General features: G+C 44.1%; 1 protein-coding gene across 1 annotated transcript; it reads left to right on the plus strand.

Annotated features, from left to right (window-relative positions):
- The first annotated feature begins 7,018 nt into the window (after positions 1–7,018).
- On the plus strand, positions 7,019–31,880 carry GZF1 (GDNF inducible zinc finger protein 1). Its single transcript, XM_029593471.1, has 6 exons — positions 7,019–7,157; positions 12,678–14,041; positions 15,557–15,651; positions 23,371–23,538; positions 27,876–28,033; positions 30,109–31,880. The coding sequence occupies exons 2-6, from the start codon at positions 12,699–12,701 to the stop codon at positions 30,466–30,468; spliced, it is 2,124 nt and encodes a 707-aa protein (XP_029449331.1). The 5' UTR covers positions 7,019–7,157; positions 12,678–12,698; the 3' UTR covers positions 30,469–31,880.
- The last annotated feature ends 24,099 nt before the right edge of the window (positions 31,881–55,979 follow it).

Here is a 55,979-nt window from a genome sequence, read left to right on the forward strand (position 1 = left end):
GGCCTGATGTTTGTAGGCCATGCAGGTTCCAACAGATAAGGAATATTCTCCTGGAACAGGAAGGAGGAGAGTGCCAGGACAGTGCTGGCGGTGAGAACCTTTTCAACTTCTGTCTGTTAGTAAGTGTAATGAAGTACATCATTCCCTTCCTGCTGCCTGGTTGTACCCTGGTGTCTACAGTGCTGCTCACAGCCTCCCGATTCCCGCAGTGGCTCAGGCCTAGATTCTGTAGCAGCAGTTAGAAAATTCAACAATTCTGTAACACACTTGCATATTATGTAATGTAAAACTGGTTTTATTTTCTGAAAATGAAGCCATTTTTCAAGCATTCTTGTGTCTGGGTAATTATATTTTTACTTCTTTTGGGTGGGAGCAAAGGAATCTTAGTGTTTAGGGCAGGGAAAGGAGGAAGGAAGTTTGCATGGGGGTGGTATCCAAGTGGGAGGAGGGGTTGTGCAGGGGAAGGAGGGAGGGAGGGAAGGAGGGAAGGAAGTAGGATTGGATTGGAGATGGAAGGAGAAAGGAACATTGGTTCTTACCTGCTAATTTTCGTTCCTGTAATACCACAGATCAGACAAGTGGGTTTTACATTCCTACCAGCAGATGCAGTAAGAGAACAAAACTTTGAGGCACTGCTACATTACCGAGCACGCCTCCTGCAGTCCCCTCAGTATTGATCTGAACCCAAGCCAAGATCAGTCTTAAAACCCCTCGCACGGGCGAACAGATCTAAAGTGCTGGGAACCCCCCCAAAACTTCAGACTTTACTCGAAAAAACACTGGAACTGGAACATCGTAGATCCTGCCCAAAAAGGATTCCCTTTTTTTTTTTAAGGTAAAACTTGAGTATCAGCTTTGGCAGGAAATGACCACCCGAAACACCGCTTTCAGCGTCAAAACCTTCAGGGTCGCTCTCCTCAAAAGGCTTAAATGGGGCTCCATGAAGGACCCGAAGAACTAAGTTTAGACTCCAATCTGCGCAAATCCTTCGAACTGGAGGGCGCAAATCCTTAACCCCCTTCAGAAACCTGATTACATTCGAATAAGCAGCAAGCGTCTGACCACGGCACTTACCCCTGAGCGAACCCAATGCAGAGACCTGCACACGAAGCGAGCTGTAACTAAACCTTTGGACAACCCCTGCTGCAAGAACTCCAATATATGAGGAACATCTACCGCCGGGGGGGCTCAAACTGTCGCTGAAGACACCGCACTTCAAAAGCTCTCCAGACCCTAACATACGCTAGGGACGTGGCAGGCCTCCTAGCCTGCAGAAGCGTGGAAATGACCTGCTCAGAGTATCCCTTCAGATGCAGCCTATGCCTCTCAAAAGCCAGGCTGTGTTTCCTTTTAAACTAGGCTACAGGTTTGCACCTCTACCATCTTCTGGAGTCAGAGAAATACTGAGGGGACTGCAGGTGGCACTCTCAGTTATGTAGCAGTGCCTCAAAGTTTTGTTCTCTTACTGCATCTGCTGGTAGGCCTGTAAAACCCACTTGTCTGGACTGATCTGAGTATGTTCAGAAAGGGGTCATGGAAAGATTGGAGATTGAGGGAGGAAAGAAGGATGGGAGAGGGAGGATGGCATTAGTCCTCTCGCATCCACACATCTCTCACCCACCCCATCTCCTTTCTCACATACACTGCCTCTCTCCATCCCTTTCTCATTTGGCTGACCCCCTCCCTCCTCCCTGATAATTTTCACCCTATCCCTGCTGCTCCTTACTCCTCCCCTGACACTTTTCACTGTCTCACCTCCTTCGCCCATCAATTCCCCTTTTCCCTACACTGATGGTCTGGTAGTAGTAGGAAGAGGAGAATAGTGCTGTCTGGAGCCACGTCCTCCTCCGTCTCCTGTGCTTGGAGGCAGACTCGCAATATAAACTGTGCAGGACTCTGTAATGGTGCCTGGTTCACAGTGCGAGATATGTCCTGGATAGAGGACCATTGCTCGCCCCCTCCTACTGCCACCAATCAGTGTATTCATGGGTGAGGGGGAGAGGAAGCTATATACATAGCCAGCCAGCTGCTGCAACCCCAGACCCACTTGTGGTCTCCCACAATTCTGCAGAAAGGGCCAGATCGTGCCACGGAATTGTGGGAGACCAAGAGCGGTGACCATATGTACATAAAACATGATGTAAGGAAAGTATGTGGGAGAAAATGTAACCAATAGTGATAGAAGACCGCATACTCAGGCCAGCTTTAAGGGTTCTATTTCCTTCCTTAACCAGGAAGCTTGGATACCAGAGCAGATTTAATATATATGTGCGTGTGTATATATATATATACAATCTGTTTAAACATTTTAGATATTATTAATTAATAAAGCTCTTAAAAGATTCGTAAGTAATGTCCTAGTCACATTGCTAACTATTGTCTATGCTAGTCTTACAGTTTCACTAATAGTTTGTTGAATATCACTGTTAAAAGGGGAGGAGATAGGAAAAAAGCGACTTGTAGAAGTTTGTTTTGGCAACATATTTTAAAGTATTTAGCAGCTGAAGATTTACATCTACTAGAACTTCAGAAGAAAAAAGTTAGGAGACAGCAGATAAATGCTGGTACAAAATCCAGTTTTTCTGTTATGGTTATAATATGAAGACACCCTGGACCAGCCTCCGATCCACTCTCATTCTTGCTCAATCCGATATAAATAATTACATAACACAAGAGTTTGGAAGTCAAAAGGCCGTAGCTTTTATTCACATTCAGTAGATGAGCTAAATAACATAATTGTATTTAAGAAAGCCATACCTAAACCAGCTCTGGCAGCTTAGCTGCCACCGCTAGAAAGCTAAGACTACTCCAGGTCACTCGACCTGCAGGCCTGTTAAACCTCTGGCACAAGCCACAGTCAGCAAGGAGCCAAATAACCACAGGGCTAGCTAAATACTACTAATTATCCTTATCACTTGGGTGCTCCACCAGCTGTGACAATAACCCCCCAAAAAGGAAAAGCAATAAACTCAAGCAAGAGCACAACAAGGAAGGGGAAGAGCAGGTAGGGGAAAATTGTGAAGGGGGGAGGGAGAGATCTCAGCCAGTCGATATAGTCTACTGGGGGAAGAGGAGCTTCCTTCAAAAGAAGACCTGAGCTACTAAACCAATGGGAGCCTATTATGGTTCAATGTCCTGGTGACCCAGGAGGCTCTAAAGGAGAGAGAAAGTTTTAAATGTGGTCCCACCTGGCTCTTTGCTCGGCCCTCTTCCTCCCTAAGGGGAGTGAGAGAAGAGATCAGATATCAGGGCTGGGCAGGGACCCACATTATTGGCAGCCCAGGACAAAAGCCTGAGCTGCTGCTCCTCCAAAATATCTCCATATCATGTCTGAAAATGACTGAACCTTTCTGCAGCTGTTCGGCCTGCTCAAGTCCTTCACGTGCCGTACACTGAATGTATAAGCTGGAGAAGGCTGATCCTGTTCAGTAAAGGTATTTCGTTTCTGGTCCCTAGTGTCGCTCCTTTTGCACAGCCTACAGGAGGTAGGTGTTAATGTCCCTGCGGGGGAAGGAGGCATCACTAGCACTGGTATTTACCTGGGGTTTGGAGCATTACCTTTTGAAGCAGCAGAGGATAACCAGAAATCTTGCCTGGCATTACCTCTGGTAATATGATAACCCCAGATTAGGGGCAGAAAATGAAGTCTTAGACCATTTTCTAAGCACCCAATTAATACATTTTGACAACTGGGAAGCTAGACCCTGAAGAAAAGTTAACAATGCTTTCCTGTAAAACTATGAAAGGAAATGATCACATTTCCCAATTCGCAATAATTACACATACACAGCTGGCAGCATCCAGATTTAGAACCTGAGGTCCCAGATCTGGTGGATTGTACCAGTTTGGACCTGCAGGAAAATGATTTCTTTTTATGACCAGGAAATGTACGAAGGGACTGTTTGTCAAATGCACAAAGAGGAGTAGGTACTGTATTACTAATGGCTCAAACCTGTTTGTCAAATGCACAAGATGGCAGGTAAGAGGAGTAGGTACCGTATTACTAATGGCTCAAACACACCAGTGTGGAGGGAAGACAGTAAGGCAATGGTTTTCAATTGTTTTTTTTCACAGGACCCAGTGGAAGAAAAAACATTCTCCCCCTTGCCCGCTCATGTGGTCCAGCCTCCATTACTTGCTCGCTCTCACAAGTCCCCCAGCCTCCACTGCTCCCTATCTCCAATGCTCTGTGCAGTGCCTGCATACTCGCACTTCGCAGGCCTCATCATGAGAAGAGTGCTAAGAGCACGGGTACTGTGCAGCTCAAACTACATGAGAGTTGGGCAGAGCCAGAGTCAGCAGCAGAAGCTGCACTTCGGTTGAGACCAGGGCCACAGCCCCAGGCCTGAAAATCACTGGTTTAAGAGGTTTTGGGGGGTTTTTCCCCCTTCTTGTTTCTGTAGCTATTCTTTCTGAAGAGGTTGCAGTGCATAATGTTTATAAACATTATGGATCATTTACTAAACTGTACTAATTTGTTAAGATGTGGTAAACACAACTTAGTAACTGACCCTGAGGGATTTTTTACAAAATACACAGGAAAATGGGAATAACGTGTGGAATTTATTTCCAGCCCCAAAAATCAGGAATAAGGATACAGAAATGAGCTGCTTTTCTTATAAACTCATGCAAGGCAGTTAATTTCCATACAAATAAGTATTGCCGCACACAAAATACCTTTACCCACTGCATTACTCCTGGAAAGTTAGTTCCATCTCAAGACGTATATCTGTCTTCCCCTCAGGAGCATCGGAACACTAACGTGTGTGCCAAGGTTCCTCAGTTAAAGCTCCAAGAAATTCCTGGGACAAAAGTGCTTCTGGGGTCAGCTGCTACATTTTGAAAAACAGAACTGGTAGGGCAGCTCCTGCTGCCATTGCATAACCAGGGATTTAAAGTAAGCTTTACGGGGCTGGTCCCTCAGGAAGGGTTGGGGCTATTTTTGGGGGTAAGAGGGACTGACTTTTTCATTTTTCACTGCTTGAGGATGTGGGAAAGGGGGGGGGGGTCCATTAGAACCCCAGGGATTTCTTTGCTTCAGGCTGGGGGTGGGGGAGGCCAAGTGACCTCTTTAAAAGAGGCCAGCCCCGGGATGTTGCCACAGGAGCACACAGAAATCTACTGTGAGATTCTCTTAACTGTGGTATTTGGTAGTAAATCCCACGGTCATTTTTCCTGCCATAAATGCACTGCAGTTTAGTAAATTGACCCCACTGTGTCATAATATTATCTAACAACATTATGCCCATCGTGTTTTGTTGCATGTGAAGGGACAATAAACCTGTATCCTGTTCCTATCTATGGTCCTCAAAGTGCAATATATTAGTCATGTTTGAGCAAACATGTCATGTGCCTCTTTTGCAACCAGTTCACATCTCAAACTCACTTGTATCAACATTGCATTATTAAACTATGATCAGATTGTAGTGCCTGAAAAATCTGTCGTTTCAAGAGCTATGTTTCCTTCTTCAGCTCAATACTTATTTTGCATGATCTGATGAAAAGAGTGTGGCTTTTAAAAGATATTTATTCAGCAGGGCTGGCTTTGGGGGTCTGTGACCTATGTGGTCCCACAGGGTGCCTTGTTCAAAGGGGGAACCTCTGCCCCCCCCCCCCTCCTATTCCTGTACCTTTCCATATAATGTCTGCATGAAGGAGACTCGAACACTGCAGAAGGAAGGAGGCTTCAGTCTGTAGTGGTAGGTGAAGGATAAGCCTGCAGGAAGGAGGAGAAGTGAGAAAAAGAGTGGGATGCTGTTGGGCAGGAAAGGGGAGCGAGGGCGATGCTGGGCACAGGGAAAGAGAGCAGAGGGGATACTGGTGCTGGGCAGAGTGGGGAAACGTGTGGCAGAAGATGGGTATACGGTGATGGAGCCACTGCCAATGTCGAAGTGGGAAATGCAGAGCTGCCGCCAAGGAGGAAGGGGCACCAATTTCAGTTTTTGCAAAGGACTTCAATTACCCTAGAGCAAGTCCTGATATTCAGTGGTAATTTAAATAAACTAACAAACAAAAAACGACCCAGGTACCAAGTCTGGTCCACCAACAGACTCCACCTTCCCAATGAGAAAAAGGAAACAAAGTCAAAAACGTTCTAGATTTGTGACTTGACAGAAAAGCACCACTGTATATTGTTGGTTATTTTATTGGTTGACTTTTATTTTTATGTATCCAAGATGACTAAGACTGCAACGTTATTCGCAAGACGTCCCATCCAAAAATGAGCCAGCTTTTGTGATGTGCGTGTCCGAGTGTATGCGTGGACAAGAACATAAAAATACCACTGTTGAAGTCCTTACGCGACACCTTTCGAAAAGGCTCACACGTTCCCAATTTTGCAAACATCGCTGCATCTCATGCGTACAGCAGGAGCTTGGACTGAGAAAGAGCTCAGAAACTGCTAGCTTTGAATTTCAGAATACCGGAGTGCGCACTAAATATCACTTGGGAAGGGAGGAGGTGAGAGATGCCAGGATGTAGGCGTGCAGTGACAAATGCCATGACCAATTTCACATGTGATGCAAAGTAATGATTAAAATAAAAGGGAATCCATGTATCTAACTTCACCAACCATATAATTGTCCAGAATCTGTAAGATACTTAAAAAATAATCACAGTCAACTTAAAAATTATCAAAACTTGTTTCTTTTAGGCCAAATTGATTTTTTTCCAGTTACTATCATTACTTTTTATCTTACTTTTATAAAACGGAAGTTTTCTTGGTTCATATGATGGTTTTCTTACTATACGTTTGTAAGGCTGGGTCAATTTGTTTACCCGCACATGTGCTGAAAGGCGATTTAAGCGCCTCTCACAAGCGACCTTTTTTTTTTTTTGCTGCCTAACGTTGCGCTCTCGTCACTTCCTGCTTCCAAGTCCTCCATGGCCCAAACCATAGAGACATTGAGAGGTTTCCCCCAAAACTCGCTGGTTATGATGACTTCCGGTGCGGACAGGGATGCTGCTTCCTGTCGGAAGCGCAAGCAGTGGAAGGGGCTCTGTAACCCTGCCACCGAGCAGCATGCCGGGGAGGGAGAGGGGTGGGCGCTGCTCGCTCTGCGCGGGCTGAGCTGGAGGACGAAGCGCTTTAAATGCGGGCACGCGCCGGCAGACCTACCGCCCGGCGACTCGCGCTGCCGGGCAGCCTTCTCCCGCCGGTGAGCAGGGGGGGGTATTATCGTGTATTTTATTTGCCAATTGATTTTGAGCTGGTGAGACGCTAAACAACTCGTAGAGCAAGAACTTCATTGCAAATAATAAGATATGTTAAAAGGCGCAGCCCATGTATTTTAGGGTAGAGAAGCCTTCCCTTCTTGTCTTGTTCAATGCCGATAGTGATGTCTGTCTCTGGTTCCTTGTGTCCAGAGCCACTTATCTCCTTGCCTCTGTTGGGGGATGGGATGGGATGGGGGGACTTTAATATATTTAACCTCACTTCTCAGCACGTTCCAGTTTGTGTTCATTGTTGTTTTTTTTGTGGTTCTGTTTATAAGGTTTTTTTTTTAACATACATTGCGTATGTATGTGCATAAATATGTGTGCGTATATATACACACAATTTTTCCTTCTTCCAACTCAGTTGGAATCAGTACTGGGATGCTTTGTAAATATACGAGGATTTTAATAGATCATGTATTTGTGAAAAAGTTAACCCCAGGGGGCAGCTGAGAGGTGGTAAAAAATGGCTAATATGCCAACTCTGCATCATAGTTTTAGCTTCTTTGTCATCTTGCCCAACACAACAAAGTGACCAACCAAATCCTGATCTTTCCCTGGTTCCACCAATAATTTTGCTCAAACTCCATCCCCCTCACACCTTCCCCAATACAACAACAAGGCTTCCCAGAACCTGACTTCTCAAGGCCTCATTAATTCACTCTACCAGGCAGGAAGAGTGTGCATACCTCCTGCTGTCTTGCCTAGCACTGTCAAAATCACATCAGCTCAGCACCATCTTATGCTTTGATCCAAGTGCAGAGCTGAGCTAGTGCCATTTGACAGCAATGGGCAAGACAGTAAGAGGTAAGCACTCTCCTTCTGCAAGGAGGGGGGTATTGGGTCTGGATGGCCATGTTACAGACAACCCAAGTTTAGACTGTAAACCTAAGGCAGATGGGTAGGGCAGGGAGAAACATATCTTCTGAATATTAGTTAGGGATAGCCTGAAAATCCGGTTGGCTGGAGGGAGGGCTTGAGGGCAGATCTGATTACCACTGGACAAGGGTTGGGAGAGTGTGAGACATCTACAAACTAGGGCTAGCAAGGTGGTAAGAGATAGGTAAAAACAAAAGGAAAACACATTTATGTTGGTTATGTGACTTTTAGGCTATATTTATATTTTAAAATAGTTTTTGATGCTTTAGATATGATGACTGAGATCAGATATGTGGCAGTGATTTATTTTTATCTGTTTTATGTCCTGCAGTATTTACCCAATGCAATTTTTAGGATTTTTACCATTTTTGACCTGGAGGAGCGTGTGTAAACTACCTTTTGTTTGCATATATTGTCAAGGGGCAGCGCCTTGCTGCCCCTTGATAGGGATTGGGCTGGTTTTGAAAAACAGTGCTGTTTTTTATTTGATCATGTTGAACCCTTAGGGCAGGGTGACCAACTCTGATCCTCGAGAGCTATTAACAGACCAGATTTTCATGCTGCCCACAATGAATATGCATGAGATAGATTTGCTTACAATGGTGGCAGTGCCCGCAAACCTATCTCATGCATATTTGTTGTGGATAGTCTGAAAATCTGGCCTGTTTGTGGCTCATAAGGACTGGAGTTGGCCACCCCAGCCTCGGGGAGAGGAAGGTACAGGAATACAGACTGCTATAGACAGCAGGAAATGGCTACAGACTAGGGCAGTTTTCAAGCTATCTCTAATGAATATGCTGCAATTAGGAATTCACAGGAAAGAAATGGTTATAAGGGTGTGAAAGGAGAAGTGCTACCGTTTGATAGATGCTTCCCTCTCCAGTGACTGCAACTTGTAGAGGGAAGAGAAGAAAATCTGAATGTCTTGTCACTCTTCCCAGTATTGGTGCAGGGCCATGGCTCTCTTCTGCTTGCAGTGATGACACATGCCTCTCTCCCTTCTTCCCTGGAATGATTGCTGTTGTGCCAGTGAAATGAGATGGGCCTCGGGGCAAACAGGATTGTGTTTCTTGCAGTAATCCTGCTGCTTCCTCCCTCTGCCTGTTAATTACATTCTTGCTGAGAACCTATTGGCAGAAGGGGAAGGCAGGATCAGTCACAAGTGCTTCCTGCTTCCCTCCCCCTGCTCACCCTCTGCCACCGGAGGCACAGCAGCGGGATTTACACAGCCAACACTGGAGAAGAAGAGCAGTGTGAGCTGAGGTCTGGAGAACCTGAGAGCTTTTCTTTAGATCTGGAGACTCTGGGTCAAACCTGAAGGGTTGCAGTTATGACAGGAACCCACTAATTGAAGACCACTGTTTAGGATGCTGATAAAAGTTGTAGAAACATAGACTATGACAAAAGATAAGGACCAGTAAGATTCATATTGTTTGCTGAATTTCACTCCTCGTGCAATACTATAGACTTCATCCTTTGTGTTTATCCCATGCTTTCTTGAATTCTGTTACTGGTTTTGTCTCTGCCACTTTGTGAGTGAAGATCAAACAAGTGGAGCTGAGGAGTCTGTTTTCTTAAGAACATTTCTGGGGTTGCCCATCTGTCATCTATTTCTTGGACTTATACTGGTTCTCCTCCATTTAATGACAGAAATGTTTATCATAAATCATCCATGACCACACTTGGTATTCCCTGTATGTTTCAAAGTAGTTTCTCTCTATGGGGGTCATTTATCAAAGTGCTATAATGGCGTTTTTGCATGCAAAAATCACCATTAACGCATGCAAAAGCACCATAACGCATGGTGTGATACAAATAAGAAAAAGGGGAGGATATTGGGGAGGGATTTTTGGCCAAGTGGGCTGGGCTCACAGTTTTGCAAAGCCCTATCGCACAGCTTTAACGCGAATTTTAATTAACTACACCTTTTTCATTCGCGTACAGCTGTGCGATAGGAATTTGCAAAACTGTGAGCCCACAAATCCTCCCCTCTTTGTTATTTGCATCGCATCATGTGTTATGGTGCTTTTGCATGTGTTAATGGCGTTTTTTGCATGCGAAAACACTATTATAGCACTTTGTTAAATGACCCCCTATGTTAGCGTAGCCACCAACAGTGAAGTATCTTCTTGGCAAGTAACGCTTACCATGCTCAAGAATGATCACACCCAATTTAAAATATTACATGGAATTGGCTTGTCCTTCCCTGGCAATAACATAATTTTTGATTCAATGCCTACTGTTCTTCCTGTTTGTACCTTTTGAGTAACCTAAATAAATTGATGTACCTGTGTCTAAAATACCTTCTTCCCCATAGATCGGGGGTTGCCCTCCCACAGCTCTGTGTGCTGGTAAAGGTCTCGTTAGCCCTTGACCTGTTCTGTGTGGGGCTGAGGGTTACAGTCGAATCCTTGGAAAGAACAAGTAGAGCAATATGAAGAATAAGAGCAGCACAAGTCCAAGGAGGGTCAAGACCTTTTATCCCGCCTTCCCTTCTACTTTTCTGTATGGCTTTTGTGCCTCTTAATTCTTTTTCTGAATTCAGTAACATCCTTTATCTCTCGTATCCCTGTAGGTAAACTGTTCCATAAAACAGAGGCAGCAGAGGCAATTTTTATTCAGCACAACATTAAGGAGCCGATGTGCTAAGTGATTTCCCCATAGTCGCAGAATGGGAAAAGTCATTTAGTATATCGGGCCCTCAGTGCCTCGCGTTGTTCAGCGTCTTGTGGTCTGGAGGGCATTCTGTGTTTGATTTACAGCTACAAGAATTCATTTCACCATTTCCAGAGCAAGACAGGTCTTTTGCCAATAGTTAATAAAGAGTGGCGCATTTTGAAACTGTAACTTTTACTGCTAGTGTAAAGAGGCAGGACTGAATATTTACTATACCCTTGGTCACAATTTAGGTGAATGCTGCTTTATTTGTTCTGGAAACACATGGGGAAGGATGGTAACTGAGGAGTTACCTGCTTTATTCCCCGCGGGAGTGAATTGTCTGTGGTTTCACAGCATGTGTACTTTTTAAACATGGGCTGAAGGTGCATTCCTGGAAGGCAAAGTACATGCCCTTTTGTCATGAAATCCCTATTCATTCTTTATCATGGGTGGAAAGCACATGCTGAGTCTTAGCCCACCCAGATTCTCAAAGGGATATGCCACCAGGAGCTTCCCCTTGAAATCAGCATGCGGGGATTGAAGTACCTGCAAACTACCCGGGGTGTCTTTAAAAAAAAAAAAAAAAAAAAAGTCCCCTTAATGACTTAATGATATAATTCCCGAATGTTACCTACAGCCAGGGGACTGTTTTCCACTTTCATACTTTCTGTAAACATATTATTTTTATATTTGATAGTTTTTATCCAGGATGCCTCATTTCAAACCAATATGTCAGTATTAGACACTGCAGAGTAAAAGATATTGTGGTCATTTTAATAGAAAGTGTGACAATAAATGTAGGAGTTTAGTTTAGAGAGAAGGCATAGGGCTTTTGAACATCAGGAAGATGATGGCAAAGGAATGATGCAAATAGAGAGAGAGAGGCTGAAAGTGGGATGGGGATGTGGCAAAGTGGAGGGACCGAGAAGGGACATAGCAAATTTTATAACAAATTATAAAAAACAATTACAATAAAAATACATCTTCATAATAACAGAAACAAGTAGAGGGGTGGGGGGGAATGGAGGGAAGCTTGGAGGGATAGCGAACCACAGCGCGACAGTGAAATAACCCGATAATCATAATATCGAGCATGAAATAATCAGAGGGAGAAGCAGCACAGTTGGTGCTTGGTGCTCTGCTCTGCCGGTAAAGCATCTGTCTGGGTATGAAATGGTTAGTTTTACAGGGCGCCAGCAAAAACTGAAGTGTGATTTCCCTCCCCCACCCCCCTCTTCCCCATAAAGGTAAAAGGGAGTTGTCAGTAGGTGTGATATGGCAGGGGATGCATAGTGAGAAGTGAGTTGGCTGAGATTGGGAGCAGCAATACCAGTAGATCGGAGCCAGAAACTTAACCCATTATCAGCAAAGCTTTTTGCCACTTCTATTGCCAAAAGAAGTTTAGGGGGTTTTGTTTTTGCAATAACATTTTCAAATCAAAATAACTTGATTCTTTCTTCATGTCTACCCTTGCACTGTAAAAAACAAAACCAAAAAAACCCCCCAAAAGAAAAAGACCTTTCATATGGGTGCTTTCTGATGTTTGCCCATAATGGTTCCCTCCCTAACTGGAGAAAATATGTGACATTTCTTAATGTCACAGTAATAATGTTCCAGTTCATGGGATATGAGGAGCAAGCAATCTCAGCAAGCCAAAAAACAGTTTCCTGAAAATAACTTATAGCAGTATAACCTTACTGTGCAACATCTGCTTATCCACAGCCTTATGGATAATGGTCTATGTAACAAGGTATTAGAGAATAAGTTCTATTTTCTGAAAAAGCACAAATTGTGGATTTCAAGAATAGGTGAGATATCTTTTCCTCTTAAGTTTGGTTACTCCAGTTGCAGTTTTCATTAATTATTTTATGTATCAGCTTTATTATAGCTCTGTGCTCAACCACTAATTTTTGCTGTCATTACAGCTGTCTGCTTGACGAAGGAAAATGGAAGCCAATGCTGTTTTGCTGGAGTCCCAGTCATCGCCAATGAATATTTTGAATGAAATGCATCAGTTGCGTCGACTGGGCCATCTCTGCGATGTGACAATAGTAGTGGAGCATCAAGGTGTCCGAGGAGAATTTGTTGCTCACAAAGCCGTGTTAGCAGCAACGAGCAAGTATTTCAAGGAAGCGTTTCTTAGTGAGAACACTCGAGCAAGCTCGAAGACCAATATACTCATTCACGAGGTGCAGGCAGTGGACTTTGCTTCTTTCCTTGAGTTTGTGTATACCGCCAAGGTAGAAGTTGAAGAAGATCGGGTGCAGCGAATGTTAGAAATTGCTGATAAGCTGAAGTGCATGGATTTGGCGGAAACTTGCTTTCATCTGAAAAAGCAGATGCTTGAATCCGTACTGCTGGAGTTACAGAATTTCTCCGAATCCCAGGAAGCTGGGAAGGATGCTGGGGCCCAAGGCCGATCTCCTGTGCCCGACGCTAAAATGGTCTCTGGCGAGCAAGTGCAAAGCGGGGGCCCTCTTCCTGCTTCTCCCCGATCCCCAGCAGAAAGAGACTGTAGTGCCGAATCGCCTGAGACGTCCCCAGGAAAGTCGAAAGAGAAGACAGAAAAGAAAAAAGGCCTGAACCCTTCCTATACAAAACTCAGAAGAGCTAGTGGAAGACTGGCAGGAAGGAAAGTATTTGTGGAAATTCCCAAGAAGAAGTATACTAGAAGGCTGCGAGAACAGCAGAAAATTGCCGAGGATGGTCCCGCCGAGAATCAGAGTGAGCCGGACCAGCACGCAGATGGCATAAAAGTAGAGCTTGAGCAGGTGGAGAAACGGGTAAAGCCAGAAGACGAGGTGTGCAATAGGAACTGTAAATTGGAAGACAGTTCTCAGAAATCTGAGGATGACAAAAAGCGAGGTGGAAATTTCAAGTGTGGCACGTGCGAGAAGGAATTTTTGTATGAAAAGAGCTTTTTGAAGCACATCAAACAGGTCCATGGGATTTTTGCCAATGTCATTTACCGCTGCGAAACCTGCCGCCAGACCTTTGCCAATCGCTGCAACTTGAAAAGCCACCAGCGCCACGTTCACAGCAGCGAGCGCCGCTTCCCCTGCGAGCTGTGTGGGAAAAAGTTCAAACGGAAGAAGGACATAAAGAGGCACATCCTTCAGGTCCACGAGGGGGGCGGCGAGCGGCATCTGTGCCAACAGTGCGGAAAGGGCCTGAGCTCCAAAACTGCTCTGAGGCTGCATGAAAGGACACACACGGGCGACAAGCCTTACGGGTGCACCGAGTGCAAGGCTAAGTTTTCTCAGCCTTCCGCACTGAAAACCCATATGAGGTATGAACAGGCTCCATGACCCGGCCGAATTCACCAACCTAGATTCTGTCCCCGGTAGTAATGGGGCCTTTAGTAAATTGGTTGACTCTCATGAAATTTTAATCCGGTGTAACTGAAATGCATTTTAATAGCTGCAGTCCTTGGTTTTGTTTGGTAAAATTAATGACCTTTTCAGCCTGCTTTCCAAGATCCATGTGTAATTATGTCCCCTGTAATAACTTTTTTTTTTTTTTTTTTGTTAGCCACCCCAAATTTTCAGGACATGTCCTGGGGACATGATGATTCTGAGCGGGGGGTGGAAAGTTTTGGATCAATCATTCGTATGGACTACAGACCTTCACATGCACACATCCCAGAAACTATGCTCCTTTTAGTTTTGGGTGGAACTTCTTCTTGTACTTGTGGCTGAAATATTTGTAACTGTACGTTTTGGTAGGCTATAGCCGAGCTGCTACAGTGGCAAAAGTCCCAAGCTACTACTAAAAGTTGAAATTTTATCAGCTGACTTCTGGGTTTTCGTTTTGAACTGAATCCTGGCATCTTAACGTGATACTGCACATGGATGAGGGGTTCGCAAGCGGTGATAACGGATTACTGTAACTGCTAATCAAGTGGGGTCTGTGAAGTTAAAGTACGTAAGAAAAATGGAGTGACTGTGCATGGTCTTCTGGTGTCTACCTGCCGCCATGCTCTGTTATAAAGTGCTTTAGTGGCATTAATTAGATGCATCTTTTTATAGTGCTGTCAGTGTAAGCACTTACTAGCAGCTGATAGTTACTGAGTGGCCTGATAAATAAGAATGGGCTTCGTGTTCCTGAAGTGTGGCTATGTTTCATTCAGGGGTTCTTCAGTGGTCACAAACAAATCTGGATGGCAGGATGTCCAAAAAAAATATAAATTACCTTAGTTCGCAAATTCATGATGAGTATTCCTTGTGGATGTAGCCAAACTGGTTTGCAACTTTCAAGGTCTGGAGTTGCAAACCCACCACAGCGGATGGATTCCATCTATTCTCAAACTAAAAGTGAAAGGATGGGAAATCATCTTGAAAGCAGCCAGCCAGTCTGCAGGTTGTGCTGCCTAAATTCCTCTCCCCTGTTTCAGGATTTAAGATGTTATCCACATGGCTCACCTGACTTATGCCTTTTTAGTGTTCCCTAATTATCAGTTGTTTGCTTTGACCAATACAAGTTGTCTCTTCCCTCTCTTGGAAACTGGGAGTATGGAAGTTCATTCCCAGGTACATGCTAACTGCACCATGATACTATTTTCCACTACAATTTTAGCAAGTGTTGAACTTTCAAATGCTATTTTTTGTACTAGCACCCTGATCCTTATTTATATATTTGTGATTTAGTTTGAGAAGTGTTGCTAGACTTCCTTGATGAAAGTCCCCTACAGGACTGTTCAGGAGATGTGCATGTGGTGTTCTGGGATTCAGGTTACAAAGAAGTTTAAAAGTGTGCTAAGAGCCAGGTCATGTGACAATCTAATACCGGTATTTTGTTACTGCAGAATTCACACTGGTGAAAAGCCGTTTGTCTGTGATGAATGTGGTGCAAGATTCACACAGAACCACATGCTTATATACCATAAAAGATGTCACACTGGTAAGTAGTTATTCTTTTTTTTTTATTATTGCAATTTAACATAATTGACAAGAAGAATCTTGCATCAGAAAAACGAGGTTTACAAAAATGCCTAACAGAAATACAAACAGAATCTGCAGATCATTTGAAAAATAACCCTTCAACCCCATATAGTACTAGGAAAAGTGAGGGACACAAAGGAAAATCGAGCGGAAACATCCATGAAAAAATAAAGGATCACTGAGAAACCCCAGTTAATTTATAATCGCCGGGAAACATTAAGATGAAACGCCCAAGAGCACTTTAAGTTGGTCTGGTTCAAAGAACACATAATTAGCATTGTTAAACCTAACCAAACATTTACAGGGGTATCTTAACATAAAGTACCCCCCTTTAGATAAGACCTCCTGCTGAAGGGCAAGGAATGTTTTCCGGCGCGTCTGTGTACTCTTAGGGGGCGGATTTTAAGAGCCCTGCTCGCCTAAATCCGCCCAAATCCGGGCGGATTTAGGCGAGCAGGGCCCTGCGCGCCGGTGAGCCTATTTTACATAGGCCTACCGGCGCGTGCAGAGCCCCGGGACTCGCGTAAGTCCCGGGGTTTTCTGAGGGGGGCGTGTCGGGGCGGGCCCGAACCGTGCGGCGTTTTTGGGGCGTGTCAGGAGTGTTCCGGGGGCGTGGCCGTGCCCTCCGGACCCGCCCCCAGGTCGCGTCCCGGTGCACTAGCGGCCGCTGGCGCGCGGGGATTTACGTCTCCCTCCGGGAGGCGTAAATCCCCCGACAAAGGTAAGGGGGGGGGTTTAGACAGGGCCGGGCGGGTGGGTTAGGTAGGGGAAGGTGAGGGGAGGGCAAAAGTAAGTTCCCTCCGAGGCTGCTCCGATTTCGGAGCGGCCTCGGAGGGAACGGGGGTAGGCTGTGCGGCTCGGCGCGCGCTGGCTATACAGAATTGATAGCCTTGCGCGCGCCGATCCAGGATTTTAGCGGATACGTGCGGCTACGCGCGTTATCTACTAAAATCCCGCATACTTTTGCTTGCGCCTGATGCGCCAGCAAAAGTACACCAAATCGCGCGGTTTGAAAATCTACCCCTAAGTGAGATCTGGATACACCCAAATATTTTGCCCATAGAACATTAATGAACGTGATCGAAAGAAAAATCTTAACACATTATCCCTATCAGATGAAAAGGCAAATGTTACTAGAAGTGTCCCTCTTTGCTTAATTTCCATCTCTTGGGAATTTTGAAGAGGTTCAGACAGATTCAACGATATTTCCAAAGGTGGGTTTTCTTCTTTACTTTCTCCAGACTGAGTTTGACCTTTAACTTGTGGTAAATAATATGCCTTAATAATCACCGTCATACAAGCAACTGGAATTTTTAGAACCTGAGACACATAGTTCTTAAAGAGTTCAACTGGAGCCAGTTGTCTGATTATAGGGAAGTTAAGTATTCTCAAATTCAGCACAATGCTGCTGAATTTTCTCCACTGCTTTTACTCGAGAGTCTAAACTTAGTATTTGCCCCACTTGATTTGTTAATGCATGAGTATTCATTTTAAGAGCATTATTAGTTTCAACCACAACTTCAGTTAGTGAAGATATTGATGTCTCCAGTCTCACTATGGCATTCCACAGTGCGTCCAGAATAATGATGGCTGGTTTAACAACCTTAATTTTACCAACCTGGGCCTTGGAACTTTCTCCCGAGTCTCGCATGATGACCATCCCAGGGCCAGAAGGAAACTGTGTACTCGCGTCTACAGGGGTAGAGGAAATCATTCCGAGGGTCCTGTGAACGGGCGTCCCGTCCATTGCCTGCATTCCAGGTGTTATTGCTGGCAATATTTCATATTTCCCCTCTGTCTTTTGCTGCTCTTTCCGCTCTGGTGCGCTCTCTTGGGGGTCGTCCGGTCTTTTTCTTGGCTTTAACATGCCAGAACCCGGAGGAGACGGTGTCGCCGGCGCTCCCGGACTCAGGGAGAGCTCATCAACCTGAAGAGAGAGGCCCTGCTCTAGGTCCCTCTCTTCTGTGGACATCTCAATGGGAGCTAATGCTGGGGGCAAGCCGAAGCACTCTGCTATGCTGCATTGAATCCGGTAAGGAAATATGAGGAACCACTCCCTTCAACTTTGCCTTTCGTTTAGTGTGGGGCATAGTATTGTCACAGCAATAGATCAAATGAAAGAAAGAAAAATGTTCAGAGGCAATAAGAGCAGGGCTTGCGCGTGCTTCTCAGTGGGTGGCCATCTTGTCTCCCCTCTAGTAAGTAGTTATTCTGATTGCACTGAAAAGAACTAGATCCTTCTGAAGGTTGTGATTTCTTTTACTTAATTGAACTAAAAAATATCTTTATACAATTTGTATGTTACCACTCCAGGAGAGAGGGGGTGCCAGCTTGGCCATTTGGCTAGGGCCTACAATGTTCAAGGGGCCTACTTTTGCTGGGCAAAAAAGCTCTTAAAGCCTTAAATAAAAATTATTTGGGAAATTTAGAAAACGGTTTCTCTTATTAGGTATCACATTAGAACCTTACATAAGGGCCTACTTTTCTTAGCTGGCACGGGCCTAATTCCTGTTCTCTCCGGCACTGAATGTTACCTTTCATTTGACGAAAGAGCCTTAGAGGCCTTAAAAGCAGACATACAACAACTCTACATTAACTACAACTTCCAAAACTTAAGATACTGAGACTGATCTCCAAGTGGACAGATTTTGAAAGAACTACATGGAATATGAAGTCTGTCGCAGCTTCTTCTAATTATTATTTTTTTGATTTGATTGGCCGCTAATTGAAACAGTCTTCAAACATGTTTGAGAATGGGAGGGAACAAGCCCTGATTCCAGCAGGATGCAGGTGACTCTTGTGTGATGTTTGTTTCCTCTTGCCTAGCCATCTTGTACAATACGTCATAGTGCTCATAGTCTAGTTTCTCTTCTGACAGCCGCTTTAGCCAAGAGTCTGGGTAAGTAGCCAAGCACATCAGTGTTGCTCCTTGGTCTGTAGCAGATGTCACTGTAGCACAGAGCTGTGGGGACTGTGACTTATTTGCACGCTATTGGCATGAATGTGAAAAACTCATCGTCCTCTTTGCTGTTGGTGCCAGAATCCATCATGTGCTTTTAGCTGTTGCTGTAGTGCATTCTGGAATTTGTAGTGATGATGAGGGGTGGAAATTATATTTTGAAAACCTAGGCAACAGTCAAACCTTTTTAGGAGCCAGGAAAAAAATATTTTTAAATCCTTTTTATTTGAGCCAACAGAACAATCGCCAAATACATATAGCACACATTAAACTAACAATGAATTTGCTAGATGTAATTACGGTCTCCCTTGAACTAGCATAATTAGGCTGAAATGAGGTGTTACAACATTTTCCGTACCCCCTCTTCCAGGCATTCAGCTAGTCACACAGCCATGCCAAGAACTAATGGCACCCAAGATCATCTAATGAGCTGAAAACACGCACTCTCTCTTTTAGACTTTCCTTAATACTTTATCCCATAGAAGAAAGTAACCTTTGAGAGCCATGAATGCCCTCGGAGGCAATAATTCTTTCTTTCGTATCTTCTCAGTCTGCACGGTTTGCTGCATCAGCTCCTGCCATTGACGAGATGATGAAACCTCACTAGATTTCTAGCTTAGCAGCACTGATTTCTTTTTGGCAAGTAACAATCCCACCCGCAGCAATCTAGGAGCCAGGGAAAATGTATTCCTGCTTTTGTCTCATTTTTCATTCTGTTTTGTTGTTGCTGTTTTTCTTGTTTAGTTTGGCTTTTTTTTTTTTTTTTTTTTTAAATTCTCCTCTTTTGTCTTTTTTCTTTTTTCTGTTTTTCTCTATTTTTTGTAGTTTAGTTTTTATATTCTGCTGCTTGCACCTTATTGTTAGCTATTCTTGTACAAGGTATAGTAAAGAATGCCTTATGGGGAGATCATGTCTGTCTGTCTGTGAGCTCCTATCAAAACAGGCAAAACTTTGAGAAGTAGAGTCTTATGCTTTGGGATCATATTCCAGTGTGGTATCCCAATTACAACTGCTGAGTTTCACGCTGCCCGGGCCTATAACTGGTGTTTTGAACAGATGCTGCCAGTCGCACTAGAATGCAATACTCACATCTATATAGTCTGGGAGTATACCTTTGCTACTTGCTATCGCCTGCTTTTCTCACTTTTAGACCTTAGGTGCCCATGTGAGTGGCTCCTGGGATTTGTTCAGCTGTCTTCATGATGTCCCTGAGAAAAGTGTTTACATGTCGAATTTTGAGTTTGAGGCAGTCTCTTTTGTTTCCCCTTTAATTCTTGCTTATGCAGAGCCCTCTGTTAATCAGGGTTCTTCAGAAAGTCAATGACGGAAGTGTACATCAGAGCCATTGGCCTGGCAGTTTTGCAGATATACGAACAGCTTTATAGAGACAACCTGAGAAGCAGCAAAGCTATCTGGGAGGACAGAAACTGCTCAAGCATCCTTAGACCTTGGACAGCCTTGGAAAATTGCTTAAAGTGAAGAAACAGCCTCATCGGTTCACTCTGGCCCAGCATCAAAGACATGAGGATACATTTTATACCAAGACGAGCTGCACACCATTGACAGGAGGGGAGTCAGTCAGTCAAGGAGCTCAGCTAGTGAAATGTTCTTCACAGAAGGTGTAAACCGAAAACTCAAAAACATTACAAAGTAGGCACATAGTTCATGAAAAATAGGCAACCGATGAATTTCTCAAGGCTGTACAAACACCAACCAATCATTTAGATGTCGCTGCTGAATGATGACTGGGGTTCCCTCCTTCCAGGAGACCAGAGTCCTGACCCGGGAATCAAATCCAGTGTGCAGCACCGCCACTGAGCTGGACCATTCTCCTGCCTTTATCCCCACTTTTCTGTCAGATGTTTCTGTGATCGGGTGTCTTCATAATTAGAGTGAAGCTAATTAGTGAAATCGGAGCCCATGATCACAAGGTTCTGGAAGGAGCCCTGGTGCGTGCCCCCCCCCCTCCCCCCACGGCTCAGGCCTGTCGCTGCAATGTCCGTGATAAAGCAGGGGAAAATATTCCTGGGTGCTTATGAATGAAGGCTTATGTGCCCCAATGGAAGTTGGGTCCAATTGAGCTGGAAGTCCAAGGAAGCAGGAGGAAACTGGCAAGCAAAAGCAAAAAAAAAAAAAACAGGAGAAGAAAGATGCTAGGAGAGAAGTAAAAGACCTGATGGACTATCTGACTGATAAAAGAGCCTAAAGCAATTCATTACAAACTGGTCTGAGAACTGTTCATTTGACAGCCCATGTGCAAAGGTCTGACATCAGTTTTTACAAATATTTCTTTTGACTCTATGGTAGCTTGGCCTGAAAGACTTACTGAGACATAATAAAAGCATATTATCGGTACTGTGCTTAGTAATTCTCTGCTGTCACTTACTGCTCTATTTTTCTGGTATTGGGACACAGGAGCCCAGTGGTAGAAAAATCCTGATAATGATTTCATTAAAGTCTGAATCCCTTCTAATGCTTCCCTCTCCCGGGAATAGGAGCCATCTCATCGCTCCCTTCACGTCCAGTAGTTGAATTGCAGGTCATTCAGCTCCACAGACCTTCAGCACCAAAATGCACTCAGACTCCAAAAGCCCGGCCCCAGCTGAGGAATATGGAGAGGAAGCCTGCAGCCCCAGGAACAATTGCCTTAGCAGCAGGTAGGGGAGCCGAGGAGCGTGGCAAGGTGCCATAGTGTCCTGCACTGGGAAGGGTCCCCTCAGTGCTCCCTGTTCTTCAGCCAACTTGCTGCTGACCCAGGTCCATGAAGGCAGCCTGTGCAGCTAGAAAACCCCATACTTTTCATTTAAGCTTTGGCTCAAGTAAGCTGAAAAAAAAAATCAGAACAGTAAGAGAGAAGAAAAAAAAAGATGCCAGTGACCTGAGAGGCTGCAGAAGCAGCTCGCTGTTTAGTGGCCAGCTTGTCTTTCCTTTAAGTTCTAGTAGTCAACGTTATGCCAGTAAACTCTGAAGTAGTTCCAGCAATGATCAAGAATATAAATAAACTTGTTACGCTCCTGAAGACAAGCTTCTCGTACCATTGTCCCATAGTTTTATTCTTGTACGTGCATTCCCCCATACATTCTTCTTTTATCTTTTGCCTTTTTCTTGCCCAATCATTGCCCAGATAATGTTAGTGCTGTGTGCCCAGGCGCTGGTCCTCTGAGACCGTAACCTTTGATGCTCCTCTTTGCCAGCAAGATTCAGCCCTGCAGCAGAAATGGGCCTCCCAAGCCTAAATGCATTGCTTCCATGACACAAGCAGCCTCGGTGCAGAATGCTTCCTTTTTTTTGATGTTAATTGTTGTAAAACATGTTCTAACCCGAAAGACCTTTCATTGTAGTTTAATAATACTGTGGAACAGTCGCCCCTTTATAAGAACTGGTTCCATGTCCATTATAAAGGGAAGCGTTTGAGCTAAATGGCGAGAGCTGTCTTTCATGGTTCAAATAAGCACCCTCGCGTGGGTCTGCCTTTCAAGTCCTCTGCCAGCAGGGAAACTTGAGTTCCCAGTGGAGAGAAAAAAAAATGGAGCCATGTAATACGTTGCATGCAGTGCTGCCTATTGTGTCACTTTTGATGTGTTGAGCAGTTTTACATATAAACTCCAATCCAGAAGCTCCATGCAGCTTTCATTGAAATAGCAAACATGTTTCAGTTTTGACTTTTGCACTACCTGATCCCTTTGTCCTCTGCCATATGTCTGTTGGTTTTGCTTTCTGACATAGTAAGTAGACAGTGGACAACGTGCACAAGAAGTTACTTTTCAATATGTTTTTTACTTGAAACCCTCAATTCAGACTTGCACTGACCAGAGTAGTCTTGTTTAGCTTGTAACACACACTTTTAAGAATCAACTGAAGTAAACTAGCAATGTAAATGCAAACCTTCTGCTTACATTTATTTGGCATGTCCTCAATAGAAGGCAGTGTTGCTATTAATTGATTTTAAATATTTGGGGAGGTAGTAATGCTAACATTTTAGGGAAATGCTTCGGTGTTTAGCTGTTCTTCCTTTTTGTTTGATGGCTGCGTTTTATAGAGCCAATTTTGTCCAAAGGGGATCCCAAAATGCTTTGCAACATGAATGCAGCTGGCTCTGGACTAGATGGCTTGGCAGTAAGTCTCTGTGCTGTTTGACAATTTTGAAGAATGCAAGAAATAATAATGTTACCCTACTATATTTGGTTAAACTAGGGTGAAAACAGACCAAGTGCTTTGCCCTAGGTCATCCAAAGAATTGATGGTAGGCGACACGAGTTCTGGAATTTGCCTATTATTGAAATTATGGAGTAGAACTTTACTTCCTCAGGGATCAGTTTTCAACCTATTTCCACAGATACTTTTAACTCTTGAACTTTGCACCAATTTTCAAAGGGCAAGTCTGCCCCTGCCTCTGGTTTTATTTGCCACGGGTAAAAAGTATGCCTAGTCTCCTGCCCCTGCTTTCTCTGCAGATAGGAATTTGCTGTCGGCGCAGGTAAAAGTACACGCCTCGTTCCACAACATGTCTTGTTTCTAGTTGCCTTGAGGTAGACAATTTTCAGATGGTGATTTAATGTGCATAAAAATACTTCTTAAATTTAAATTTATTTATTTTTTTACCTATGATGTGATTAGTATTTGCATACATCTAGCTTGCTTTCAGTTGTTGCCACTGTGTTTTGTTTTGTTTTTTTTAGAGCTTGATATTTTTTGTCACTTATTTCTCACTTTATGTAGGAGAAAGACCTTTCATGTGCGAAACTTGTGGGAAGAGTTTTGCCTCCAAAGAATACTTAAAACATCATAACCGAATACATACCGGCTCCAAACCATTTAAATGTGAAATCTGCTTCCGCACCTTCGCACAGAGGAATTCTCTTTACCAGCACATTAAAGTTCACACAGGTAGGAACAGAACCCTGCTGGGAGAGGCTTCATTTCCAAGTGCATACTGCATCAGAAAGCCATATGTAGCAGCTGTAGTGGCTCCTAATTAAGCAACGTATACTGCTGCTGTCTGATTTACCAAAGGTCTATATGCAAGCAACATGAGGACATATGGTGAAGTGAAAGCGAGTTATGGGATGTGCTGGCCCTTTAGGAGCAGTATATTACAATTAAGCAGTTCTGTATATTTTTTGCAGGTTTGGCATGTTGGTATCAGGAGACGTGCCTCTTTGCCTCTGCGATCAGTAGTCATTCGGGGTTTAGGTTCAGACAGCATGCCTCAAGAAAATATGTATCTGAACTCTGATTAGCTGCCTGCATACGTGAGTTCGAGAAGAACTGCATAATTAGTGTTGTTTTAGGAATTATAATATGTAATGAGCTGCACCAGTAGATCAGTGAAGGTGCCACATGCTATTGGTCAGGGGCGCTGGGCCAGCTCCTGTCCTCAAAAATGGTAATGCTGCAGTGGAATAGCTTCAAGTTCGTACTGAGGAAGGATGAAGACGACGCAGCTCTTCCTAATAACCAACTTACCTGCTGTTCTGAAAGGAGCTTCCTGTCTTACTTTTCTTCTATGGAAAATGGTTTATCCTGGAAGAATATAAAAGTTGGGGTTTTTTTGTTGGGTTTTTTTTTTTTTTTTTGGGGGGGGGGGGGGGGTTAAGGTGAAAGTTTGGAGGATGAACAAGTATTCCAAATCTATAAGCAGTTCTTAGACCTGGGGTATTAATTGCAGCAGGGTGTTGGGGAGGAATGAGGTGGAGTGATTGGAGAGAAATGGGGAGCAAGAGAGGGGAGAGAGAAACTAATGAAAAATACCCAGAGGTCCGGAAGGTGTGATAGAAATTGGAAGGCTAAACGAGATGGAGAATACCCTCGCTTTTCTCTCTGCTCACTGCATCCTCTTCCCAATAATAGAATGAAGGAGAGAGGAAACAAAAAGGACGAAGGGTGAAAAAATGACAAAGTTCTTGAACAAGGCAGGAGCGAAGACAAGCAACAAGAAAGTTGTGAGGGGGCTAAAGAGAGGGAAATGTTTATTTTCTCTAGAACTTCTCCTGGAGTCTTGAGCCAAAAAAAAAATGTAGGATTCCACTTGATGGTAATCTTAACCATATCTTGCACAAGTTTTTGAATTCTCTTCCAAACAGCAGAGAGAATATCGCAACCTCACCAAATGTGATTCTTCATGCCCAGGTCGCCACAACCCCTCCGACATTTGTCTGACACATGCTTGTATATTATGTTCAACTGAGACACTGAGATATCACCTGTAAAACAAAACAAAAAAAAAGAAACTATAAATGAATTTTCAGCCAAGTTTGCTGAGACAGAGGTTCTTGCCACTCTTGCATGCATATCCTCCCAATCTTCTTCCCTTTCCCAGGCTTCTGTGCTTACTTTTCCCAGAAGGCTAAGACATCAGCTTTCTGTAAATCTTTGATAGAAGCCCTTTAGATCCAATTTGTTTTCCAAATGTGAAAAGCTTGGGTTTCATATTTTGATTCTTGTCTCTCTCTTAAATGTCAAATTCAATCTGTTTTATGATCTGGGTATTTTAAGTGACATCTGTTATGTCACTTAAAATACGTTTGTCCTACCACTGATTACTGTAATTCGCTTTGCTGTGGATTTCTGATGTCTCATCTTAAGGTAATTCCACGGCTCGTTTAGTACTGGGGGCACATTTTACATCTCTTACACTGGCTTCCCTTAACAATGTATTACATTTAGAGGCTTGACTCTCATTTTTACAATTTAAAAAATGGGTGAGCCTTCTTCATAATATGAAGGAGTTAAAGTTTTATCAGCCTTCTACAGTAAACTGGAAGATTGCTCGTGGATGTTCCTTCTATAAAATGTGCCCATTTAAGCAAAACAAGACGAGCTTTTTTCATAATGGGGCCCATGCTATGGAACACCCTGCCTGATTCTTTGCATATTATTGGTGATTTACTTATTTGTCCCATGTGGCTGAAAGCCTTATTTCAAGAAGCATTTCAGACTCATGAAGGTTAGGCTGATAGTGCAATTCGTACTAGGGCTGGGTCAATTTTTATTTTTAGTCATATAATTTTTTTAGTTCCATTTTTGTGTGTTTAATATTGTTTTAGTGTGTTATGTTTAAATCTGTTTTATTATCTTGTAATCTGCTTAGCACGATTGTTTTGCTATAGGTGGATGTTAAATAGATGCATAAGCTTTGGTACATAACTTTTAAGAACAGATTTTCTCTTTTTAGCTCTTTTTCCCCATAGCAATTTGCAGATAATGCCTAATTTTGAAAAAAAAAAGTGAATATGTCTATATTCTGTAAAGAATTAATCCATTTCCCATATCTTCATCCCAGCCCAGTTTGGTAGGGGAGAGGGTGAGACAGGACTGGCTGGAGTGGTGAGGTTGAGAGGGGAATAACGGGGGTAGGGAACAAGTGGGGGGAATGTGTGAGAGAAGGGGGTAGTGAGATGGTGTGTATATGAGAAAAGAGATTATTGCTGGGGTTAGTGGATATGAGGAAGGGGATTAGTGCCAGAGATATGTGGACAAATAGGTGTGTGAGAGAGAGTAATCTGCACTGGATTGTATGTGTAAGAAGGAGGATGAGAACATAAGTTGCCATACTGGGTCAGACCAAGGATCCATCAAGCCCATTATCCTGTTTCCAACAGTGACCAATCCAGGATACAAATACCTGGCAAATATTCAAACAATAAATAAATCCCATGTTACTAATGCCGGTAATAAGCAGTGGCTATTTCCTAAGTCAATTAATAGCAGTTTATGGGCTTCTCTTCCAGGAACTTATCCAAAACTTTTTTAAACTCAGCTACGCTAACTGCTTTAACTGCATCCTCTGGCAATGAATTCCAGAGCTTAATTGTGCATTGAGTGAGAGAGAATTTCCTCTGTTTTGTTTTAAATGTGCTACTTGCTAACTTCATGGAGTACCCCCAGTCCTTATATTATCTGAAAGAGTAAACCCATTCATGTTTATCTGTTCTAGTCCTTTCATGATTTTATAGACCTGTATCATATCCCCCCTCTGCTGTCTTTTCTCCAAGCTGAACAGCCCTAACTTCTTCCTCATAGGGAGCCATTCCATCCCCTTTATCATTTGGTCGCCCTTCTTTGAACCTTTTCCAGTGTAACTATACATTTTTTGAGATGCAGTGACCAGAATTGCATACAGTACTCAAAAGTGCGGTCTCATCATGGACTGATACAATGACATTCTCCATTTTATTCACCATTCCCTTCCTAGTAATTTCTAACATTGTTTGCCTTTTTGACTGCTGCAGCACACTGAGCCGACAATTTCAATGTATTATCTACTGTGATGCCTAGATCTTTTCCCTAAATATGGAACCTAACATTGTGTAACTACAACATGGGTTACTTTTGCCCATGTGCATCACTTTGCACTTGTCCACATTACATTTCATTTGCCATGTGGTTGCCTAGTCTTCCAGTCTCGCAAGGTTCTCCTGGATCTGTGCCAGGTGGGGAGCGCGGTAAGAATCTGGATCTTCCTCATCTCATCTTTCCTCCTTCCCTCATCTCTCCTTCTCAATCCTGGACCCCATTCCAGATTTCCCTCCAATTCTCCCTCTCCCCATTCCTGAAATCCATGCCCCATGCTAATGCTGAGCCTTTTTCCTCTATCGAAAAATATGTAAAAAAAAAAACCCCCAAAAAACCTCAATATGGAGAAAAATCGGAAAATAACTTTACTATTTAAAATAAAATTTCAGAAACTTTGATGCAGAAGTTTTAAATTCTTGACACACAATCTACTCATGAGCTGTTAAAGGAACTGTGGATTTTGCCAATACAAATGCATGCTTAGCAGATTCCTAATCCATTTTATAACTAGGGTTGGAAAGTATGAAACTTTATATGCTTTGTTACAGCAATTTTATTATTTTTATTTGAATCCTAATCAAAATTATAATGGATGCTTGGTAAAAGGTACAATCAGCCCTCAGTTTTCTTCCTGAAAGGAAGCCAAAGCACATATGGATCTAGAGGACAGAGGAATATAGCCTTGTAGAAAGAGTGAAAATATAAATTAAGCTCAAATTATGCCCTAGAAGCAGTCTTCTCTCATTAAGACTTTTTTTTTTTTTAAATTTGCGCATTTGATGTTTTGGGGATTTTCATGACACCAGGGTGTGGAAAACCAGCGTTTTGCTTCAGATTAAGTGTGAATGTAGAACTGGCTCTGTGTTTTTTGGTTTTGTTTTGTTTTTTTTGTAATGCACTGACAACCAGGTTTCTGCTTTTGGCTTTAGGTGAGCGTCCTTACTGCTGCGATCAGTGCGGGAAGCAGTTCACGCAGCTCAACGCGCTGCAGCGTCACCACCGCATACACACCGGAGAGAAACCGTTCATGTGCAATGCGTGCGGGCGTACGTTTACTGACAAATCCACTCTGAGGCGGCACACGTCTGTAAGAAAATGGCTTGCTTTCAAATATTCATATTACACTCCTTGAAGATGCACTTTAAGTGCCTCAAAATGAATACAGAGCTTGTTGGCTGTTATGACTGCTGAAGAAATGAAATGCTGCAGATTGCTTTTCCAGTAGGATATCTGTAAAATAGATTTTCAGTAGTAGTTTTGCATCAAATCATTTTCAGTACAGGTAGCTGATATTTTAAATGTAACAATGTTGCTTGAGGAAAGCTTCACACACACACCCCCCCCCCCCCACACACACACACCCCCACACACACATCCACACACCCACACCCCACACACACACACATCCCACACACACACACACATCCCACACACACAACATCCCCCCCCACACACACCCAACACCCCACACACACATCCCACACACACAACATCCCCCCCCCCCCCCCCCCCCCCACACACACACACAGGCTAGTCACCTAGGGCCCATGTCAGACCTTTCATTATTTGCTTGCAAAGTGGCAGCACTAACTGGATTCTTCAAACTCTCCACTTGTTTGTTTTCGCTTTACTGCTTCATCTTTGGGGGGTTCAGGGGCCGCTCCCCTTCCTTTGTTTTGTCCTTGTATATTATGAGAACAAGTGCCAAAGGGTTCTAGCCAGGTAAGTAGGTATTAACCCAGGAAGATTGCCTTGTTAGAAAGTGTCCCCCTCCCAGCAACTCAAAGGACCCGCAGGCTCTCGCACCACACCGCCCTCTAGCTGGGCCAGAAGGAAGCACTCCTAGAGCTGTTTAGGTGGGGGATGTACCCACACTGGTCCTGCATTTTTTCATTTTCAAATGTACGCCTGCAGTTTTACCCCTCATTCAGGCAGGCACGTGCATGAGGTCGCTCTCTATACACGTGTGCTTGTAATTTCCCTTTGAAATTTAGCCACAAGGGTGTGTATCCTTTGCAGCTGTGCATTTTCCCCTACATTTCTTCTTTAGTTCACTTTTTGTTCATGTCTTTTACATGTATCGTGTGATGCCTGCATGAGGGTCAGCTGTGCAGCACCCTCAGTTACTCATTCAGTAGTTAAGTAGGAGGAATTTCTTAAAAAAACAAAACCCCAAAAAAAGGATGTTGCGAACATCTTCTCTGGAATGACAGACAAATAATGGAAAATACACTTGCTGCGTGGTGCTCACTATTAAACAAATGGAAACCGGGCACATTTCTAGCATAGAACCCTTTTGCACAGCCACATCCGTTCACCAACTTTTCAGGATATTCAAAAAGTTTCTTCAGCTGCTGCTGCTGCTAAGATCTCTGAAATAAATTAGTCTGAAAAAAGTTAGGAAATGTTAAGGATTTTGTTTTTAACTGCCAAATGAATTATAGCGAAACATTCCTATGCAATTTTTATAATTTAAAAATCCTATTTTTTTTGTTATTGCTGCTGATTTAAAATGAAAGGAATTTTATGTATTTATTTATTTTACTGAAACTGGGTAATAGTACTCTGAAACAGTGGATTGGTGAACCTGAGCCATCTTCCAAAGTGATACATAAAAATATATTAGACATACTGAGAATAATTTTATAACCTTCCATGTAGGGCGGAAGTCCATGTGTAGAAAGTACACACGGGGTTCAGCCTGAATTTTTAAAGCCCGTAATTAGCAGAACCCTGCATGGCATATGCACACACATTTATGTCTGCTCGGGAGCAGACGTAAATGTTTTATGTATTTTCGAAAACTGGAAGCATGCGTGTAAATGATTTCCCTGCCCTAACTCCATCCTCCAGGAACATCTCTTTCAAGTAGGCATAAAAGTATGCGTGAAATTGTTTGTGTGTACTTTGACATGCACAATCCCCAAGGAACTTTAAACAAAAAAACCATTTAGCTGTGTAAATGCTTTTGAAAATCAGGCTTATTAATAGCAGATGGGAATGGCTAAAGGGCTGTCTCGAAACCAAAAACCAATAATGTGTGCATGTAGGACACTTGGAGGAAGGCTGATTAGTCATCACAATCAATGTCTTAATTTAGTTTAAAACTATGTAACTGTTAGTTAATATAATATAATAAGTAACTCTCTTCTGCTGTTACAGACCCATGACAAAAATACGCCATGGAAGTCTTTCCTGGTTGTGGTGGATGTAGGGCCTAAAAGTGACGAAGGGCAGAAGACGACAGAGCTCCAGGACGAGGACTCGGACGGATCACCTAAGCCGCCTGAAAAGTCGTCACCTTTTTCTGAAAATGGCCACTATCAAAACTTGACGACTGTTACGGAAAATATAGCGGCGATGGATGAAGCCCATTCTAGCACTGTAATGGACTGCAAGTCAGCCGAGACTGAAGTCCCGCAAGAGGTCTTCATAGCCACTACTTTAAGCGATCTTGCAGTACTGCACACGCAGACGGGCTCCATTCAACCTCAGCTTCAGGCTATTGTGAACATGGAATAGTTGTACTTATTTACCGTGTAAATCTAGGTTAGGAAAATTATTTGGAATATTGCCTGTGAAAGGAGGCCTTCAGCCTTGTAAAACAGTGAATTTGGGGGAATAACAAGTGACTTAAGTACAGGGGAAGTTGCTGAAGACATTTTTTTTCTGTTTTACATATTCTGATACCATTTAAATTTGATTCCCGCATTTCACAGGCCTTTCCTGTATCTCGCTGCTCAGTTTTGATTGCACTTGCCTCTGTTTCTGATACAGCACTTGTTGCCATGGGTGAAGCTTGCATACGCGGGGGGGGGGGAATAATCCAGAGTAGGCAGAAGCAGTCATTCCTATTGCTGTCAGCACCAGGGAGGAAATGCTGGCAGTGTTTGTAGACTGTTTCCTTAAGTCAGCCAGCAGCTCTGGTCACCCTTTTCCTATGTCACTTACTGCATCAGAACAGTGCATGGTGGTTTTGGGTTTTTTTTTTTTTTTACTTAATATTCCTCTCTTCACGCTATGCAAAGTGATTCCATCATTTATAGCTTCCCATAGGAGTTGGACGTTCCTATAAACAAGGATGGGCATGCTTGTTACCATTTTATTTCTCTTTAAATTTGGCACAGTTTGTCAGAGACATCAGAAAGCTATCAAAATACCTGCATGACATAAAACTGAACATGAGAAGTTTTATTTGTATGCTGTGTGGACGGTGAGGCCTTCCCTTTAGAGCAGCTGTGTTAAGTGGATTCCCTAGTGCTTTCTGTTCTGATTTTACTCCTTGTCTCCTTTCTTATTTGTCTTAAGATATTTTATTTCCTATTTTCAACACTTTTTTTTTTTTTTATTATAAAAAGCGCACACCTTTTTTATGTTATGGCCTTATCCTCTCTTTTGAGAAACTTCCTTTCCCAAATCTGCTCCAGATGTTTATGTTGTGTTGGTATTTTGCATATATTAGCATGGTGCTCTCATTAGCAGTAACTTGATTTACTTAAATTCACAACTAATTAGGAGCAGTTTCTGAAAAATCAAACATGACTGTCTCTTCCACAATAAGATAAAAATTAGAACAAAAAATGGGATTTGTAATGATTTTAACTGCCAGTGAAATTACTTAAAACAATTTTGGCTAGTACTGCTTTTAAAACATGTGATTGAAATTTTATGCGCATTGGATACAAGATTACCTCTTGTTTTACATTACTAGAATAATTTAGGTCATTAATGCTCACAGGATTTATTCTCCAGCTCACCAGAAATAGCCTAATTAGTCACTCTGGTTAACTAATGAGGGCTTTTCTGTCTTACAGAGTTCTGTTGCATATGGGAAGACATACATTCAAATTGTTTTGTTTTTTCTTATTTCTTTACTTTTGTTGAAGTAAACAATTTTGTTTTCCTGCATTAAAATCCAGAACTGGTTCATTAGATCCTGTTAGCTTCTGGCATCAGTATCTTGACAGTTTTGTGGAGGCAAGGCAACCAGCTTAGTAACTGAATCTGCAATACAGGCAATTTCACAGCTTTAGAAAAGGACTTCTCTTTCTTGAAATTGATCAGTGCTGTAACTTAAAGGTTTTTGATCATACTTTGAAGTTATTGTTACCATTCCTGAGGCTGTGTTGGCAGAGCTTTTTGTTGGCACAGTTCAGTCCTATTTTTGAACATCTTTACGGTGCATTATATTTGGGCAATATAATTAGGACTGCTGTTCTTAGGTATTTTCTTTTACTGCAGGCCTCTAAGATCTCAACTTCCTGCCTTCCCCAAACCAGACAAACGTGTTGGGGAGGGGTTAGATGTAGACGATTTATATTCTTATCTATCCAAAGTGGAAGAATCTGAACTGGACAGACCGGATAGGCAAATTTGTTTTTTTGTGGTTTAATTTCTAGTGACAAGTCTAATGAATATGAAGATTTTTTAATTCATGAGAATATTAGTTACCAGTAGACAGGGCTGTAAGTGCTGGAGGTGGTAGGGGGTGGTTATGCTCTAGAGGTTTGTACTACATGAATAGGAGGATGAGTAACCTGTACAATCTGTTACAATCCTATTTAAATGAGTTAATTTGCTTTTACATAGCTTCTGCTTTGATACCAAAGATTTATATCCCACTATAAAGAGGTCATGATATATAGGAAAAAAGGGGGGGAGGGATAACAGAAGCAAAAGTGTTATATGTATCCAAGCTAATAATATCTGCAACGACGTGCCCTTTCATACATAAATGCAGCTACAGCTAATCAAACTACCTAGAAATCTACATCTGTAATAATAAATCAATGAAAACTAGGTTTAGTCACTACTGATGCTCTAGCTCAAAGAAACAGACTTCGTGTTCTTCAGCCCGCATTGCCTATCTAACAAGGCATGTAGATGGGTACCTGAAGGACATTTGTGTTCCTCTACACTCAGCCATACTCAGTTATGCACACCTACCAGCAGATGGCGACAGAGTAAAGCTGACTTGATGGTGTCACTGACATATATCCCTGCTCTGAGAGCCTGCCTGTAGTCTCCATCTCCAGCAGGTAATGGACATGCAGCTGTCTTGTGGAGCTTGCTTATAGTTTAAAAAAAAAAAAAAGAGGAGGATGAGGGACTGCTTGGTGGTGAAGGCTTGTGCCCCCTCCCCTTGCAGCCAGAGGCCTGATCATGCTCTCAGCCAGGAAGGGTTGAGCTCAGGTTAAAAAAACCCAAAACAAAACAGGAGGGAAGTTTAGACTCCCTCTTTCTAGGTCTCTCTTACCCTTGGTGTTTCCTTTTTCCCCTCCCACTTCTCTGGGGAGTTAGTGGAGAATGGAAGCATCACCTGTCAGTGGGTTGAGCAGCTTTCACTAGGCCTCAGTCAGTCAGCCGCATGATAGGGCATGGCAGCAGGTTTTTTTTCCCCCACATGCTCAGGCGTGTGTGTTGTCACCATGCTGCAGTACCTTGACATGAATGCACATGTGCACAGTTACTTGTGCACATAAGGCCACAGCCTAGATTTGAGTGGGTTTTTGCACAGGTGTACTCAGACTGTGTAAAGCTGAGTTAAGTAAGAATAATGGCACCAGGGACAAAAAAAATCTAAGCACCTTGCTATTTGTATAGCTTGCCATATAAGGGCAATTCAGCTATTGCTCTCTCTGTGCCTGAATCTGTGCTGTTTAGACACTCAAGGAGATTTGCCTACTACAGATTTTGCATACGTTGGGATCTGGCTTTGGCCTATGGTGACTCCAGAGGCAAGAAGCGCAGGTGCTGACATGGCAGACAGTTCCCTTTCCCCTTTGTTACCTATGGCAGAGACATCCCTGGGGGAAGGGGTCAGAAAAGTGCCATGTTTAGGCTGGGTGGAATTTTTCCAAGGCTTGCAGGCTTTTCTGCAGAGGCATCCAGTGGAGGCAACGCAACCCGCTAAGAAGGGGTTGTGTTTTTGGGCCTCCTGCTTCTCATCCACTTTGGGCAAGCGCTGCCGGGAGGCTGCCCCTGGAGATGTCCAGAGAGATGCAGATCATGACATGTTGGATGATTCCAATGGGGACTTGACTTTCTCACCTCTGGAAGAGGAGAAAAGTCCACATAATTTGGAGGCACATTAAAGTCTACTCCATGTTTTTCACAGATGAGTTGCCACGTTTGTTGACTCAGACCCTGAAGACACTCATAGTAGATGGGGGTTATCTACAGGCTTACAAAAGAAAGGTCCCATATTGGTTACTTTACACAAAATATCCTATTTCTTTCTGCTCCTAGAGCCAATTCAGGATTTAATTGATCTTAACTGGAATGCACTGGAGGCAAGTTTTAAAGGGGGTGTGCTTTGCTGAATTTGTACCACGTCCATTTGAAGAAAAAGGAACAGTTGTGATTCCTGAAGTTGATGCCTTAGTGTGCACTGTTAATAAGCAAACCACCATCCCAGTTGAATGAGGGGCAACTTTAAAGGATGCTTGAGGGCATCTGTTAGCAGATGTGGACCCTTGAGCGTTAGCAAACATACTACAGCAGATGCATGAACTTCAAAGTGGGATCAACCGGAGCGTCACCTTTACCCAACTGTCTTCCCTGCAGATTGAGCCCTTGGGTTCTGATATCTGGCATGTCTTAGGTTGGTCCTTGGACTTGTCAAGAAGGCGACAAAGTCAAGGTCCAGGCAGGAGTCAGGGCTGGTGGCAGACAGTGTAGACCAGATGGCAGATGGAGGGTTGAGATAGGCAGCAATCCAGGGAAGTTCAAAATGAGCTGAGATCATAGTCCAGAAATCAGGTCAGAGACAGACAACAAGGAGACTAACAAAGGGCAGACAGGACAACACCATGAAGGGACACAGAACATCGAACAAGGGCAACAGGAAGGAGGAAGAAATGGACAAAGAAAAACCAAGGGCAGGAACAAGCAGAGATGACAATGGGTAATGCACATAGAATAAAGCGCTCTGAGACCTGTAGCTGAGGCAGGAAGCATCAGGTGTGGCACGTTTTAAGTACCAGAGGTGATGAATGTCATCTTGATGCAACTTTCTAGTCATTCCTGCCTAGGCAGGGATTATAGCACATATACGTGCGTTCGGAGTGTCAGGAGTTTGTTGGCAATGTACAATGGCATTGCAGGAGCCTGCTGAGTGCCACTTAAAGGTCCGTCTCTGGGAGGAGTGAGGTCTAGCATTACACCCTCCTGCAGAGCTCCTTCCTTAATTCCCTAGGTTTGGGTTTTAAGGAAAAACACTGCTGAAATTCATGGATCAATGGAGGAGCTTGAATGTTAGCAGCAGGTTCTCAGGAGTACTTACCTCTTATGAGATATTACAAATTCTCTCTTACTTTCCTAACATCTAGGATCTCCACCACTTTGTATTATGTGTGGCGGAGGTGATGGGCAAAGGTGGCAGCAGTGTCCTTGATGGCCATGACAGGATAGCAGGTTTCAAGTTAGATACGTGAAACACATCATGGATCTGAAGTGTAGGTGATAATTTAAGCTGATATGCCACATTTCCTATCTGGCATACCACAAGAAATGGTCTCATAAAACAAGGGGCAAATTTGAGAGGGCATATAGAGTTTGAGGTTCTGGGTGCCTAACCATACCAGTTCTTCTGATTGGAATTGTGGAGTGGGCATTGTCTTATCTGCCTGTTTTTTAGATTGAGTGGCAGTCTTCTTCAAGAATTGGCAAGTAGTTTGCCAGAGGTCATGTAGTTTTTGGTCTTTGAAGGTAGCTGCAGGACAGCTTTACCAAAATTGCCACAGGCATGGGTATCTTAGGATGACAGCCAAAAGCCAAGTAAAAGATGGAGGGCATGTGGCTTGACTGATGTGGTTATTGTGACTTATCTTTGCCCAAGGAAGCAAAGAAGCCCAGTTGTCCTAGCATTGGTGTATGTATGAGTGCAGGAAGGCCTTTAGAGAATTATTGGTGAGTTCTAACCCATTAGACTGAGGGTTAGTAGGCTGAAGAAAAATCTAGGATAATTCAAAATTTTTTTAACACAGGCTTTCTCCAGTAATGGGCAGTAAACTGGAGTCCAGGCTCTGATGGAATATGGCAATAAGGCTATGGAGACAAAACAAGTGTTGCACAAATAATTGTGCTAGTTATGAGGCTGATGATAAACCAGGTAGAGGAATGAAGTGGGCCATCTTTGGAGAATTGGAGGATGGGAGGTCGGTAATTAAGTCAGGAGGATGGAGGTTCGGTAGTTAAGTCAGGGCCAGATCTGTCCAAGGTTCTTTAGGGGTTGGTAAGGGTTGAAGCTAGCCCAGGGTTGAGCCCACCAACTTATTTGTTGCACCAAAGGGGCAGGATTCCATGTATCACTTGACATCTTTGTTCCAGGGGGGCCACCAACAGTGATGGGACAAAGAGCTCCTTAGTGCATAGGACTCCAAGATGTCCAGCCAAATGCAAGTTGTGGGCCCATTGGAGGACTCATTCCCACAGATGCTGGGCCACCACCATCTTCCCCGAGGGGATGATCGTGATAGCCGCAATCATGTCTTGATTTGGTGCAGTGGTTCTGGGGGAGGGTCATTGGAGTCAGGATCTGGATAGTGTATCTGTCCACCTATTTTTCACAGCAGGGCAATAATGTAAGTTGAAATTCAAACCAGCTGAAAAATGGGGGACCATCTGGCTTGATGCAGGTTCAGGCATTGAGTGTGTGATAAGTATTCCAAATTGTTATGGTCCATAAAAATGGTCACAGTGGATCTGGCCCCCTCCAGCAGATGGCACCACTCCTCAAGAGCCAGCTTGATTGCTAAAAGTTTGTAGTCTCCGAATGGTGTAGTTCTTTTCTGCCGATGAGAATTTCTTGGAGAAGTAATCACATGTGACCAGCATCCCATCAGTGTCAAGTTGCAAAAGAATTACCCTGATCCCAAGGGTGGAGGCATTACCTTGATAATGAAGGACCATGTGGGTTCAGGATGTTGAAAGCATGGGTTCTTGGTGTATTCCTGTTTGTTGTTGGAAAGCTTGTGTTGCCTCCTGCTGCCAGTGATGAACATTGGCTCCCTTCCTAGTCAGGGCCATAAGCAGAGCTGCCAGTGATGAGTACCCATGGGCAAACTCATGGTAATAGTTCACAAAGCCGAAGAATCTTTGGAGCGCCTTGAGCCCTGTAGGCTGTGGCCAATCCCGTATGGCCTTTAACTTATCCAGATCCATGCATACTCCTGTCCGAAAGATAATATACCCTAGGAAGGGTAAGTCTTCCTGATCAAAGGAGCATTTCTACAGTTTGGCATACAGCTGATATTCCCGTAAATTTTGCAGGACATATCGCACATGTCTTCGATACTGGTCCTGTCTCTTAGAAAAGACAAGAATGTTGTCCAAACACACAATGATGTGAAAGTATAGGAGGTTTTCCATTCATCACCATCCCGAAGACAGATCAGGTTGCACGCCTCTCTCAAAACTAGTTTAGGAAAATCAGAGCCCCTTTTAACCGATCAAAGAGTTCAGTGATAAGTGGTAGCTGGTATTGATTTTCTTTGTAATAGATTTAAGTCCCCGATAGTCGATATAGTAGCGCAAGGAACAGTCTCCCCCCCCCCCCCCCCAAAAGAAGAATCCTGCCCCTGGCTGGGGAGGACGAAGGCTTAATAAAGCCTCTTGCCAGGTTGTCTTGGATGTAGAGCAACATAGCCTCCAGCTCAGGGGTTGATAGTGGATACACCCTCCTATGTGTGTGTGTGGGGGGGTATTTTCCCCAGAACCAATCAATAGGGCACTCATATTAACAATAAGGCAAGATCTCTGCCTGCCGTTTGCTGAAGAAATCAGCAAAGTCAGCTTAGGGCGCTGGCAGACAGGGATTGTGGAAACGAAGTGATGTAGACCAAGAGTTGGAGGTTGGACACTGAGCAACCAGTGTTCATGACAGGTGGAGCTCAATCTAGTTAACTGCCAGGTTCCCCAATCAATAAGGGAGCGATGCTGCATCAGCCATGGGAGGCCCAAGATTACCTGGTTGACAGCCAAAGGTAGTACTTAGAGACAAATCTGTTACTGATTTAAAAGGCTGGTATTCATCAGTAGGAGTGAATACCCGCAGAGGGTCCCTGGAAACAAATGAGACACTAAGGGCCAGCCGCAGAGACTCAGTGAGAATTTGAAATTGTCATATTAGGGTTTCTTTGATGACCTTCCTGGCAGCACCAGTATCCAGGAAGGCCTGAAGATATACCTTTGTCTTCCCTAAAGTAAAATTGGGCACCTCGTCGCAGATTCTACTCCCTAACGGCCTAGGATGGCCTCTCCCACCAGACCTAGGTCAGAGTTTCCTATCTTGAGGGGGCAGGTGGTGGCATAGTGCCCTGTCTCAGCACAGTACAGACATAGGTTATACCGTCAACGGCACTGGTGCTCTCTTCTGGGGAAATCCTGAGGCAGTCCACTTGCATAGGTTTCTTCTGGTGGCTCTCATGATTTAGGAAGTCTAGCTGGGATGACTGCTCATTGGAAGGTCAGAGTTAGGCATACCAGACCGCATGGGTGAAGCCTTTCCGTGGCCTGCTTCCAAAAGCATAGGTCTAAGTAGACTGTCAATTGGATCATCAGATCCTCCAAGGTGTCAGCTGCTTTCCTTCCAGCCAACTCATCTTTAATAGACTCGGAGAGCTTCTGCCAGAAGATGGCCATGAGACTGTCATTCCCCCACTGCAATTCAGAGGCAAGGGTCCTGAATTGTACTGCATATTTCACAATGGTGTGAGTTCCTTACCAAATCTTCAGAAGTGCAGAGGTGGCGCGAACAGGCTCGTCAAAGACCAGATGAAAGTCCTGGAAGAAATAGTCCAAATTTTTTAGTAGTGGGCCCTCTCGTTCACAAGGTGGGGATGCTCAAGCCAAGGTAGTGCCCCCTAGTAAGGACAGAATAGATGTAACTTTAGTTTTATCCATGGGGAAGAGGGTGGCTTGAAGAGTAAAGTGCATACGGCACTGGTTGATAGCCTCTGCACACACGAGGATCTCCATTGAGCATGGTGGAGGGGGTAATCAAAGAATTGGTGTTGCTACAGGAGCTGGCTGTGGCAGGAGTTCTGGTGCTGGTACTGGCAGGGGTGCTGCAAGGGCATCCATACAAGCAGTGCGCCGCTCCATAACCCTTGCTGCTGCTGGACCCAAGATGCCAATCTTGTCAGATCTACCAGGTCCATGGCCTCGGCAAACTAATAGCAGACATGGACCCTTGGGCAGTAGTGAGCACACTACAGCAGGTGAACAAACCCCAAGGATGGACCAACTGGAGCTTCACCTTTACCAAACATCTTCCCCGCAGGAGAGCCCTTGGGTTCTGATGGCCAGCAGGTCGTAGGTGGGTACCTGGAATAGTCAGAAACTTGACAAAGTCAAGGTCCAGGCAGGAGTCAGGGCTGGCGGCGGACATAGTAGATCACAGGTCAGGCAGAGAATCGAGGCAGGCAGCAATCCAGGGAATTCCAAAATGAGCCGAGGTCAGAGTTTGGGTATCAAGTCAGAGATAGACAACAAGGAGACTAACAAGAGGGACAGACAGGACACCACCAAGGAGGGACACTGGACAAGAGTAACAGGAAGGAAGAGGAAACAGACAAGGGAAAACCAAGGGCAGGAACAAGCAGAGAGGAAAATGGGCAACCCACACACAGAAGACAAGGCGCTCTGGGATCTGTTGCCAAGGCAGGAAGCATTGGGAGAGGCACAGTCTACCTGGTTGTTTCCGTCTAGGCGTGGATATAGCACATGTACGCACCCGCACCCGAGCCCAAGGTGCAGAACATTGGGAGTCTGCTGGTGGTGTGCGATGGCGTTCCGGGAGCCTGGTGAGTGCTGCTTAAGGGTCCATCCCCGGGAGAAGCCTTAGACAAGTTTTTGAGGCCATGGCAATGAATTTGCAAATTGCTTCTTGCTGCTGCCTGGTGGTGTGGGCTGATTTGCATCTTTCTCAGGAGACCCAAGTCGAGGGATCCGATCGCAGGTCGGTGATAGAACTGGGAGTCATATTTTTAGTGCAGGCTGTGACTTGGTATGGTCAGCCACTAGAGTGGTGGCTTCCAGGGTAGTTGCTATGCACCAGTTGTGGCTGCAAAATTGGTTGGCTGATACTATTTCCAAATCTAATCTCACAAGGTTACCCTTTAAGAGTTCTCGCTTATTCTGAAGTGAGTTGGAGAAGATTGCGAATAGATGGGGTGAATTCAATATTCCTTGATTGCCGGAAGACAGGAAAGCAGTTACACATTCTTTTGGGGTGAAAGGCCGCTCCAGAGATTCCCATCAGTTTTGTTCTTATAAAGGAACAGTCCCTTCAAAAGTCTTGTCCCTTCAGAAGATTTAAGTCCTTTCAGCCTAAGAAGCTGAATAAGGATGTGGACTCTGGGACCAGAGCATCTCGATCTTCGCGATAAATGTGTGGGGGCTCACCTATCTCACCTTTATCAAAGGTGTGCCAGATTATGATAGACCAGCGGATCCTGGAAGTGGTAAGGAACAATTATACTCTAACGTTTCTCCAAATTCCTCCGAATGCATTTATGGTCTCTCCCTGAAACTCTCTAGTAAAGAGAGCAGCAGTGGAGACTATTAAGAAGGCTGATAGATCTGAAAGCTGTAAGTCCAGTTCCCAGATTGCAAGAAAATATAGGGCACTATTCCATTTATTTTGTCTTTCCCAAGAAGGAAGAAGGATCCTTTCAACCCATCCTGGATTTGAATGGAGTCAATTGGCATTTGCATGTGACTGTCTTCAGGATGGAAACTCTGTGCTTTGTAATTATGGCAGTACAGAAAGGAGATTTTCTCACATCTCTCAATCTGGTGGAGGCCTATTTGCATATTCCCATTTGACAGGAACATTGTTTCCTACATTACATTAGCAACTTCAGGCCCTGCCCTTTGTCTCACTACTGTGCCTAGATCCTTCTCCAAGGTCATGGTGGTGGTAGTAGCGTCTCTGCGCAAGGAGGGCATTCTGGTCCATCCATATCTGAACAACTGGTTGATTCAGGCCAAAAATGTGGCAGATTCATTTGGCATCTTGCAAGATGATTTCTTTGCTTCAGAAACTAGGCTAGGTGTTGAACTTAGCCAAGCGCAGTTTACAGCTGTGTCTGACCCTAGAGTACCTTGGCGTGTGATGCGATACGGACTGGGGCAGAGTTTTCTGCCGGAAAATTGCATTCAGAAATTAGTTGCACAAGTGCATGCCTTGAGACAGACTATTCACCCGATGGTGTGGTCTTAAGTCCAGGTTCTCAGATCTATGGTGGTCACGTTGGAAGTAGTTCCCTGGGCAAAGGCACACAAGTAGCCCCTTCCATACCCATTGCTCTTCTGGTGGAATCCATACTCACAAGAGAACACAGTGAGACTCCACTGGCTGTTGGAAGTGAGCGTTTGGCTACAGTGGTGGCTACATCTCAGGAAGGTCATCCCTTGAAGACATCGGACTGGTTGGTGCTCACGACATATGCGAGGCTTACTGTCAAGAGTTGGTGGCACAAGGTCAGTGGAATGGCAGTGGACCATCAATCATTTGGAAGTGCGTGCAGTTTGACTGGCATGTTTGCGGTTCACTGAGCTGCTGGAAGCTCGAACGGTAAGGATAATGTCAGACAATGCCATGACGGTGACTTACATTAATTATCAGGACAGAACCAGGTGTCGGTAGGGGTAGATACACTTATGGCTTGTGGCTTTCACATGCATGGAGTTGATGGGACCGCAGGCAGCCTCTGGGGTGCCCCACTCAAGATCAATCAGTTCTTAAATGGCCTCCCATCACAGGGAAAAACAAGAGGCTTTATGCAAGGAAACCAAAATGCAGCCTCCCACCCTTTTTCGGGAGTAGCTTTGGTACATTCCACTGGTGTAAATTGGCCTGCCTGAGCATAGATGAAGGAGAAATTACTTCTTACCTGATAATTTACTTTCCTCTAAGGAAGGCAGGCCAATCCACCACTCACCCTGGGCTTCCTACTTAGTTTGTCCTTTGTAAATGAAGAGTGAAGTGTGTTTTTTCTGTTAATTCATTTGAAGGATTGGTAAGTGATATAAACAGCCTCTAAGATTAGTTGATGTTAACTTTTTTGCTGAGCTCAGTGTTTCCCGGTTGGTTGGAAGCATGAGTGGTTGACTGCTAATAGTTATGTTCAAGTATAATCAGTTTGTCCACAGTTTGGCTTTTGTAGAGACACTGCTGGGCTGATGTCAGCAAGTCAGCTTTACTCCATCTTCATCTGCTGGTAGGCGTGCATAATTCACTAGTGTGGATTGGCTTGCCTTCCTTAGCCAAAAGGAAATTATTAGGTAAGTAGTAATTTCTCCTTCCTATAATCAAAGCTGTTTGGTGCTGTAAAAGAAATTGGTTACACTGTTCAATAGGCTTGGAAATATCAGGAAAAAGACATGATCTAAAACTCAAACAGTTTTCCTGTTGGCTTCAAGTACAGAGGAGTCAAATAAAGTGGCTAAGACAATTTAAGATTCTAAGGAAGTCTGCCTGCCCTGACATGACATGTTTTTCGCCACTGACCTCTCTCTACTAACTCTAATTTTCTTTTGCAGCAAATAAAAAAAATCAGTTGACGGAAGGGCCTTTCCAGGATATTCTAGAACTTGCATGAGGTATTTCTTAAATGTGTCTCAAGATGAGATTGCAGCATTTTTAGCAAAGTTTAATAACCTCAAATTTAAAAATAAAATGGAAGGCAGAAATTAAAGACAAAATTTTCTTTTATCAATTCACCTTATGCATAGCCCCAGCCCAAGACTCCAGAGATTCCAGTTTATTAACCTGGTCCACAAAAGTAGTGTCATAAACAATTCATTTGGTATATCTTCCTTAGATTCAGAAATTTTGGCAAATTGGTGAGATACATACTTCTCCAGTACTTCAACAGTACATCAAATTGCGTCTAGTATCATGCTTTGGATCTTACTACATCTCACCGTCTGAATAGACTGGATGAAACTCCTCCCTGCCCCAATCAGATTGTCCAGATGTTATCCCCTACTTGTTGCGGCATCTGCTCTTTTGTAGTCAGTTTGAGGTCAGTACCGGTTCTTGGCAAACTTAAGCAGAGGCTGTTCTCCTCAAATAGCTGACCACACTTTATGGGCCACTTGACTCATGGGATGGTGCTGGTAGATTTGTTCTGACAGTTGATTTGGCACACTCACTCATTGGTGAATAAGGCAGGAGAGTGCTGAACATCTCCATACTAGCTGATGCTTGTAAGGAAAGCCTTGCCCTGGGCTCAATGAGGTTTCCAGTTCTGGTGCTATTAAGGTGGATGCCACCAAAATATTGCTAGAGGTATTGCTATTCAAGCTCACAAATCTGTACCTGTTGCTGACAGGCAGAGTTAATGGCTGTGACAATTTGCTCTAATCTTCCCCTTCCAATTGTTAAAAAGGAGACCAACTCAAAATATGTTTAAAAGAACAACTCTGAGTTTATTTTACGTTATTAGTCTGTATTATAAATCATATACTGCGTATAAGCAAAATGGATACACACAGGAAGCAAAAAGTATACTCACATAATATACGTAGCACAGCGCTGGCTCTGGAACAGATTTTTTTGCTTAAAGCTCTGCTACATCCCAGCTCTACTTATATAGGTTAAACTAGCAAAGTCAGCAAGCCATCTGGTTTCTGCTTGCATGTTTCACACCACAAACTTTATTACGCTCGTCTGCTTTGTCTCCCCTTATCTCTCCCTTCGCATTCCTTCCCACAGATTATCTGCTTCGTACCCTCAGTGCCGTCTTCCTGCTCATTCTGTGTCTCACTTTGTTGATTCTGCTGTTATCTATGAAGTCCTGCAAGAATGGTTTATAACTTTTTCTTCAGAGCTGGCATTCACGGTCTCCAGTATTTGTCTGGTTTTTTTTCTATCAGCAAAACTTCCTATCAAGCAGAGTCTGCACTCTTTATCATCTTTAGATGGGAAAATATTGTAGGAAGAAGTAAAATAATCAGGATTGGTAGGAGCTCTGCCCACAAGGTACTTTTCAAATAAAGCCATCTTGGCCTCCAAGATCTTCAGTTGAGCTTTTCTGATTTTTAATGTTAGTTTGCAAAAAAGTTAATATCTTGTATTGCATTTGATAAAACTATTTGAATTCAGTGGTAGCTATCTTTTCTTTTCCACTGGGAGGCCATGTCAGTGAATAGCTCTTTCACAGGTCAATAAAGAGTAGAGAAATTGGCACAGATCTTCTTTCAAGTGATGCAATATAGTGGCAAAATAACATTTATTTAACTACTTACCTGATAATTTCCTTTTCTTTAGGATGGTCAGATGAATCCAGCTTCCCACCCTTGGCTGCCGAATGATTGTGTTATGGTCCTCCTGCGGGGCTGGGTATTACAGGGATTACTGGCAAGTGTTAATCCAGTCCCTAGACTAGTATTAATACATTTTTTGTCCGAGCTCAGTGTTTCCTGTTGGCTGAGTATTGAAATGGTTATCTGTTTTTAATCAAGTTTTTTGCTAGTCTATCCACAGTTAGTTTTTGAAGAGAACACTGGCAGGCTAATGTCACTGCAGGAGTATATATTCTGTGATGTCAGTTTGCACCATCTCTATCTGCTGGTAGAGGTGTATTAACCCATTGGTTCTGGATTCATCTGACCATCCTAAAGAAAAGGAAATTATCAGATAAGTAGTACTTTCTCAGTTTATTTTATATTTGTCAGTGATCATCCAGAGATTACAATTAATCTAGTTATAGCTACCTGGTTATATACCTTATTTATCCTTGTTTTGAACTAATCCCCTGCTATTGTATCAAATACATCTGTTGAAAATTTGTAGGAAGTGGAGTTTTGGTGCAAATATTTAGATTCTCTGCTGTTGGAAAGGATGTGGAAGCTGGGATGTGGGAGCTGAAGCTTAAATGGGTCATGGTATCCTCTAGGTTCCATCTAGAAGTATGCAGATGACCTTTCTGGACCTCTGCTGCTGGAAAGAGGGGAGGGGCTGTGAAAGTTGAAACCTGGATAGCTTTCAGTGACCTCTATTGGAAAAAATATTAAAATAAGCCTTCCAGTTCTCTGCTGCTGGAAACAATGTAGGAGATGTGGAAGCTGAAGCCTAGACAGCTTGTGGTGGCCTCTGCTGGGAGATGTATGTAAATGAGACTTCTGCTGTAGAGCGATAGATGCCACTTCCTCCTAAGCATATTATATATATATATATATGGATTCTAAGTTATGTTCTAAATAATTAATAATTCTATTTTCATATTTGACCACTGCTGAATACGGAGCTGATTTTGGCTACTTCAAGGTCCTTTTCCTGAGTAATCTAATGTGGAACCCAGCATTGCATACAAATAGTTGTTTTCCCCTATGTAAATTACTTTGCACTTGTCCACATTAAATTTCATCTGCCATTTAGATTTCCAGTTTTCAAATCTTTCAAGGTTCTTCTGCAATGCCTCACAATCTGCTTGTGTTCTAACTACTTTGAATAATTTTGTGCCAGCTGCAGATTTGATCATTTCACTCACTGCTTCCTTTTCCAGATCATTAATGAATTTGTTAAACATTCGTCCTACATTCCTGAAATATGCTGAAGCCCATATTCAGTCACTGGCTGGATTACAAAGTTAGCTAGATAAAATTATCCAACTAACGTTGGGGGGATATTTACGGTAGTGGTGCAGCATTTGAATATAGACAGCTTTCTTAAAGTTAGCTGTATAAGTTTATCTGTTTAACTTTAGGATTACTCAATAGTATAACTACAGTAACTCCAAAGATCAGAGTGAGCAGGATAACTTATCTGGCTAAATGGTAGCTGGATAAGTGCCCAAACTATTCAAAACTTGGCATGTAGCCAGAAAACTTGTGAGTTATCTAGCTAAATGCCTCTGAATATGGACCTCTAATTTTTCTACTTGTGTCTTTTGGGAAAATTGATCATATAATTCTGTTTCTTATCACTAAACCAGTTATCAGGCCACAGTAGGACATTGCCTCCTAACACATGACAATTTACTGAGGGCCATGCTAAAATCCAGATACACCATATCAACTGGCTTACCTTTATCTACATGTTTATACCTTCAAAGAATTCTAAGAGTAAGGAAGACTTACTTTTATTAAATCCATGCTGTCTCTTTTCCATTAAGGAGGTGGCAGATGGGGAAGATGCCGGGGGGTGGTGGGAGCGGAATGGCTGGTGGAAAGGGTTAAGAATGGAAATGACAATAGAAATTGAAAAATATATGGAGAATGGATGTGTAGATGGTAGAATGTACAAGGGATTGAAAATATAATTGGAAGATGAAAAAGGAGAAGTAGGTGAGAGCTGAAAGATATGAGAAAAGCTTAGGAGGAATGAGATGGTAATGAGATAACTGAGAAGAGAAAGATGAAGAGAATGAAGGAGAAAGACAGACAGAACCTGGTTCTTCGGTGGTGGGCTAGCAGCTATGTTAAGGATTGGTACTACCATAGAAATAGCCTCTTGCTCCTATCTGCTGCTCAGATATAGAAGTAATGTGCCCAACAGTAGGGCACACCTGCACAAACTCTGTAAAAAAAACAAAAAAAAACAACCCAAAAAAAAGGTTAGGGAACATTGATCCTCAGTGCACCCAAACCCAACCATCTCCGATGGGGATGAGGGTTCCAAACGTGGATCCATGCACTGCAGTACAGTGTTAGCCTTTGAGCAACCTCTGCCTTGAGTGTATTTTCTACAAGTAAATTGCTGTTGCATGTTCCTAAACCATTATTGACTAGAAGTGTACTTCCAAGACTACTAGATAGCTCTAAATTCATCAGGGAGAGACAGCCACCCCAGTTTTGTTTACATGTTTTCATTCCTATTTCACTGCCTGTCTGGGCTTGTGATGCTAATTGTCTAGGGAAATGCAGGACTGCAAGTTTCAGCATGTGATAGGACATAGGTAAAGCAAAGCTGCTTACCTGTAACAGGTGTTTGCTTAGGAGAGCAGGATGTTCGTCCTCACATATGGGTGACATCATTGGATGGAGCCCGGCACAGAAAACAGGTCAAAGTTTCTAGAAACTTTGGATGGCATACTGAGCATGCCACTATCCCTGCATCCATGCAGGGTCTCTCTTGTCATGTACGTAGATATGAGAATAAAACAACAAACCAAGCAGGAGAACCCAACTCCACGGGGTGGCAGGCAGGTTTCATAAGGACTAACATCCTGCTGTCCTAGGAGAACACCTGTTCGCTTTCGCCTAGGACAAACAGGATGGTAGTCCTCACATGTGGGTGAATCCTCAGCTACAGGCTGGACGCGAACCAGCAGGACCAACAGACACTCAACCAGGTGCCAACGGTCACAACAGAGGTGCTGTTGGTAACAGCGGGGACAGCCTGAATTTAAACCAGGGCCCTATGGCTGAAAGAGTTGGGTGCACAGCTGAAAAAGGTTTCTGAGGACAGATTGGCCGAATCTGCTAACTCACCGGCCATCCCTGTCCAGGCAATAGTGCGCAGTGAAGATGTGGAGAGAACTCCATGTCGCAGCCCTGCAGATCTCCCCCATTGGAATTGCGTGCAGGTGGGCCACAGAAGTTGCCATGGGAACATGGCCCTCTAGTTGCACTCCCGCCTGGTCGTAGCAGGAGATACAGTCCGCTAGCCAGGTGGAAAGAGTCTGCTTAGTAACAGCCCTATCCAACCTGTTGGAGTCAAACAAGACAAATAGCTGGGTGGACAGCCTGTGGCCTGCTATAGTTCAGGTAGAAGGCCAAGGTCCTCTTACAATCCAGTATGTGCAGCACCCTTTCCCCTGGGCCAGAATGAGGCCTAGGGAAGAAGGTAGGTAGTACTACAGATTGGTTAACATGGAAATCCGTGACCACCTTCAGTAGGAACTTTGGGTTTGTGCGCAGAACCACGCTGTCGTGGAAAAACCTTGTGTAGGGTGGACAAGTCACCAAGGCATGCAACTTGCTGACCCAGCATGCCGATGTGACCGCTATCAAAAAGACTACCTTCCATGTTAAATGCTTGAGAGCGCATGAGAACAGCGGCTTCATCAGCTGGCTGACAAGAAATTGCTGGGGCTCGTTGGGGAGGCCTCAGCTGAAGCAGCCCACGCATGAAGCGCCCCACGATAGGCTGCACTGAGATGGGTGAAATGTCCACCTCCTGGTGGTAAGCTCCTATGGCACTCAGGTGCACCTGAACAGAGTTGGTCTTAAGCCCTGCCTCCGAGAGGTGCAGTAGGTAGTCCAGGAGTTGCAGGACAGGGGAAGAGAAGGGATTGATGCCCTTCTTCTCACACCAGACAGAGAACCTCTTTCCTTTTGGAGGCATTGATGGAAGGCTCTCTCGAAGCCACCAGGACCCAGGTTACTTCCTCCGAAAGGTCTAGAGGCTGCAGGATCACCCTTTCAACATCCACGCCTTGAGTAACAGGGCACGGAGGTTGGGATGGCGCAGTCTGCCCTGATCCTGTGAGAGGAGGTCTGGGGCTGTCCCCAGACGGATTGGGCTCCACCTGTACATCTCCCGCAAAAGCGGGAACCAGATTTGGCAAAGCGTCAGGAGAGAATCTTCTTCACTAATGGAAGAGGCGGATAGGCATACAGGAGGCCTGTCCCCCAATGGATGGCAAAGGCATCTGTGGACAGCACAATGTCAGACCTCGACAGAGAACAGTACTGGGGAACTTTTGTGTTGCTGGGAGAGGCGAACAGGTCCACGTTCGGGGTCCCCCAGAGATGGAAGAACCAGTCCACCACCTCCTGTTTCAGGGATCACTCGTGTGGCTGGAAGGTATGATGCAGCTGGTCTGCCAAGGAATTTTCTGCACCCAAGTACACAGCCCGGAGAAACATCCCATGTGCCAGCGCCCAGCTCCAGATTTGCACTGCCTCCTGGCACAAGAGGAAGGATCTGGTACCCCTCTGCTTGTTGATATATCACATGGTCACCTGGTTGTCCGACCGAACGAGGATTACCTTGTTGGCCAAGTGATCCAGGAAAGCCCATACAGTATCAGATCGCCTTCAATTCCAAGATGTTTATCAGGAATCAAGGCTACTGTGTGGTCCAGACTCCTTGGGTGCGGAGGCCGTTGACATAGGCCCCCACCCCAGGTGACACGCATCCGTAGTAAGCACAACCTGAGGCGAGGGAGTCTGGAAAGGTACACCTTGCTCCAGGTTGAGTGGGGATGTCCACCAAGTCAGGGAGTTCCTGAGCGGGGGAGGGGGGGGGGGGAAGAGACACCTGGATGCAGACCTGAAGGCCCTGGGTGGCCTGTCACCACTGGGAGCGCAGGGTCCACTGGGCTCGGCCCATGTGCAGGCAGGCAAAGGGAGTAACATGCACAGTTACAGCCATGTTTTCTAGAAGCTGCAACATACACTGCACAGATACCAGCTGGCACAGTTGAATCTTCCCTGCTATGGAAACCAGGGTACGGACCCTGTTGCGCAGCAAGATGGCAGCTCCTGGAAAATCTTGTGCACTGGCGCCGTCACAACCTCCTTCGAGGCGTCAATGAACTGGAGGATCTCAAGCATCTTATGGCGGGCATCCTCCTCAGTCATGAGCTGGAAAGGAATAGCCTCAGCCATTGCACGGACGAACCCAGCGAATGTCAAGTCCTCCAGTGGAGAGCACCGGCATTCCTCCGAAGGGGAAGGATCTGATAGAAGGTCATAGGATTCCACCGACAAAGCATTGGAAGTATCCTGTCCCCAGGGCTTTAAGGACCCTTAGGCTCGTAGAGGCCACCTGGAGAGGGTCGTGGAGCTCCAGGCACGCCCCTGGGCAAAGGCACCGGGGGGGGGGGGGGGGTGGGGGGTGTCTGAGGGCCTCAAAGGGCTGTGCCCTGGCCTGGGGAGTACCGGACGTGGCGCTGACGGGCCCTCATCTCCAGAGGAATCCCCCATGAGGACCGAAGCTGTCCTGGGAACCAATGCCAGCTGGGTTGGTAACGCATCAATGAGCAAGTTGAGCTTCTCCAGAAGTGGTACAAGGACAGGTGCCACCAGACTGAAGTCCTGCAATTCCCAATCCACCACTAGCTGGATTCTGAGTTCCAGCTCCTTCTTGAACGTCACAGATGCCAACAGCGACTGGAAGGAAGGAGGGGTGGCCAAATCCTCTTCGGACCCTTGAAGTAGATCAGTAACTGGCATTAGGACTGGTGGAGACAGTCACAAACCCTCAGCACCAATGGAGGATTGGCATTCCTTGTCATGGGGTCGCTTTGGGGCATCGCGGCAAAAGCCGGAGCATCCGTGCCCAGCACCGTGCATGGACAGGGACCAGTACCAATGCTTCTTCGGCTTCCCCTGTGCTGAGGCCAATGATTAGCAATTCAACATCTTCAGCCTGGAGGAGATAGATGAGTCAGTCTCTGGTACCCCTGTCCACCGACTGCATCGATGGAACAGACAGTCCAGCCAATGTCGCTGGCTTGGTGTCCACTGGTGCAGCTCCTTGGTCCTTCGATACTGATGGCTTGGACTTCTTTGACCCAAAATGCTGCTCCATCTTGTCAAGTCAAAGCAGTCGTCTTTTGGGGGTCATCTGGGCACATAAGCGGCAACCCCGAACATCATGCGATGCCCCCAGGCAGAGGACACTTCTCATGTGAATCTGTGATGGACATGGTCCTTGGACACTGGGGGCATCGCCGAAAACCGGACATGGCCATGAAGTGTGAAACAAAAGAAGCATGAACCAAAAATGGTGACAAAGCATTAATGGCAGATGGGCACTGATGCACCGCCGCCACAGGGATAGACTCCAAAAACCCTGATTAGGAGACACTATGGGAAGGCATTGAGAGGGACCCGGCGATGGAACAATGAGGAAAAATCTGCAAAAAACGCGAGAAAAAACAGTTTTCCACAAGGCCAAAAATTAGGCAAAGTAAACTCACTCACACCGCAAGGCTTTCAGCTCCATGGAAAAGCGACTGGAGAGGGACCCTGCTTGATGCGTGGTATAGAGCATACTGGGCATGCTCAGTGTACCTAAAGTTCTAGAAACTTTGGCATAAGTTTTCTGCATCGAGGCTCCATCTAATGTCGTCACCCATGTGTGAGGACTACCATCCTGCTTGTCCTCTGAGAACAGGTGAAATAATGGGATAGTTAACACAGTTCTCAGCATCACAGTAAAATCTCAGGTTATAATCTTTTCCCTCATCTGTGCATAGGTCTCTACTACCAGGGAGGGAAAGACGCGTACCTTCCAAGTCTTGATTTAATGAGGCCCCAGATAGGCAGGGTATCTTTATGTCTGGCAGGAATCCTCTCCAACATGAAAAAAATAGGTAAACCACAGTCTCTGCAACTCTCTCCCCAGGGGCTGAAGACTCCAATTGGGTATCCTCAAAAGGTCTCAAATTTGGTATTTCTTTCTCTTTTTCATCCCATGATGGAAGGGGACCATTTGGAACATGCAACTCCTGCTGTTCCTCCAGAAGGACAGGAAGAGGGACAGCAAAATTCTTCCTCCCACTTCTAATAAAATTATCCCTTGCCCAAAAACAGATGTAAAACATTGGAAAGTCCATATATCGGGTCACCACCATACTTCTATCATCCCAGACGTTGCAGAGGGGCAGGTCTGCCCAAGCTGGGTCCTTCACAGGGAGAGGTTTCTCTGTGACCTCCCTCCAGACAAATACCCAGGGGCCTCCTACAACAAAAATGTCCAAAACTCCAAAAAACAACCCAAAAGCTCACCAAACAGCCATTGTTGGAGGCAGGATGTTGGGCTTGATGAACCATTGGTCTGACACAGCATGGTACTTCTTACATTTTTATGTTTTTATTTAACTCTGTTTATGTTTATTTATTAATACTTGATTTATCACAACTGAATACAAATATAAAACAAATCGATGTACAAATAAAACAAGCAAATCTAACAAAGCAATATACAGGTAAAATAAAATTAGTAATAAAAACTACAAATTAAATCTAACCCCCCCCCCCCCCCAAAATACAATAAAAAATAATTAAATATATAAAATTCAAATAACAAAATATAAAATAAACATACACTAGCTGATTTAGTTAACAATCCATTCTGAAAAAGCCTGTGCAAACATAAGATTTTAGTGCCTTCCTAAATTTTAAAAAATCTCTCAAGATGAATATTAAGAGGTAAAGAATTGCAAAGGAGAGGAGATAGGTAAGAAAAAAATTACATGTGAGGTTTCAAAATGAATATTATGAATAGAAGGTAGCACTAAAAGTTCTTGTTGTGAAGACTGTAATTGACAAGAAGGAAGACAGGGAGAAGTCGTAGAGACAAGATAAGTGCCCCACCTCAAAGCTTTAAAAGTAAGGTATCCAATTTTAATAAAATACAATTTTAAATAAAATACAAAAAGATACTGGAAGCCAATGTAAATTAAACAGTAGAGGGGTGACTATCATATTTAGATCTGTGAAAAATGACCTTAGCAGCTGTGTTTTGTGCCAGTTGAAGACATTTGAGTTGCAGAAAAAACATGTAATAACGCATTACCGTAATCAAGCTTAGAGAACAAAGGCATGAGTTAGAATTTTTAGAACAGAACTATCCAAAAATGGCTAGAGACTACATATAAATCTGAGAAAAAAAATAAACAGACTTAAGCACCTTGATGAGAAAAAATGAGTTGGTTGTCAAAAATGAAGCCTTAATGTAGTGATTGTATTTTTAATTGGAACAGCACAACCTGACATCATCAGAATTGGAAGAGCAGAAGAAAGAAGTGCAAGTGAACCAAATGGCTTCAGATTTTGAAGGATTGACCTTTAACTTGGTTGAGTACAACCAATCGGAGACTTTAGAAAGACAGTTATTGAACTCTGACAGATTGTCAGTAGATGAGAGTTTAACTCACTAGCAAGAATCTTAATATCTGCATAAAAGTATCCTGAGAAACCCAAACTCTGAACTAGAGTAGCAAGAGAAGAGAGAGAGAAATTGAAAAGTATGGGAGAAAGAATAGAGCCTTGAGGGACATCACTAAGAGGTGAGACTGAAGCAGAATGCTTAGAATTCCAGCTTACACTATAAGTGTGATGTTGGCAATATGACAGCATCAAATGCCTAGCGACTACGGAACCAATTTAGTAGGAACCACTCAGATCAGTCAAATACCAATTGGTTGGCAAATGTTGCAGTTTTTCTTCAAATGTGGTCTCAAAAGCTCACGTGCAGAATCAGCTCTGAGTATTTTTAAGTTGATTTAATAAAATGTACCAAAACTTGCAAAGACCTCAATATAGCTACTGGAACTCTGCACTATGTATAAATATAGCTTTCTCTTCTCTGTGTCAAGAGGCATAGAACAGGCAAGAAGGGCTGTGTATAAGATCAGTTTTGTATGTTTTAGACATCTAACCCAGAAACAGAAAACAAAAATTAAAAACAGTTGTGCTTGAACAGCAAGGCAAGGAAAAAAAATGAAACAATTAGAAAGATGACAAAATAAGTAACTTAGGGGGTCATTTATCAAAATGCGATAAGGCGTTTTCGCATGCGAAAAGCCCCGATAACGCATGCAAAAACGTGTTTAACGCATGCGATCGCACCATATCATATGGTGCGATGCAAATTCAGAAAATAGGAGGAGTTAGGTGCGGAGAGTGGGCTGGGTTAGCCTGTCCGCGAAGAGCTCTCGCACAGCCATAACGCCAATTTTAACTAACCTCTTTGGATTGTGTTAGCCTGTGCGATAAGGTTTCATCGCCATTTGCGATGTCTCCCGTAAGTCCTATTTCAGGTGAATTGATGGGGGGGGGAGAGAGAGAGAGAGAGAAAGAGAGAGAGAGACTGGCCACAATATCATGGCCCATAGGTAGGTATTTGAATCCCTATGGTAGGCCCACCTAGTAACTCTAGGTGGGGTTTAGGTAAGAGTGTAGGGGTTAGGGGCCACTTTGACATTCTACGTGACACCTATGAACAGAACAGTGGTCTCTTGTAAAGATTTGCTGGCCTTCAGAGTGAGGAAACTCACTCCAAGATGAGATTTGGGCAAGGTTCTCTCAACCTAGCTTGATGTTACCCAGGTAGAGAGTCCCTCAAGCTAGGTTGAGAGAACCTTGCCCAAATCTCATCTTGGAGTGAGTTTTCTCACTCCGAAGGCCAGCAAATCTTCACAAGAGACCACTGTTCTGTTCGTAGGTGTCACGTAGAATGTCAAAGTGGCCCCTAACCCCCTATACTCTTACCTAAACCCCACCTCGAGTTACTAGGTGGGCCTACCATAGGGATACAAATACCTACCTATGGGCCATGATATTGTGGCTAGGCTCGCTCTCTCTCAACAATGATCCCCTGGTGGATGAAGGAAATACAACAGGTCTGGCACTTATCGCAGAATCTGAAAATGGTATCGCAATTTGTGCTAACTTAGCTCTTCGCACAGCAAAAAATGCTATATAGCAAATGTTGCTTACCTGATGTAACAGGTGTTCTCACAGGACAGCAGGATGTTAGTCCTCACAAATGGGTGACATCGAGGATGGAGCCCTGTACGGAAAACTTTTCTGTCAAAGTTTCAACAAGCTTTGACTCACACTGGCACACTGGGTGCACTGAGCATGCCCAGCCTGCAATTATCCCTGTGAGCCACAGGTGTCTCCCTCAGTCTCGTCTTATAGCTAAAAAGCGCAAGCGAAACTAAAATAAAAGTATACAGACCCAACTCCGCGGGGTGGCGGGCGGGTTTCGTGAGGACTAACATCCTGCTGTCCTGTGAGAACACCTGTTACATCAGGTAAGCAACATTTGCTTTCTCACAGGACAAGCAGGATGGTAGTCCTCACAAATGGGTGAGTACCGAGCTGAGGATGCCCGGGAATGCACCAGATACACCGCAGATGCGCAAAGGCGTAACGACTGAGGTGGAAATGGGAACGGAGGGCATCCGCAACACCATAATGGGTTCGTGGAAGGATGTTGGGTAGTGAATTGAAAAAAGTAAGAGTAGGCGGACTGGCCAAACATGGAGCATGCCGGCTAGTCAAATGTAAGCAATAATAGGCTGCGAAGGTATGGAGAGGACTCCAGGCTGCAACCTGATAAAAAAGTACAAGCAGCAGTAACCAAAGGGAAGCTGTTAAGGCTAAGACGGACACAACAGTATGTGGATACCCACAGTGTTGTAGTGAAATGTCTGCTTGTTGGTAGGAAAGGAAATATAGACCACTTAATCAGAAGGATTAGGTCTGTGTGGCCACTGGAAGTAGCAGCTTGACCCTTGCATGAAGGAAGAGTCAAGTGGAATTCACATGGAATGCAGTGCAATGTAGATAGAATGTAAGCGCAGCATTACTGTCCAGGAATGTGGAAAACCCAGTCTCTCCCTAGGGCGAGAGAGAGAGGTTAGGAAAAATTAATAGAGTATTTCCTGAGGAAAGGAGATACAACATCTACCTGAAAAGGATAGAAAGTTGAATGCGTAGAACTACTCAGTGGCAGAGGAACGGAGTCAGGTGAGTATGGAAAGAGTGCATAACTCACGGACCCTGCTGGCAGGAATGACATTAAGAGGGAAAGAAGTTCCCTTGCCAAACTGTGGAAGAGAGGAATGGAAAGGCTCAAACGTAGAATGTATGAGACTTATAAGGAGAATATATATGTTCATTCCGTGATTAGAGAAATAGAGGCGGCTTGATCAGTGGATAATCCATGGTAAGCCGACTCAGAGAGGATTACCGAAAACGGGAACCCAACTCCCAAAACGATACACCTCCTAAGAGAAAGGTGTATCTATGTGGAGGATGTCTGGAGAACAGAATCCGAGGGAGTAAGAAAAAATGGTGGAAAAGTAAAAGGGGTAATACCTCTTTTTTTTTTTTTTTTTTTTTAGCGTCAGGAGGTAAAGCCTGCCATATTAAACGGCAAGATTTATGTTTAGAAGGTTTTGTGACGCTACCAGAACCTAAGAACATCAGTAAGTCTATGATTTGGGACTGACTGGTGAGGGAATAAAAGGTTACTGATATGATGGATTGAGAAGTATGGGAAGCATACTGATCTCAGTCAGGGAGTGGGGAAAAGAATACTGAACCCCATC

This window comes from Rhinatrema bivittatum, chromosome 3, assembly GCF_901001135.1.
Source record: "Rhinatrema bivittatum chromosome 3, aRhiBiv1.1, whole genome shotgun sequence".
NCBI lineage: Eukaryota > Metazoa > Chordata > Amphibia > Gymnophiona > Rhinatrematidae > Rhinatrema > Rhinatrema bivittatum.

Excerpts from the sequence above, each read along its gene's own strand:
- GZF1 (XM_029593471.1), top strand. The coding sequence starts at position 12,699 with ATGGAAGCCAATGCTGTTTTGCTGGAGTCCCAGTCATCGCCAATGAAT. Across the intron at positions 14,042-15,556 it reads GCACTGAAAACCCATATGAG|AATTCACACTGGTGAAAAGC; the intron begins GTATGAACAGGC and ends TTGTTACTGCAG. Across the intron at positions 28,034-30,108 it reads CTCTGAGGCGGCACACGTCT|ACCCATGACAAAAATACGCC; the intron begins GTAAGAAAATGG and ends CTGCTGTTACAG.